This window comes from Taudactylus pleione, unplaced genomic scaffold, assembly GCF_031769625.1.
Source record: "Taudactylus pleione unplaced genomic scaffold, aTauple2 ptg001123l, whole genome shotgun sequence".
NCBI classification, from domain to species: domain Eukaryota; kingdom Metazoa; phylum Chordata; class Amphibia; order Anura; family Myobatrachidae; genus Taudactylus; species Taudactylus pleione.
Window position 1 is genome coordinate 1229208 of NW_028285524.1, and position 70525 is coordinate 1299732.

Below are 70525 nucleotides of genomic sequence, written 5' to 3' on the forward strand. Positions count from 1 at the left end.
CTCTTAGGGGTTCTCAGCAGGTCCACCTCTGCTGTTTCAATGTTTGTCGGCGCTACGGCCGCCTCTTAGGGGTTCTCAGCAGGTCCCCCTCTGCTGTTTCAATGTTTGTCGGCGCTACGGCCGCCTCTTAGGGGTTCTCAGCAGGTCCCCCTCTGCTGTTTCAATGTTTGTCGGCGCTTCGGCTGCCTCTTAGGGGTTCTCAGCAGGTCCCCCTCTGCTGTTTCAATGTTTGTCGGCGCTACGGACGCTTCTTAGGGGTTCTCAGCAGGTCCCCCTCTGCTGTTTCAATGTTTGTCAGCGCTTCGGCTGCCTCTTAGGGGTTCTCAGCAGGTCCCCCTCTGCTGATTCAATGTTCGTCGGTGCTTCGGCCGCCTCTTAGGGGTTCTCAGCAGGTCCCCCTCTGCTGTTTCAATGTTCGTCGGCGCTTCGGCCGCCTCTTAGGGGTTCTCAGCAGGTCCCCCTCTGCTGTTTCAATGTTTGTCGGCGCTTCGGCCGCCTCTTAGGGGTTCTCAGCAGGTCACCCTCTGCTGTTTCAATGTTTGTTGGCGCTTCAACCGCCTCTTAGGGGTTCTCAGCAGGTCCCCCTCTGCTGTTTCAATGTTTGTCGGTGCTTCGGCTGCCTCTTAGGGGTTCTCAGCAGGTCCCCCTCTGCTGTTTCAATGTTTGTCGGCGCTTCGGCCGCCTCTTAGGGGTTCTCAGCAGGTCCCCCTCTGCTGTTTCAATGTTTGTCGGCGCTACGGCCGCTTCTTAGGGGTTCTCAGCAGGTCCCCCTCTGCTGTTTCAATGTTTGTCAGCGCTTCGGCTGCCTCTTAGGGGTTCTCAGCAGGTCCCCCTCTGCTGATTCAATGTTCGTCGGCGCTTCGGCCGCCTCTTAGGGGTTCTCAGCAGGTCCCCCTCTGCTGTTTCAATGTTCGTCGGCGCTTCGGCCGCCTCTTAGGGGTTCTCAGCAGGTCCCCCTCTGCTGTTTCAATGTTTGTCGGCGCTTCGGCCGCCTCTTAGGGGTTCTCAGCAGGTCACCCTCTGCTGTTTCAATGTTTGTTGGCGCTTCGACCGCCTCTTAGGGGTTCTCAGCAGGTCACCCTCTGCTGTTTCAATGTTTGTTGGCGCTTCGACCGCCTCTTAGGGGTTCTCAGCAGGTCCCCCTCTGCTGTTTCAATGTTTGTCGGCGCTTCGGCCGCCTCTTAGGGGTTCTCAGCAGGTCCCCCTCTGCTGTTTCAATGTTTGTCGGCGCTACGGCCGCCTTTTAGGGGTTCTCAGCAGGTCCCCCTCTGCTGTTTCAATGTTTGTCGGCGCTTCGGCCACCTCTTAGAGGTTCTCAGCAGGTCCCCTTCTGCTGTTTCATTGTTTGTCGGCGCTACGGCCGCCTCTTAGGGGTTCTCAGCAGGTCCCCCTCTGCTGTTTTATTGTTTGTCGGCGCTACGGCCGCCTCTTAGGGGTTCCCAGCAGGTCCCCCTCTGCTGTTTCAATGTTTGTCGGCGCTACGGCCGCCTCTTAGGGGTTCTCAGCAGGTCCCCCTCTGCTGTTTCAATGTTTGTCGGCGCTTCGGCCGCCTCTTAGGGGTTCTCAGCAGGTCCCCTTCTGCTGTTTCATTGTTTATCGGCGCTACGGCCGCCTCTTAGGGGTTCTCAGCAGGTCCCCCTCTGCTGTTTCAATGTTTGTCGGCGCTACGGCCGCCTCTTAGGGGTTCTCAGCAGGTCCCCCTCTGCTGTTTCAATGTTTGTCGGCGCTTCGGCCGCCTCTTAGGGGTTCTCAGCAGGTCCCCCTCTGCTGTTTCATTGTTTGTCGGCGCTACGGCCGCCTCTTAGGGGTTCTCAGCAGGTCCCCCTCTGCTGTTTCATTGTTTGTCGGCGCTACGGCCGCCTCTTAGGGGTTCTCAGCAGGTCCCCCTCTGCTGTTTCAATGTTTGTCGGCGCTACGGCCGCCTCTTAGGGGTTCTCAGCAGGTCCCCCTCTGCTGTTTCAATGTTTGTCGGCGCTTCGGCCGCCTCTTAGGGGTTCTTAGCAGGTCCCCCTCTGCTGTTTCAATGTTTGTCGGCGCTACGGCCGCCTCTTAGGGGTTCTCAGCAGGTCCCCCTCTGCTGTTTCAATGTTTGTCGGCGCTTCGGCCGCCTCTTAGGGGTTCTCAGCAGGTCCCCCTCTGCTGTTTCAATGTTTGTCGGCGCTTCGGCCGCCTCTTAGGGGTTCTCAGCAGGTCCCCCTCTGCTGTTTCAATGTTTGTCGGCGCTTCGGCCGCCTCTTAGGGGTTCTCAGCAGGCCCCCTCTGCTGTTTCATTGTTTGTCGGCGCTACGGCCGCCTCTTAGGGGTTCTCAGCAGGTCCCCCTCTGCTGTTTCAATGTTTGTCGGCGCTACTGCCGCCTCTTAGTGGTTCTCAGCAGGTCCCCCTCTGCTGTTTCAATGTTTGTCGGTGCTTCGGCCGCCTCTTAGGGGTTCTCAGCAGGTCCCCCTCTGCTGTTTCAATGTTTGTCGGCGCTTCGGCCGCCTCTTAGGGGTTCTCAGCAGGTCCCCCTCTGCTGTTTCAATGTTTGTCGGCGCTTCGGCCGCCTCTTAGGGGTTCTCAGCAGGCCCCCTCTGCTGTTTCATTGTTTGTCGGCGCTACGGCCGCCTCTTAGGGTTTCTCAGCAGGTCCCCCTCTGCTGTTTCATTGTTTGTCGGCGCTACGGCCGCCTCTTAGGGGTTCTCAGCAGGTCCCCCTCTGCTGTTTCAATGTTTGTCGGCGCTACTGCCGCCTCTTAGGGGTTCTCAGCAGGTCCCCCTCTGCTGTTTCAATGTTTGTCGGCGCTTCGGCCGCCTCTTAGGGGTTCTCAGCAGGTCCCCCTCTGCTGTTTCAATGTTTGTCGGCGCTTCGGCCGCCTCTTAGGGGTTCTCAGCAGGTCCCCCTCTGCTGTTTCAATGTTTGTCGGCGCTTCGGCCGCCTCTTAGCGGTTCTCAGCAGGTCCCCCTCTGCTGTTTCAATGTTTGTCAGCGCTTCGGCCGCCTCTTAGGGGTTCTCAGCAGGTCCCCCTCTGCTGTTTCATTGTTTGTCGGCGCTACGGCCGCCTCTTAGGGTTTCTCAGCAGGTCCCCCTCTGCTGTTTTGTTTGTCGGCGCTACGGCCGCCTCTTAGGGGTTCTCAGCAGGTCCCCCTCTGCTGTTTCAATGTTTGTCGGCGCTACGGCCGCCTCTTAGGGGTTCTCAGCAGGTCCCCCTCTGCTGTTTCAATGTTTGTCGGCGCTTCGGCCGCCTCTTAGGGGTTCTCAGCAGGTCCCCTTCTGCTGTTTCATTGTTTGTCGGCGCTACGGCCGCCTCTTAGGGGTTCTCAGCAGGTCCCCCTCTGCTGTTTCAATGTTTGTCGGCGCTACGGCCGCCTCTTAGGGGTTCTCAGCAGGTCCCCCTCTGCTGTTTCAATGTTTGTCGGCGCTACGGCCGCCTCTTAGGGGTTCTCAGCAGGTCCCCCTCTGCTGTTTCAATGTTTGTCGGCGCTTCGGCCGCCTCTTAGGGGTTCTCAGCAGGTCCCCCTCTGCTGTTTCAATGTTTGTCGGCGCTACGGCCGCTTCTTAGGGGTTCTCAGCAGGTCCCCCTTTGATGTTTCAATGTTTGTCGGCGCTTCGGCCGCCTCTTAGGGGTTCTCAGCAGGTCCCCCTCTGCTGTTTCATTGTTTGTCGGCGCTACGGCCGCCTCTTAGGGGTTCTCAGCAGGTCCCCCTCTGCTGTTTCAATGTTTGTCGGCGCTACGGCCGCCTCTTAGGGGTTCTCAGCAGGTCCCCCTCTGCTGTTTCGTTGTTTGTCGGCGCTTCGGCCGCCTCTTAGGGGTTCTCAGCAGGTCCCCCTCTGCTGTTTCAATGTTTGTCGGCGCTACGGCCGCCTCTTAGGGGTTCTGAGCAGGTCCCCCTCTGCTGTTTCAATGTTTGTCGGCGCTTCGGCCGCCTCTTAGGGGTTCTCAGCAGGTCCCCCTCTGCTGTTTCAATGTTTGTCGGCGCTACGGCCGCCTCTTAGGGGTTCTCAGCAGGTCCCCCTCTGCTGTTTCAATGTTTGTCGGCGCTTCGGCCGCCTCTTAGGGGTTCTCAGCAGGTCCCCCTCTGCTGTTTCAATGTTTGTCGGCGCTTTGGCCTCCTCTTAGGGGTTCTCAGCAGGTCCCCTTCTGCTGTTTCATTGTTTGACGGCGCTACGGCCGCCTCTTAGGGGTTCTCAGCAGGTCCCCCTCTGCTGTTTCAATGTTTGTCGGCGCTACGGCCGCCTCTTAGGGGTTCTCAGCTGGTTCCCCTCTGCTGTTTCAATGTTTGTCGGCGCTACGGCCGCCTCTTAGGGGTTCTCAGCTGGTTCCCCTCTGCTGTTTCAATGTTTGTCGGCGCTACGGCCGCCTCTTAGGGGTTTTCAGTATGTCCCCCTCTGCAGTTTCAATGTTTGTCGGCGCTTCGGCCACCTCTTAAGGGTTCTCAGCAGGTCCCCCTCTGCTGTTTCAATGTTTGTCGGCGCTACGGCCGCTTCTTAGGGGTTCTCAGCAGGTCCCCCTCTGCTGTTTCAATGTTTGTCGGCGCTTCGGCCGCCTCTTAGGGGTTCTCAGCAGGTCCCCCTCTGCTGTTTCAATGTTTGTCAGCGCTTCAGCCGCCTCTTAGGGGTTCTCAGCAGGTCCCCCTCTGCTGTTTCATTGTTTGTCGGCGCTTCGGCCGCCTCCTAGGGGTTCTCAGCAGGTCCCCCTCTGCTGTTTCAATGTTTGTTGGCGCTACGGCCGCCTCTTAGGGGTTCTCAGCTGGTTCCCCTCTGCTGTTTCAATGTTTGTTGGCGCTTCGGCCGCCTCTTAGGGGTTCTCAGCAGGTCCCCCTCTGCTGTTTCAATGTTTGTCGGCGCTTCGGCCGCCTCTTAGGGGTTCTCAGCAGGTCCCCCTCTGCTGTTTCAATGTTTGTCGGCGCTTCGGCCGCCTCTTAGGGGTTCTCAGCAGGTCCCCCTCTGCTGTTTCAATGTTTGTCAGCGCTTCGGCCGCCTCTTAGGGGTTCTCAGCAGGTCCCCCTCTGCTGTTTCATTGTTTGTCGGCGCTTCGGCCGCCTCCTAGGAGTTCTCAGCAGGTCCCCCTCTCCTGTTTCAATGTTTGTCGGTGCTTCGGCCGCCTCTAAGGGGTTCTCAGCAGGTCCCCCTCTGCTGTTTCAATGATTGTCGGCGCTTCTGCCGCCTCTTAGGGGTTCTCAGCAGGTCCCCCTCTGCTGTTTCAATGTTTGTCGGCGCTTCGTCCGCCTCTTAGGGGTTCTCAGCAGGTCCCCCTCTGCTGTTTCAATGTTTGTCGGCGCTTCGGCCGCCTCTTAGGGGTTCTCAGCAGGTCCCCCTCTGCTGTTTCAATGTTTGTCGGCGCTTCGGCCGCCTCTTAGGGGTTCTCAGCAGGTCCCCCTCTGCTTTTTCAATGTTTGTCGGCGCTTCGGCCGCCTCTTAGGGGTTCTCAGCAGGTCCCCCTCTGCTGTTTCAATGTTTTTCGGCGCTTCGGCCGCCTCTTAGGGGTTCTCAGCAGGTCCCCCTCTGCTGCTTCATTGTTTGTCGGCGCTAAGGCCGCCTCTTAGGGGTTCTCAGCAGGTCCCCCTCTGCTGTTTCAATGTTTGTCGGCGCTACGGCCGCCTCTTAGGGGTTCTCAGCAGGTCCCCCTCTGCTGTTTCAATGTTTGTCGGCGCTTCGTCCGCCTCTTAGGGGTTCTCAGCAGGTCCCCCTCTGCTGTTTCAATGTTTGTCGGCGCTTCGGCCGCCTCTTAGGGGTTCTCAGCAGGTCCCCCTCTGCTGTTTCAATGTTTGTCGGCGCTTCGTCCGCCTCTTAGGGGTTCTCAGCAGGTCCCCCTCTGCTGTTTCAATGTTTGTCGGCGCTTCGGCCGCCTCTTAGGGGTTCTCAGCAGGTCCCCCTTTGCTGTTTCAATGTTTTTCGGCGCTTCGGCCGCCTCTTAGGGGTTCTCAGCAGGTCCCCCTCTGCTGTTTCATTGTTTGTCGGCGCTAAGGCCGCCTCTTAGGGGTTCTCAGCAGGTCCACCTCTGCTGTTTCAATGTTTGTCGGCGCTACGGCCGCCTCTTAGGGGTTCTCAGCAGGTCCCCCTCTGCTGTTTCAATGTTTGTCGGCGCTACGGCCGCCTCTTAGGGGTTCTCAGCAGGTCCCCCTCTGCTGTTTCAATGTTTGTCGGCGCTTCGGCTGCCTCTTAGGGGTTCTCAGCAGGTCCCCCTCTGCTGTTTCAATGTTTGTCGGCGCTACGGACGCTTCTTAGGGGTTCTCAGCAGGTCCCCCTCTGCTGTTTCAATGTTTGTCAGCGCTTCGGCTGCCTCTTAGGGGTTCTCAGCAGGTCCCCCTCTGCTGATTCAATGTTCGTCGGTGCTTCGGCCGCCTCTTAGGGGTTCTCAGCAGGTCCCCCTCTGCTGTTTCAATGTTCGTCGGCGCTTCGGCCGCCTCTTAGGGGTTCTCAGCAGGTCCCCCTCTGCTGTTTCAATGTTTGTCGGCGCTTCGGCCGCCTCTTAGGGGTTCTCAGCAGGTCACCCTCTGCTGTTTCAATGTTTGTTGGCGCTTCAACCGCCTCTTAGGGGTTCTCAGCAGGTCCCCCTCTGCTGTTTCAATGTTTGTCGGTGCTTCGGCTGCCTCTTAGGGGTTCTCAGCAGGTCCCCCTCTGCTGTTTCAATGTTTGTCGGCGCTTCGGCCGCCTCTTAGGGGTTCTCAGCAGGTCCCCCTCTGCTGTTTCAATGTTTGTCGGCGCTACGGCCGCTTCTTAGGGGTTCTCAGCAGGTCCCCCTCTGCTGTTTCAATGTTTGTCAGCGCTTCGGCTGCCTCTTAGGGGTTCTCAGCAGGTCCCCCTCTGCTGATTCAATGTTCGTCGGCGCTTCGGCCGCCTCTTAGGGGTTCTCAGCAGGTCCCCCTCTGCTGTTTCAATGTTCGTCGGCGCTTCGGCCGCCTCTTAGGGGTTCTCAGCAGGTCCCCCTCTGCTGTTTCAATGTTTGTCGGCGCTTCGGCCGCCTCTTAGGGGTTCTCAGCAGGTCACCCTCTGCTGTTTCAATGTTTGTTGGCGCTTCGACCGCCTCTTAGGGGTTCTCAGCAGGTCACCCTCTGCTGTTTCAATGTTTGTTGGCGCTTCGACCGCCTCTTAGGGGTTCTCAGCAGGTCCCCCTCTGCTGTTTCAATGTTTGTCGGCGCTTCGGCCGCCTCTTAGGGGTTCTCAGCAGGTCCCCCTCTGCTGTTTCAATGTTTGTCGGCGCTACGGCCGCCTTTTAGGGGTTCTCAGCAGGTCCCCCTCTGCTGTTTCAATGTTTGTCGGCGCTTCGGCCACCTCTTAGAGGTTCTCAGCAGGTCCCCTTCTGCTGTTTCATTGTTTGTCGGCGCTATGGCCGCCTCTTAGGGGTTCTCAGCAGGTCCCCCTCTGCTGTTTCAATGTTTGTCGGCGCTACGGCCGCCTCTTAGGGGTTCTCAGCATGTCCCCCTCTGCTGTTTCAATGTTTGTCGGCGCTACGGCCGCCTCTTAGGGGTTCTCAGCAGGTCCCCCTCTGCTGTTTCAATGTTTGTCGGCGCTACGGCCGCCACTTAGGGGTTCTCAGCAGGTCCCCCTCTGCTGTTTCAATGTTTGTCGGCGCTTCGGCCGCCTCTTAGGGGTTCTCAGCAGGTCCCCCTCTGCTGTTTCAATGTTTGTCGGCGCTACGGCCGCCTCTTAGGGGTTCTCAGCAGGTCCCCCTCTGCTGTTTCAATGTTTGTCGGCGCTTCGGCCGCCTCTTAGGGGTTCTCAGCAGGTCCCCCTCTGCTGTTTCAATGTTTGTCGGCGCTTCGGCCGCCTCTTAGGGGTTCTCAGCAGGTCCCCCTCTGCTGTTTCAATGTTTGTCGGCGCTTCGGCCGCCTCTTAGGGGTTCTCAGCAGGCCCCCTCTGCTGTTTCATTGTTTGTCGGCGCTACGGCCGCCTCTTAGGGTTTCTCAGCAGGTCCCCCTCTGCTGTTTCATTGTTTGTCGGCGCTACGGCCGCCTCTTAGGGGTTCTCAGCAGGTCCCCCTCTGCTGTTTCAATGTTTGTCGGCGCTACTGCCGCCTCTTAGTGGTTCTCAGCAGGTCCCCCTCTGCTGTTTCAATGTTTGTCGGCGCTTCGGCCGCCTCTTAGGGGTTCTCAGCAGGTCCCCCTCTGCTGTTTCAATGTTTGTCGGCGCTTCGGCCGCCTCTTAGGGGTTCTCAGCAGGTCCCCCTCTGCTGTTTCAATGTTTGTCGGCGCTTCGGCCGCCTCTTAGCGGTTCTCAGCAGGTCCCCCTCTGCTGTTTCAATGTTTGTCGGCGCTTCGGCCGCCTCTTAGGGGTTCTCAGCAGGTCCCCCTCTGCTGTTTCATTGTTTGTCGGCGCTACGGCCGCCTCTTAGGGTTTCTCAGCAGGTCCCCCTCTGCTGTTTTGTTTGTCGGCGCTACGGCCGCCTCTTAGGGGTTCTCAGCAGGTCCCCCTCTGCTGTTTCAATGTTTGTCGGCGCTACGGCCGCCTCTTAGGGGTTCTCAGCAGGTCCCCCTCTGCTGTTTCAATGTTTGTCGGCGCTTCGGCCGCCTCTTAGGGGTTCTCAGCAGGTCCCCTTCTGCTGTTTCATTGTTTGTCGGCGCTACGGCCGCCTCTTAGGGGTTCTCAGCAGGTCCCCCTCTGCTGTTTCAATGTTTGTCGGCGCTACGGCCGCCTCTTAGGGGTTCTCAGCAGGTCCCCCTCTGCTGTTTCAATGTTTGTCGGCGCTACGGCCGCCTCTTAGGGGTTCTCAGCAGGTCCCCCTCTGCTGTTTCAATGTTTGTCGGCGCTTCGGCCGCCTCTTAGGGGTTCTCAGCAGGTCCCCCTCTGCTGTTTCAATGTTTGTCGGCGCTTCGGCCGCCTCTTAGGGGTTCTCAGCAGGTCCCCCTCTGCTGTTTCAATGTTTGTCGGCGCTACGGCCGCCTCTTAGGGGTTCTCAGCAGGTCCCCCTCTGCTGTTTCAATGTTTGTCGGCGCTTCGGCCGCCTCTTAGGGGTTCTCAGCAGGTCCCCCTCTGCTGTTTCAATGTTTGTCGGCGCTACGGCCGCCTCTTAGGGGTTCTCAGCAGGTCCCCCTCTGCTGTTTCAATGTTTGTCGGCGCTTCGGCCGCCTCTTAGGGGTTCTCAGCAGGTCCCCCTCTGCTGATTCAATGTTCGTCGGCGCTACGGCCGCTTCTTAGGGGTTCTCAGCAGGTCCCCCTCTGCTGTTTCAATTTTTGTCGGCGCTTCGGCCGCCTCTTAGGGGTTCTTAGCAGGTCCCCCTCTGCTGATTCAATGTTCGTCGGCGCTTCGGCCGCCTCTTAGGGGTTCTCAGCAGGTCCCCCTCTGCTGTTTCAATGTTTGTCGGCGCTTCGGCCGCCTCTTAGGGGTTCTCAGCAGGTCCCCCTCTGCTGATTCAATGTTCGTCGGCGCTTCGGCCGCTTCTTAGGGGTTCTCAGCAGGTCCCCCTCTGCTGTTTCAATGTTTGTCGGTGCTTCGGCCGCCTCTTAGGGGTTCTCAGCAGGTCCCCCTCTGCTGATTCAATGTTCGTCGGCGCTTCGGCCGCCTCTTAGGGGTTCTCAGCAGGTCCCCCTCTGCTGTTTCAATGTTTGTCGGCGCTTCGGCCGCCTCTTAGGGGTTCTCAGCAGGTCCCCCTCTGCTGTTTCAATGTTTGTTGGCGCTTCGGCCGCCTCTTAGGGGTTCTCAGCAGGTCCCCCTCTGCTGTTTCAATGTTTGTCGGCGCTACGGCCGCCTCTTAAGGGTTCTCAGCAGGTCCCCCTCTGCTGTTTCAATGTTTGTCGGCGCTTCGGCCGCCTCTTAGGGGTTCTCAGCAGGTCCCCCTCTGCTGTTTCAATGTTTGTCGGCGCTTCGGCCGCCTCTTAGGGGTTCTCAGCAGGTCCCCCTCTGCTGTTTCAATGTTTGTTGGCGCTTCGGCCGCCTCTTAGGGGTTCTCAGCAGGTCCCCCTCTGCTGTTTCAATGTTTGTCGGCGCTTCGGCCGCCTCTTAGGGGTTCTCAGCAGGTCCCCCTCTGCTGTTTCAATGTTTGTCGGCGCTTCGGCCGCCTCTTAGGGGTTCTCAGCAGGTCCCCTTCTGCTGTTTCAATGTTTGTCGGCGCTTCGGCCGCCTCTTAGGGGTTCTCAGCAGGTCCCCCTCTGCTGTTTCATTGTTTGTCGGCGCTACGGCCGCCTCTTAGGGGTTCTCAGCAGGTCCCCCTCTGCTGTTTCATTGTTTGTCGGCGCTACGGCCGCCTCTTAGGGGTTCTCAGCAGGTCACCCTCTGCTGTTTCAATGTTTGTCGGCGCTTCGGCCGCCTCTTAGGGGTTCTCAGCAGGTCCCCCTCTGCTGTTTCAATGTTTGTCGGCGCTTCGGCCGCCTCTTAGGGGTTCTCAGCAGGTCCCCCTCTGCTGTTTCAATGTTTGTCGGTGCTTCGGCCGCCTCTTAGGGGTTCTCAGCAGGTCCCCCTCTGCTGTTTCAATGTTTGTCGGCGCTTCGGCCGCCTCTTAGGGGTTCTCAGCAGGCCCCCTCTGCTGTTTCATTGTTTGTCGGCGCTACGGCCGCCTCTTAGGGTTTCTCAGCAGGTCCCCCTCTGCTGTTTCATTGTTTGTCGGCGCTACGGCCGCCTCTTAGGGGTTCTCAGCAGGTCCCCCTCTGCTGTTTCAATGTTTGTCGGCGCTACTGCCGCCTCTTAGGGGTTCTCAGCAGGTCCCCCTCTGCTGTTTCAATGTTTGTCGGCGCTTCGGCCGCCTCTTAGGGGTTCTCAGCAGGTCCCCCTCTGCTGTTTCAATGTTTGTCGGCGCTTCGGCCGCCTCTTAGGGGTTCTCAGCAGGTCCCCCTCTGCTGTTTCAATGTTTGTCGGCGCTTCGGCCGCCTCTTAAGGGTTCTCAGCAGGTCCCCCTCTGCTGTTTCAATGTTTGTCGGCGCTTCGGCCGCCTCTTAGGGGTTCTCAGCAGGTCCCCCTCTGCTGTTTCATTGTTTGTCGGCGCTACGGCCGCCTCTTAGGGTTTCTCAGCAGGTCCCCCTCTGCTGTTTTGTTTGTCGGCGCTACGGCCGCCTCTTAGGGGTTCTCAGCAGGTCCCCCTCTGCTGTTTCAATGTTTGTCGGCGCTACGGCCGCCTCTTAGGGGTTCTCAGCAGGTCCCCCTCTGCTGTTTCAATGTTTGTCGGCGCTACGGCCGCCTCTTAGGGGTTCTCAGCAGGTCCCCCTCTGCTGTTTCAATGTTTGTCGGCGCTTCGGCCGCCTCTTAGGGGTTCTCAGCAGGTCCCCCTCTGCTGTTTCAATGTTTGTCGGCGCTACGGCCGCTTCTTAGGGGTTCTCAGCAGGTCCCCCTTTGATGTTTCAATGTTTGTCAGCGCTTCGGCCGCCTCTTAGGGGTTCTCAGCAGGTCCCCCTCTGCTGATTCAATGTTCGTCGGTGCTTCGGCCGCCTCTTAGGGGTTCTCAGCAGGTCCCCCTCTGCTGTTTCAATGTTCGTCGGTGCTTCGGCCGCCTCTTAGGGGTTCTCAGCAGGTCCCCCTCTGCTGTTTCAATGTTTGTCGGTGCTTCGGCCGCCTCTTAGGGGTTCTCAGCAGGTCCCCCTCTGCTGTTTCAATGTTTGTCGGCGCTTCGGCCGCCTCTTAGGGGTTCTCAGCAGGTCCCCCTCTGCTGTTTCAATGTTTGTCGGCGCTTCGGCCGCCTCTTAGGGGTTCTCAGCAGGTCCCCCTCTGCTGTTTCAATGTTTGTTGGCGCTACGGCCGCCTCTTAGGGGTTCTCAGCTGGTCCCCCTCTGCTGTTTCAATGTTTGTCGGCGCTTCGGCCGCCTCTTAGGGGTTCTCAGCAGGTCCCCCCCTGCTGTTTCAATGTTTGTCGGCGCTACGGCCGCCTCTTAGGGGTTCTCAGCAGGTCCCCCTCTGCTGTTTTATTGTTTGTCGGCGCTACGGCCGCCTCTTAGGGGTTCTCAGCAGGTCCCCCTCTGCTGTTTCAATGTTTGTCGGCGCTACGTCCGCCTCTTAGGGGTTCTCAGCAGGTCCCCCTCTGCTGTTTCAATGTTTGTCGGCGCTTCGGCCGCCTCTTAGGGGTTCTCAGCAGGTCCCCCTCTGCTGTTTCAATGTTTGTCGGCGCTACGGCCGCTTCTTAGGGGTTCTCAGCAGGTCCCCCTCTGCTGTTTCAATGTTTGTCAGCGCTTCGGCCGCCTCTTAGGGGTTCTCAGCAGGTCCCCCTCTGCTGATTCAATGTTTGTCGGCGCTTCGGCCGCCTCTTAGGGGTTCTCAGCAGGTCCCCCTCTGCTGTTTCAATGTTTGTCGGCGCTTCGGCCGCCTCTTAGGGGTTCTCAGCAGGTCCCCCTCTGCTGATTCAATGTTCGTCGGCGCTTCGGCCGCTTCTTAGGGGTTCTCAGCAGGTCCCCCTCTGCTGTTTCAATGTTTGTCGGCGCTTCGGCCGCCTCTTAGGGGTTCTCAGCAGGTCCCCCTCTGCTGATTCAATGTTCGTCGGCGCTTCGGCCGCCTCTTAGGGGTTCTCAGCAGGTCCCCCTCTGCTGTTTCAATGTTTGTCGGCGCTTCGGCCGCCTCTTAGGGGTTCTCAGCAGGTACCCCTCTGCTGTTTCAATGTTTGTCGGCGCTTCGGCCGCCTCTTAGGGGTTCTCAGCAGGTCCCCCTCTGCTGTTTCAATGTTTGTCGGCGCTACGGCCGCCTCTTAGGGGTTCTCAGCAGGTCCCCCTCTGCTGTTTCAATGTTTGTCGGCGCTTCGGCCGCCTCTTAGGGGTTCTCAGCAGGTCCCCCTCTGCTGTTTCAATGTTTGTCGGCGCTTCGGCCACCTCTTAGGGGTTCTCAGCAGGTCCCCCTCTGCTGTTTCAATGTTTGTCGGCGCTTCGGCCGCCTCTTAGGGGTTCTCAGCAGGTCCCCCTCTGCTGTTTCAATGTTTGTCGGCGCTTCGGCCGCCTCTTAGGGGTTCTCAGCAGGTCCCCCTCTGCTATTTCAATGTTTGTCGGCGCTTCGGCCGCCTCTTAGGGGTTCTCAGCAGGTCCCCCTCTGCTGTTTCAATGTTTGTCGGCGCTTCGGCCGCCTCTTAGGGGTTCTCAGCAGGTCCCCCTCTGCTGTTTCAATGTTTGTCGGCGCTTCGGCCGCCTCTTAGGGGTTCTCAGCAGGTCCCCCTCTGCTGTTTCATTGTTTGTCAGCGCTACGGCCGCCTCTTAGGGGTTCTCAGCAGGTCCCCCTCTGCTGTTTCATTGTTTGTCGGCGCTACGGCCGCCTCTTAGGGGTTCTCAGCAGGTCCCCCTCTGCTGTTTCAATGTTTGTCGGCGCTACGGCCGCCTCTTAGGGGTTCTCAGCAGGTCCCCCTCTGCTGTTTCGTTGTTTGTCGGCGCTTCGGCCGCCTCTTAGGGGTTCTCAGCAGGTCCCCCTCTGCTGTTTCAATGTTTGTCGGCGCTACGGCCGCCTCTTATGGGTTCTCAGCAGGTCCCCCTCTGCTGTTTCAATGTTTGTCGGCGCTTCGGCCGCCTCTTAGGGGTTCTCAGCAGGTCCCCCTCTGCTGTTTCAATGTTTGTCGGCGCTACGGCCGCCTCTTCGGGGTTCTCAGCAGGTCCCCCTCTGCTGTTTCAATGTTTGTCGGCGCTTCGGCCGCCTCTTAGGGGTTCTCAGCAGGTCCCCCTCTGCTGTTTCAATGTTTGTCGGCGCTTTGGCCTCCTCTTAGGGGTTCTCAGCAGGTCCCCTTCTGCTGTTTCATTGTTTGACGGCGCTACGGCTGCCTCTTAGGGGTTCTCAGCAGGTCCCCCTCTGCTGTTTCAATGTTTGTCGGCGCTACGGCCGCCTCTTAGGGGTTCTCAGCTGGTTCCCCTCTGCTGTTTCAATGTTTGTCGGCGCTACGGCCGCCTCTTAGGGGTTCTCAGCTGGTTCCCCTCTGCTGTTTCAATGTTTGTCGGCGCTACGGCCGCCTCTTAGGGGTTCTCAGTATGTCCCCCTCTGCAGTTTCAATGTTTGTCGGCGCTTCGGCCACCTCTTAAGGGTTCTCAGCAGGTCCCCCTCTGCTGTTTCAATGTTTGTCGGCGCTACGGCCGCTTCTTAGGGGTTCTCAGCAGGTCCCCCTCTGCTGTTTCAATGTTTGTCGGCGCTTCGGCCGCCTCTTAGGGGTTCTCAGCAGGTCCCCCTCTGCTGTTTCAATGTTTGTCGGCGCTTCGGCCGCCTCTTAGGGGTTCTCAGCAGGTCCCCCTCTGCTGTTTCAATGTTTGTCGGCGCTTCGGCCGCCTCTTAGGGGTTCTCAGCAGGTCCCCCTCTGCTGTTTCAATGTTTGTCGGCGCTACAGCCGCCTCTTAGGGGTTCTCAGCTGGTTCCCCTCTGCTGTTTCAATGTTTATCGGCGCTACGGTGGCCTCTTAGGGGTTCTCAGCAGGTCCCCCTCTGCTGTTTTATTGTTTGTCGGCGCTACGGCCACCTCTTAGGGGTTCTCAGCAGGTCCCCCTCTGCTGTTTTATTGTTTGTCGGCGCTACGGCCGCCTCTTAGGGGTTCTCAGCAGGTCCCCCTCTGCTGTTTTATTGTTTGTCGGCGCTACGGCCGCCTCTTAGGGGTTCTCAGCAGGTCCCCCTCTGCTGTTTTATTGTTTGTCGGCGCTACGGCCGCCTCTTAGGGGTTCCCAGCAGGTCCCCCTCTGCTGTTTCAATGTTTGTCGGCGCTACGGCCGCCTCTTAGGGGTTCTCAGCAGGTCCCCCTCTGCTGTTTCAATGTTTGTCGGCGCTTCGACCGCCTCTTAGGGGTTCTCAGCAGGTCCCCTTCTGCTGTTTCATTGTTTATCGGCGCTACGGCCGCCTCTTAGGGGTTCTCAGCAGGTCCCCCTCTGCTGTTTCAATGTTTGTCGGCGCTACGGCCGCCTCTTAGGGGTTCTCAGCAGGTCCCCCTCTGCTGTTTCAATGTTTGTCGGCGCTTCGGCCGCCTCTTAGGGGTTCTCAGCAGGTCCCCCTCTGCTGTTTCATTGTTTGTCGGCGCTACGGCCGCCTCTTAGGGGTTCTCAGCAGGTCCCCCTCTGCTGTTTCATTGTTTGTCGGCGCTACGGCCGCCTCTAAGGGGTTCTCAGCAGGTCCCCCTCTGCTGTTTCAATGTTTGTCGGCGCTACGGCCGCCTCTTAGGGATTCTCAGCAGGTCCCCCTCTGCTGTTTCAATGTTTGTCGGCGCTTCGGCCGCCTCTTAGGGGTTCTCAGCAGGTCCCCCTCTGCTGTTTCAATGTTTGTCGGCGCTACGGCCGCCTCTTAGGGGTTCTCAGCAGGTCCCCCTCTGCTGTTTCAATGTTTGTCGGTGCTTCGGCCGCCTCTTAGGGGTTCTCAGCAGGTCCCCCTCTGCTGTTTCAATGTTTGTTGGCGCTTCGGCCACCTCTTAGGGGTTCTCAGCAGGTCCCCCTCTGCTGTTTCAATGTTTGTCGGCGCTTCAGCCGCCTCTTAGGGGTTCTCAGCAGGTCCCCCTCTGCTGTTTCAATGTTTGTCGGCGCTTCGGCCGCCTCTTAGGGGTTCTCAGCAGGCCCCCTCTGCTGTTTCATTGTTTGTCGGCGCTACGGCCGCCTCTTAGGGTTTCTCAGCAGGTCCCCCTCTGCTGTTTCATTGTTTGTCGGCGCTACGGCCGCCTCTTAGGGGTTCTCAGCAGGTCCCCCTCTGCTGTTTCAATGTTTGTCGGCGCTACTGCCGCCTCTTAGTGGTTCTCAGAAGGTCCCCCTCTGCTGTTTCAATGTTTGTCGGCGCTTCGGCCGCCTCTTAGGGGTTCTCAGCAGGTCCCCCTCTGCTGTTTCAATGTTTGTCGGCGCTTCGGCCGCCTCTTAGGGGTTCTCAGCAGGTCCCCCTCTGCTGTTTCAATGTTTGTCGGCGCTTCGGCCGCCTCTTAGCGGTTCTCAGCAGGTCCCCCTCTGCTGTTTCAATGTTTGTCGGCGCTTCGGCCGCCTCTTAGGGGTTCTCAGCAGGTCCCCCTCTGCTGTTTCATTGTTTGTCGGCGCTACGGCCGCCTCTTAGGGTTTCTCAGCAGGTCCCCCTCTGCTGTTTTGTTTGTCGGCGCTACGGCCGCCTCTTAGGGGTTCTCAGCAGGTCCCCCTCTGCTGTTTCAATGTTTGTCGGCGCTACGGCCGCCTCTTAGGGGTTCTCAGCAGGTCCCCCTCTGCTGTTTCAATGTTTGTCGGCGCTTCGGCCGCCTCTTAGGGGTTCTCAGCAGGTCCCCTTCTGCTGTTTCATTGTTTGTCGGCGCTACGGCCGCCTCTTAGGGGTTCTCAGCAGGTCCCCCTCTGCTGTTTCAATGTTTGTCGGCGCTATGGCCGCCTCTTAGGGGTTCTCAGCAGGTCCCCCTCTGCTGTTTCAATGTTTGTCGGCGCTACGGCCGCCTCTTAGGGGTTCTCAGCAGGTCCCCCTCTGCTGTTTCAATGTTTGTCGGCGCTTCGGCCGCCTCTTAGGGGTTCTCAGCAGGTCCCCCTCTGCTGTTTCAATGTTTGTCGGCGCTACGGCCGCTTCTTAGGGGTTCTCAGCAGGTCCCCCTTTGATGTTTCAATGTTTGTCGGCGCTTCGGCCGCCTCTTAGGGGTTCTCAGCAGGTCCCCCTCTGCTGATTCAATGTTCGTCGGCGCTTCGGCCGCCTCTTAGGGGTTCTCAGCAGGTCCCCCTCTGCTGTTTCAATGTTCGTCGGTGCTTCGGCCGCCTCTTAGGGGTTCTCAGCAGGTCCCCCTCTGCTGTTTCAATGTTTGTTGGCGCTTCGGCCGCCTCTTAGGGGTTCTCAGCAGGTCCCCCTTTGCTGTTTCAATGTTTGTCGGCGCTTCGTCCGCCTCTTATGGGTTCTCAGCAGGTCCCCCTCTGCTGTTTCAATGTTTGTCGGCGCTTCGGCCGCCTCTTAGGGGTTCTCAGCAGGTCCCCCTCTGCTGTTTCAATGTTTGTCGGCGCTACGGCCGCCTCTTAGGGGTTCTCAGCAGGTCCCCCTCTGCTGTTTCAATGTTTGTCGGCGCTTCGGCCGCCTCTTAGGGGTTCTCAGCAGATCCCCCTCTGCTGTTTCAATGTTTGTCGGCGCTACGGCTGCCTCTTAGGGGTTCTCAGCAGGTCCCCCTCTGCTGTTTCAATGTTTGTCGGCGCTTCGGCCGCCTCTTAGGGGTTCTCAGCAGGTCCCCCTCTGCTGATTCAATGTTCGTCGGCGCTACGGCCGCTTCTTAGGGGTTCTCAGCAGGTCCCCCTCTGCTGTTTCAATGTTTGTCGGCGCTTCGGCCGCCTCTTAGGGGTTCTCAGCAGGTCCCCCTCTGCTGATTCAATGTTCGTCGGCGCTTCGGCCGCCTCTTAGGGGTTCTCAGCAGGTCCCCCTCTGCTGTTTCAATGTTTGTCGGCGCTTCGGCCGCCTCTTAGGGGTTCTCAGCAGGTCCCCCTCTGCTGATTCAATGTTCGTCGGCGCTTCGGCCGCTTCTTAGGGGTTCTCAGCAGGTCCCCCTCTGCTGTTTCAATGTTTGTCGGTGCTTCGGCCGCCTCTTAGGGGTTCTCAGCAGGTCCCCCTCTGCTGATTCAATGTTCGTCGGCGCTTCGGCCGCCTCTTAGGGGTTCTCAGCAGGTCCCCCTCTGCTGTTTCAATGTTTGTCGGCGCTTCATCCGCCTCTTAGGGGTTCTCAGCAGGTCCCCCTCTGCTGTTTCAATGTTTGTCGGCGCTTCGGCCGCCTCTTAGGGGTTCTCAGCAGGTCCCCCTCTGCTGTTTCAATGTTTGTCGGCGCTTCGGCCGCCTCTTAGGGGTTCTCAGCAGGTCCCCCTCTGCTGTTTCAATGTTTGTCGGCGCTTCGGCCGCCTCTTAGGGGTTCTCAGCAGGTCCCCCTCTGCTGTTTCAATGTTTTTCGGCGCTTCGGCCGCCTCTTAGGGGTTCTCAGCAGGTCCCCCTCTGCTGCTTCATTGTTTGTCGGCGCTAAGGCCGCCTCTTAGGGGTTCTCAGCAGGTCCCCCTCTGCTGTTTCAATGTTTGTCGGCGCTACGGCCGCCTCTTAGGGGTTCTCAGCAGGTCCCCCTCTGCTGTTTCAATGTTTGTCGGCGCTTCGTCCGCCTCTTAGGGGTTCTCAGCAGGTCCCCCTCTGCTGTTTCAATGTTTGTCGGCGCTTCGGCCGCCTCTTAGGGGTTCTCAGCAGGTCCCCCTCTGCTGTTTCAATGTTTGTCGGCGCTTCGGCCGCCTCTTAGGGGTTCTCAGCAGGTCCCCCTCTGCTGTTTCAATGTTTGTCGGCGCTTCGGCCGCCTCTTAGGGGTTCTCAGCAGGTCCCCCTTTGCTGTTTCAATGTTTTTCGGCGCTTCGGCCGCCTCTTAGGGGTTCTCAGCAGGTCCCCCTCTGCTGTTTCATTGTTTGTCGGCGCTAAGGCCGCCTCTTAGGGGTTCTCAGCAGGTCCCCCTCTGCTGTTTCAATGTTTGTCGGCGCTACGGCCGCCTCTTAGGGGTTCTCAGCAGGTCCCCCTCTGCTGTTTCAATGTTTGTCGGCGCTACGGCCGCCTCTTAGGGGTTCTCAGCAAGTCCCCCTCTGCTGTTTCAATGTTTGTCGGCGCTTCGGCCGCCTCTTAGGGGTTCTCAGCAGGTCCCCCTCTGCTGTTTCAATGTTTGTCGGCGCTACGGCCGCTTCTTAGGGGTTCTCAGCAGGTCCCCCTCTGCTGTTTCAATGTTTGTCAGCGCTTCGGCTGCCTCTTAGGGGTTCTCAGCAAGTCCCCCTCTGCTGATTCAATGTTCGTCGGCGCTTCGGCCGCCTCTTAGGGGTTCTCAGCAGGTCCCCCTCTGCTGTTTCAATGTTCGTCGGCACTTCGGCCGCCTCTTAGGGGTTCTCAGCAGGTCCCCCTCTGCTGTTTCAATGTTTGTCGGCGCTTCGGCCGCCTCTTAGGGGTTCTCAGCAGGTCACCCTCTGCTGTTTCAATGTTTGTCGGCGCTTCGACCGCCTCTTAGGGGTTCTCAGCAGGTCCCCCTCTGCTGTTTCAATGTTTGTCGGCGCTTCGGCCGCCTCTTAGGGGTTCTCAGCAGGTCCCCCTCTGCTGTTTCAATGTTTGTCGGCGCTTCGGCCGCCTCTTAGGGGTTCTCAGCAGGTCCCCCTCTGCTGTTTCAATGTTTGTCGGCGCTTCGGCCGCCTCTTAGGGGTTCTCAGCAGGTCCCCCTCTGCTGTTTCAATGTTTGTCGGCGCTACGGCCGCCTTTTAGGGGTTCTCAGCAGGTCCCCCTCTGCTGTTTCAATGTTTGTCGGCGCTTCGGCCACCTCTTAGGGGTTCTCAGCAGGTCCCCTTCTGCTGTTTCATTGTTTGTCGGCGCTATGGCCGCCTCTTAGGGGTTCTCAGCAGGTCCCCCTCTGCTGTTTCAATGTTTGTCGGCGCTACGGCCGCCTCTTAGGGGTTCTCAGCTGGTTCCCCTCTCCTGTTTCAATGTTTGTCGGCGCTACGGCCGCCTCTTAGGGGTTCTCAGCATGTCCCCCTCTGCTGTTTCAATGTTTGTCGGCGCTACGGCCGCCTCTTAGGGGTTCTCAGCAGGTCCCCCTCTGCTGTTTCAATGTTTGTCGGCGCTACAGCCGCTTCTTAGGCGTTCTCAGCAGGTCCCCCTCTGCTGTTTCAATGTTTGTCTGCGCTTCGGCCGCCTCTTAGGGGTTCTCAGCAGGTCCCCCTCTGCTGTTTCAATGTTTGTCGGCGCTTCGGCCGCCTCTAAGGCGTTCTCAGCAGGTCCCCCTCTGCTGTTTCAATGTTTGTCGGCGCTTCGGCCGCCTCTTAGGGGTTCTCAGCAGGTCCCCCTCTGCTGTTTCATTGTTTGTCGGCGCTTCGGCCGCCTCTTAGGGGTTCTCAGCAGGTCCCCCTCTGCTGTTTCAATGTTTGTCGGCGCTTCGGCCGCCTCTTAGGGGTTCTCAGCAGGTCCCCCTCTGCTGTTTCAATGTTTGTCGGCGCTACGGCCGCCTCTTAGGGGTTCTCAGCAGGTCCCCCTCTGCTGTTTCAATGTTTGTCGGCGCTTCGGCCGCCTCTTAGGGGTTCTCAGCAGGTCCCCCTCTGCTGTTTCAATGTTTGTCGGCGCTACGGCCGCCTCTTAGGGGTTCTCAGCAGGTCCCCCTCTGCTGTTTCAATGTTTGTCGGCGCTTCGGCCGCCTCTTAGGGGTTCTCAGCAGGTCCCCCTCTGCTGTTTCAATGTTTGTCGGCGCTTCGGCCGCCTCTTAGGGGTTCTCAGCAGGTCCCCCTCTGCTGTTTCAATGTTTGTCGGCGCTTCGGCCGCCTCTTAGGGGTTCTCAGCAGGTCCCCCTCTGCTGTTTCAATGTTTGTCGGCGCTACAGCCGCCTCTTAGGGGTTCTCAGCTGGTTCCCCTCTGCTGTTTCAATGTTTATCGGCGCTACGGTGGCCTCTTAGGGGTTCTCAGCAGGTCCCCCTCTGCTGTTTTATTGTTTGTCGGCGCTACGGCCACCTCTTAGGGGTTCTCAGCAGGTCCCCCTCTGCTGTTTTATTGTTTGTCGGCGCTACGGCCGCCTCTTAGGGGTTCTCAGCAGGTCCCCCTCTGCTGTTTTATTGTTTGTCGGCGCTACGGCCGCCTCTTAGGGGTTCTCAGCAGGTCCCCCTCTGCTGTTTTATTGTTTGTCGGCGCTACGGCCGCCTCTTAGGGGTTTTCAGCAGGTCCCCCTCTGCTGTTTCAATGTTTGTCGGCGCTACGGCCGCCTCTTAGGGGTTCTCAGCAGGTCCCCCTCTGCTGTTTCAATGTTTGTCGGCGCTTCGGCCGCCTCTTAGGGGTTCTCAGCAGGTCCCCTTCTGCTGTTTCATTGTTTATCGGCGCTACGGCCGCCTCTTAGGGGTTCTCAGCAGGTCCCCCTCTGCTGTTTCAATGTTTGTCGGCGCTACGGCCGCCTCTTAGGGGTTCTCAGCAGGTCCCCCTCTGCTGTTTCAATGTTTGTCGGCGCTTCGGCCGCCTCTTAGGGGTTCTCAGCAGGTCCCCCTCTGCTGTTTCATTGTTTGTCGGCGCTACGGCGGCCTCTTAGGGGTTCTCAGCAGGTCCCCCTCTGCTGTTTCAATGTTTGTCGGCGCTACGGCCGCCTCTTAGGGGTTCTCAGCACGTCCCCCTCTGCTGTTTCAATGTTTGTCGGCGCGTCGGCCGCCTCTTAGGGGTTCTCAGCAGGTCCCCCTCTGCTGTTTCAATGTTTGTCGGCGCTTCGGCCGCCTCTTAGGGGTTCTCAGCAGGCCCCCTCTGCTGTTTCATTGTTTGTCGGCGCTACGGCCGCCTCTTAGGGTTTCTCAGCAGGTCCCCCTCTGCTGTTTCATTGTTTGTCGGCGCTACGGCCGCCTCTTAGGGGTTCTCAGCAGGTCCCCCTCTGCTGTTTCAATGTTTGTCGGCGCTACTGCCGCCTCTTAGTGGTTCTCAGAAGGTCCCCCTCTGCTGTTTCAATGTTTGTCGGCGCTTCGGCCGCCTCTTAGGGGTTCTCAGCAGGTCCCCCTCTGCTGTTTCAATGTTTGTCGGCGCTTCGGCCGCCTCTTAGGGGTTCTCAGCAGGTCCCCCTCTGCTGTTTCAATGTTTGTCGGCGCTTCGGCCGCCTCTTAGCGGTTCTCAGCAGGTCCCCCTCTGCTGTTTCAATGTTTGTCGGCGCTTCGGCCGCCTCTTAGGGGTTCTCAGCAGGTCCCCCTCTGCTGTTTCATTGTTTGTCGGCGCTACGGCCGCCTCTTAGGGTTTCTCAGCAGGTCCCCCTCTGCTGTTTTGTTTGTCGGCGCTACGGCCGCCTCTTAGGGGTTCTCAGCAGGTCCCCCTCTGCTGTTTCAATGTTTGTCGGCGCTACGGCCGCCTCTTAGGGGTTCTCAGCAGGTCCCCCTCTGCTGTTTCAATGTTTGTCGGCGCTTCGGCCGCCTCTTAGGGGTTCTCAGCAGGTCCCCTTCTGCTGTTTCATTGTTTGTCGGCGCTACGGCCGCCTCTTAGGGGTTCTCAGCAGGTCCCCCTCTGCTGTTTCAATGTTTGTCGGCGCTATGGCCGCCTCTTAGGGGTTCTCAGCAGGTCCCCCTCTGCTGTTTCAATGTTTGTCGGCGCTACGGCCGCCTCTTAGGGGTTCTCAGCAGGTCCCCCTCTGCTGTTTCAATGTTTGTCGGCGCTTCGGCCGCCTCTTAGGGGTTCTCAGCAGGTCCCCCTCTGCTGTTTCAATGTTTGTCGGCGCTACGGCCGCTTCTTAGGGGTTCTCAGCAGGTCCCCCTTTGATGTTTCAATGTTTGTCGGCGCTTCGGCCGCCTCTTAGGGGTTCTCAGCAGGTCCCCCTCTGCTGATTCAATGTTCGTCGGCGCTTCGGCCGCCTCTTAGGGGTTCTCAGCAGGTCCCCCTCTGCTGTTTCAATGTTCGTCGGTGCTTCGGCCGCCTCTTAGGGGTTCTCAGCAGGTCCCCCTCTGCTGTTTCAATGTTTGTTGGCGCTTCGGCCGCCTCTTAGGGGTTCTCAGCAGGTCCCCCTCTGCTGTTTCAATGTTTGTCGGCGCTTCGGCCGCCTCTTATGGGTTCTCAGCAGGTCCCCCTCTGCTGTTTCAATGTTTGTCGGCGCTTCGGCCGCCTCTTAGGGGTTCTCAGCAGGTCCCCCTCTGCTGTTTCAATGTTTGTCGGCGCTACGGCCGCCTCTTAGGGGTTCTCAGCAGGTCCCCCTCTGCTGTTTCAATGTTTGTCGGCGCTTCGGCCGCCTCTTAGGGGTTCTCAGCAGGTCCCCCTCTGCTGTTTCAATGTTTGTCGGCGCTACGGCCGCCTCTTAGGGGTTCTCAGCAGGTCCCCCTCTGCTGTTTCAATGTTTGTCGGCGCTTCGGCCGCCTCTTAGGGGTTCTCAGCAGGTCCCCCTCTGCTGATTCAATGTTCGTCGGCGCTACGGCCGCTTCTTAGGGGTTCTCAGCAGGTCCCCCTCTGCTGTTTCAATGTTTGTCGGCGCTTCGGCCGCCTCTTAGGGGTTCTCAGCAGGTCCCCCTCTGCTGATTCAATGTTCGTCGGCGCTTCGGCCGCCTCTTAGGGGTTCTCAGCAGGTCCCCCTCTGCTGTTTCAATGTTTGTCGGCGCTTCGGCCGCCTCTTAGGGGTTCTCAGCAGGTCCCCCTCTGCTGATTCAATGTTCGTCGGCGCTTCGGCCGCTTCTTAGGGGTTCTCAGCAGGTCCCCCTCTGCTGTTTCAATGTTTGTCGGTGCTTCGGCCGCCTCTTAGGGGTTCTCAGCAGGTCCCCCTCTGCTGATTCAATGTTCGTCGGCGCTTCGGCCGCCTCTTAGGGGTTCTCAGCAGGTCCCCCTCTGCTGTTTCAATGTTTGTCGGCGCTTCGTCCGCCTCTTAGGGGTTCTCAGCAGGTCCCCCTCTGCTGTTTCAATGTTTGTCGGTGCTTCGGCCGCCTCTTAGGGGTTCTCAGCAGGTCCCCCTCTGCTGTTTCAATGTTTGTCGGCGCTTCGGCCGCCTCTTAGGGGTTCTCAGCAGGTCCCCCTCTGCTGTTTCAATGTTTGTCGGCGCTTCGGCCGCCTCTTAGGGGTTCTCAGCAGGTCCCCCTCTGCTGTTTCAATGTTTTTCGGCGCTTCGGCCGCCTCTTAGGGGTTCTCAGCAGGTCCCCCTCTGCTGCTTCATTGTTTGTCGGCGCTAAGGCCGCCTCTTAGGGGTTCTCAGCAGGTCCCCCTCTGCTGTTTCAATGTTTGTCGGCGCTACGGCCGCCTCTTAGGGGTTCTCAGCAGGTCCCCCTCTGCTGTTTCAATGTTTGTCGGCGCTTCGTCCGCCTCTTAGGGGTTCTCAGCAGGTCCCCCTCTGCTGTTTCAATGTTTGTCGGCGCTTCGGCCGCCTCTTAGGGGTTCTCAGCAGGTCCCCCTCTGCTGTTTCAATGTTTGTCGGCGCTTCGGCCGCCTCTTAGGGGTTCTCAGCAGGTCCCCCTCTGCTGTTTCAATGTTTGTCGGCGCTTCGGCCGCCTCTTAGGGGTTCTCAGCAGGTCCCCCTTTGCTGTTTCAATGTTTTTCGGCGCTTCGGCCGCCTCTTAGGGGTTCTCAGCAGGTCCCCCTCTGCTGTTTCATTGTTTGTCGGCGCTAAGGCCGCCTCTTAGGGGTTCTCAGCAGGTCCCCCTCTGCTGTTTCAATGTTTGTCGGCGCTACGGCCGCCTCTTAGGGGTTCTCAGCAGGTCCCCCTCTGCTGTTTCAATGTTTGTCGGCGCTACGGCCGCCTCTTAGGGGTTCTCAGCAAGTCCCCCTCTGCTGTTTCAATGTTTGTCGGCGCTTCGGCCGCCTCTTAGGGGTTCTCAGCAGGTCCCCCTCTGCTGTTTCAATGTTTGTCGGCGCTACGGCCGCTTCTTAGGGGTTCTCAGCAGGTCCCCCTCTGCTGTTTCAATGTTTGTCAGCGCTTCGGCTGCCTCTTAGGGGTTCTCAGCAGGTCCCCCTCTGCTGATTCAATGTTCGTCGGCGCTTCGGCCGCCTCTTAGGGGTTCTCAGCAGGTCCCCCTCTGCTGTTTCAATGTTCGTCGGCACTTCGGCCGCCTCTTAGGGGTTCTCAGCAGGTCCCCCTCTGCTGTTTCAATGTTTGTCGGCGCTTCGGCCGCCTCTTAGGGGTTCTCAGCAGGTCACCCTCTGCTGTTTCAATGTTTGTCGGCGCTTCGACCGCCTCTTAGGGGTTCTCAGCAGGTCCCCCTCTGCTGTTTCAATGTTTGTCGGCGCTTCGGCCGCCTCTTAGGGGTTCTCAGCAGGTCCCCCTCTGCTGTTTCAATGTTTGTCGGCGCTTCGGCCGCCTCTTAGGGGTTCTCAGCAGGTCCCCCTCTGCTGTTTCAATGTTTGTCGGCGCTTCGGCCGCCTCTTAGGGGTTCTCAGCAGGTCCCCCTCTGCTGTTTCAATGTTTGTCGGCGCTACGGCCGCCTTTTAGGGGTTCTCAGCAGGTCCCCCTCTGCTGTTTCAATGTTTGTCGGCGCTTCGGCCACCTCTTAGGGGTTCTCAGCAGGTCCCCTTCTGCTGTTTCATTGTTTGTCGGCGCTATGGCCGCCTCTTAGGGGTTCTCAGCAGGTCCCCCTCTGCTGTTTCAATGTTTGTCGGCGCTACGGCCGCCTCTTAGGGGTTCTCAGCTGGTTCCCCTCTCCTGTTTCAATGTTTGTCGGCGCTACGGCCGCCTCTTAGGGGTTCTCAGCATGTCCCCCTCTGCTGTTTCAATGTTTGTCGGCGCTACGGCCGCCTCTTAGGGGTTCTCAGCAGGTCCCCCTCTGCTGTTTCAATGTTTGTCGGCGCTACAGCCGCTTCTTAGGCGTTCTCAGCAGGTCCCCCTCTGCTGTTTCAATGTTTGTCTGCGCTTCGGCCGCCTCTTAGGGGTTCTCAGCAGGTCCCCCTCTGCTGTTTCAATGTTTGTCGGCGCTTCGGCCGCCTCTTAGGCGTTCTCAGCAGGTCCCCCTCTGCTGTTTCAATGTTTGTCGGCGCTTCGGCCGCCTCTTAGGGGTTCTCAGCAGGTCCCCCTCTGCTGTTTCATTGTTTGTCGGCGCTTCGGCCGCCTCTTAGGGGTTCTCAGCAGGTCCCCCTCTGCTGTTTCAATGTTTGTCGGCGCTTCGGCCGCCTCTTAGGGGTTCTCAGCAGGTCCCCCTCTGCTGTTTCAATGTTTGTCGGCGCTACGGCCGCCTCTTAGGGGTTCTCAGCAGGTCCCCCTCTGCTGTTTCAATGTTTGTCGGCGCTTCGGCCGCCTCTTAGGGGTTCTCAGCAGGTCCCCCTCTGCTGTTTCAATGTTTGTCGGCGCTACGGCCGCCTCTTAGGGGTTCTCAGCAGGTCCCCCTCTGCTGTTTCAATGTTTGTCGGCGCTTCGGCCGCCTCTTAGGGGTTCTCAGCAGGTCCCCCTCTGCTGTTTCAATGTTTGTCGGCGCTTCGGCCGCCTCTTAGGGGTTCTCAGCAGGTCCCCCTCTGCTGTTTCAATGTTTGTCGGCGCTTCGGCCGCCTCTTAGGGGTTCTCAGCAGGTCCCCCTCTGCTGTTTCAATGTTTGTCGGCGCTACAGCCGCCTCTTAGGGGTTCTCAGCTGGTTCCCCTCTGCTGTTTCAATGTTTATCGGCGCTACGGTGGCCTCTTAGGGGTTCTCAGCAGGTCCCCCTCTGCTGTTTTATTGTTTGTCGGCGCTACGGCCACCTCTTAGGGGTTCTCAGCAGGTCCCCCTCTGCTGTTTTATTGTTTGTCGGCGCTACGGCCGCCTCTTAGGGGTTCTCAGCAGGTCCCCCTCTGCTGTTTTATTGTTTGTCGGCGCTACGGCCGCCTCTTAGGGGTTCTCAGCAGGTCCCCCTCTGCTGTTTTATTGTTTGTCGGCGCTACGGCCGCCTCTTAGGGGTTTTCAGCAGGTCCCCCTCTGCTGTTTCAATGTTTGTCGGCGCTACGGCCGCCTCTTAGGGGTTCTCAGCAGGTCCCCCTCTGCTGTTTCAATGTTTGTCGGCGCTTCGGCCGCCTCTTAGGGGTTCTCAGCAGGTCCCCTTCTGCTGTTTCATTGTTTATCGGCGCTACGGCCGCCTCTTAGGGGTTCTCAGCAGGTCCCCCTCTGCTGTTTCAATGTTTGTCGGCGCTACGGCCGCCTCTTAGGGGTTCTCAGCAGGTCCCCCTCTGCTGTTTCAATGTTTGTCGGCGCTTCGGCCGCCTCTTAGGGGTTCTCAGCAGGTCCCCCTCTGCTGTTTCATTGTTTGTCGGCGCTACGGCGGCCTCTTAGGGGTTCTCAGCAGGTCCCCCTCTGCTGTTTCAATGTTTGTCGGCGCTACGGCCGCCTCTTAGGGGTTCTCAGCACGTCCCCCTCTGCTGTTTCAATGTTTGTCGGCGCGTCGGCCGCCTCTTAGGGGTTCTCAGCAGGTCCCCCTCTGCTGTTTCAATGTTTGTCGGCGCTACGGCCGCCTCTTAGGGGTTCTCAGCAGGTCCCCCTCTGCTGTTTCAATGTTTGTCGGCGCTTCGGCCGCCTCTTAGGGGTTCTCAGCAGGTCCCCCTCTGCTGTTTCAATGTTTGTCGGCGCTTCGGCCGCCTCTTAGGGGTTCTCAGCAGGTCCCCCTCTGCTGTTTCAATGTTTGTCGGCGCTTCGGCCGCCTCTTAGGGGTTCTCAGCAGGTCCCCCTCTGCTGTTTCAATGTTTGTCGGCGCTTCGGCCGCCTCTTAGGGGTTCTCAGCAGGCCCCCTCTGCTGTTTCATTGTTTGTCGGCGCTACGGCCGCCTCTTAGGGTTTCTCAGCAGGTCCCCCTCTGCTGTTTCATTGTTTGTCGGCGCTACGGCCGCCTCTTAGGGGTTCTCAGCAGGTCCCCCTCTGCTGTTTCAATGTTTGTCGGCGCTACTGCCGCCTCTTAGTGGTTCTCAGCAGGTCCCCCTCTGCTGTTTCAATGTTTGTCGGCGCTTCGGCCGCCTCTTAGGGGTTCTCAGCAGGTCCCCCTCTGCTGTTTCAATGTTTGTCGGCGCTTCGGCCGCCTCTTAGGGGTTCTCAGCAGGTCCCCCTCTGCTGTTTCAATGTTTGTCGGCGCTTCGGCCGCCTCTTAGCGGTTCTCAGCAGGTCCCCCTCTGCTGTTTCAATGTTTGTCGGCGCTTCGGCCGCCTCTTAGGGGTTCTCAGCAGGTCCCCCTCTGCTGTTTCATTGTTTGTCAGCGCTACGGCCGCCTCTTAGGGTTTCTCAGCAGGTCCCCCTCTGCTGTTTTGTTTGTCGGCGCTACGGCCGCCTCTTAGGGGTTCTCAGCAGGTCCCCCTCTGCTGTTTCAATGTTTGTCGGCGCTACGGCCGCCTCTTAGGGGTTCTCAGCAGGTCCCCCTCTGCTGTTTCAATGTTTGTCGGCGCTTCGGCCGCCTCTTAGGGGTTCTCAGCAGGTCCCCTTCTGCTGTTTCATTGTTTGTCGGCGCTACGGCCGCCTCTTAGGGGTTCTCAGCAGGTCCCCCTCTGCTGTTTCAATGTTTGTCGGCGCTACGGCCGCCTCTTAGGGGTTCTCAGCAGGTCCCCCTCTGCTGTTTCAATGTTTGTTGGCGCTTCGTCCGCCTCTTAGGGGTTCTCAGCAGGTCCCCCTCTGCTGTTTCAATGTTTGTCGGTGCTTCGTCCGCCTCTTAGGGGTTCTCAGCAGGTCCCCCTCTGCTGTTTCAATGTTTGTCGGCGCTTCGGCCGCCTCTTAGGGGTTCTCAGCAGGTCCCCCTCTGCTGTTTCAATGTTTGTCGGCGCTTCGGCCGCCTCGTAGGGGTTCTCAGCAGGTCCCCCTCTGCTGTTTCAATGTTTGTCGGCGCTTCGGCCGCCTCTTAGGGGTTCTCAGCAGGTCCCCCTCTGCTGTTTCAATGTTTGTCGGCGCTTCGGCCGCCTCTTAGGGGTTCTTAGCAGGTCCCCCTCTGCTGTTTCAATGTTTGTCGGCGCTTCGGCCGCCTCTTAGGGGTTCTCAGCAGGTTCCCCTCTGCTCTTTCATTGTTTGTCGGCGCTACAGCCGCCTCTTAGGGGTTCTCAGCAGGTCCCCCTCTGCTGTTTCAATATTTGTCGGCGCTTTGGCCGCCTCTTAGGGGTTCTCAGCAGGTCCCCCTCTGCTGTTTCAATGTTTGTCGGCGCTACGGCCGCCTCTTAGGGGTTCTCAGCAGGTCCCCCTCTGCTGTTTCAATATTTGTCGGCGCTTTGGCCGCCTCTTAGGGGTTCTCAGCAGGTCCCCTTCTGCTGTTTCATTGTTTGTCGGCGCTACGGCCGCCTCTAAGGGGTTCTCAGCCGGTCCCCCTCTGCTGTTTCAATGTTTGTCGGCGCTACGGCCGCCTCTTAGGGGTTCTCAGCAGGTCCCCCTCTGCTGTTTCAATGTTTGTAGGCGCTACGGCCGCCTCTTAGGGGTTCTCAGCAGGTCCCCCTCTGCTGTTTCAATGTTTGTCGGCGCTTCGGCCGCCTCTTAGGGGTTCTCAGCAGGTCCCACTCTGCTGTTTCAATGTTTGTCGGCGCTACGGCCGCTTCTTAGGCGTTCTCAGCAGGTCCCCCTCTGCTGTTTCAATGTTTGTCGGCGCTTCGGCCGCCTCTTAGGGGTTCTCAGCAGGTCCCCCTCTGCTGTTTCAATGTTTGTCGGCGCTTCGGCCGCCTCTTAGGGGTTCTCAGCAGGTCCCCCTCTGCAGTTTCAATGTTTGTCGGCGCTACGGCCGCCTCTTAGGGGTTCTCAGCAGGTCCCCCTCTGCTGTTTCAATGTTTGTCGGCGCTTCGGCCGCCTCTTAGGGGTTCTCAGCAGGTCCCCCTCTGCTGTTTCAATGTTTGTCGGCGCTACGGCCGCCTCTTAGGGGTTCTCAGCAGGTCCCCCTCTGCTGTTTCAATGTTTGTCGGCGCTTCGGCCGCCTCTTAGGCGTTCTCAGCAGGTCCCCCTCTGCTGTTTCAATGTTTGTCGGCGCTTCGGCCGCCTCTTAGGGGTTCTCAGCATGTCCCCCTCTGCTGTTTCAATGTTTGTCGGCGCTTCGGCCGCCTCTTAGGGGTTCTCAGCAGGTCCCCCTCTGCTGTTTCAATGTTTGTCGGCGCTTCGGCCGCCTCTTAGGGGTTCTCAGCAGGTCCCCCTCTGCTGTTTCAATGTTTGTCGGCGCTACGGCCGCCTCTTAGGGGTTCTCAGCTGGTTCCCCTCTGCTGTTTCAATGTTTGTCGGCGCTACGGCGGCCTCTTAGGGTTTCTCAGCAGGTCCCCCTCTGCTGTTTTATTGTTTGTCGGCGCTACGGCCACCTCTTAGGGGTTCTCAGCAGGTCCTCCTCTGCTGTTTTATTGTTTGTCGGCGCTACGGCCGCCTCTTAGGGGTTCTCAGCAGGTCCCCCTCTGCTGTTTTATTGTTTGTCGGCGCTACGGCCGCCTCTTAGGGGTTCTCAGCAGGTCCCCCTCTGCTGTTTTATTGTTTGTCGGCGCTACGGCCGCCTCTTAGGGGTTCTCAGCAGGTCCCCCTCTGCTGTTTCAATGTTTGTCGGCGCTACGGCCGCCTCTTAGGGGTTCTCAGCAGGTCCCCCTCTGCTGTTTCAATGTTTGTCGGCGTTTCGGCCGCCTCTTAGGGGTTCTCAGCAGGTCCCCCTCTGCTGTTTCAATGTTTGTCGGCGCTACGGCCGCCTCTTAGGGGTTATCAGCTGGTTCCCCTCTGCTGTTTCAATGTTTGTCGGCGCTACGGCCGCCTCTTAGGGGTTCTCAGCAGGTCCCCCTCTGCTGTTTCAATGTTTGTCGGCGCTACGGCCGCCTCTTAGGGGTTATCAGCTGGTTCCCCTCTGCTGTTTCAATATTTGTCGGCGCTTCGGCCGCCTCTTAGGGGTTCTCAGCAGGTCCCCTTCTGCTGTTTCATTGTTTGTCGGCGCTACGGCCGCCTCTAAGGGGTTCACAGCCGGTCCCCCTCTGCTGTTTCAATGTTTGTCGGCGCTACGGCCGCCTCTTAGGGGTTCTCAGCAGGTCCCCCTCTGCTGTTTCAATGTTTGTCGGCGCTACGGCCGCCTCTTAGGGGTTCTCAGCAGGTCCCCCTCTGCTGTTTCAATGTTTGTCGGCGCTTCGGCCGCCTCTTAGGGGTTCTCAGCAGGTCCCCCTCTGCTGTTTCAATGTTTGTCGGCGCTACGGCCGCTTCTTAGGGGTTCTCAGCAGGTCCCCCTCTGCTGTTTCAATGTTTGTCGGCGCTTCGGCTGCCTCTTAGGGGTTCTCAGCAGGTCCCCCTCTGCTGATTCAATGTTCGTCGGCGCTTCGGCCGCCTCTTAGGGGTTCTCAGCAGGTCCCCCTCTGCTGTTTCAATGTTCGTCGGCGCTTCGGCCGCCTCTTAGGGGTTCTCAGCAGGTCCCCCTCTGCTGTTTCAATGTTTGTCGGCGCTTCGGCCGCCTCTTAGGGGTTCTCAGCAGGTCCCCCTCTGCTGTTTCAATGTTTGTCGGTGCTTCGGCCGCCTCTTAGGGGTTCTCAGCAGGTCCCCCTCTGCTGTTTCATCGTTTGTCGGCTCTACGGCCGCCTCTTAGGGGTTCTCAGCAGGTCCCCCTCTGCTGTTTCAATGTGTGTCGGTGCTACGTCCGCCTCTTAGGGGTTCTCAGCAGGTCCCCCTCTGCTGTTTCAATGTTTGTCGGCGCTTCGGCCGCCTCTTAGGGGTTCAAAGCAGGTCCCCCTCTGCTGTTTCAATGTTTGTCGGCGCTACGGCCGCCTCTTAGGGGTTCTCAGCAGGTCCCCCTCTGCTGTTTCAATGTTTGTCGGCGCTACGGCCGCCTCTTAGGGGTTCTCAGCAGGTCCCCCTCTGCTGTTTCAATGTGTGTCGGGGCTTCGGCCGCCTCTTAGGGGTTCTCAGCAGGTCCCCCCTCTGCTTTTCTGCGTGATTATTATTGTTTTATTCATAAGTACAGTGTATAAAGTAATGTGTTACTGTACAAATAGATTATTTATCACAGTCATCAGTTTACTGCCTAATTGGAGCTTGCACTCTACATTCCCTCTCTCAGAATGTATACACACTAAGGTTTTGAGTCCCAACTCCAGTACACAGGAACCTCATCAGGGCATGTTTTACAGATATTTTCAGTATCACAAGTGAAATAATTTGCACCTTTTGTGTGAGCCAGTAATTAATACACCTGTGCACCATCTTGGAGATCCATAAAACATGCACTGTCAGGGGCCACTGAGGAATGGAGGTGGGAAACAGTGCCATGGGGTACATTTATAAAATACCAGTATGTTTTTGGTATGTGGGAAGAAACCAGAACAGCCACAGGAAACCCTTATATAAACACTGGAAGAATATACAAACTCCACACAGATAGGGCCCTGGTCATCATAGTTTAGTAATGTAGTAAGAGGTGTTATGTTTTATTTGTGCTACAAAGAAAGAGATAAGGTATATCCATCTTAATTATCACAGCTGAGCAGAAGGCTATCTAAAGCTATTTTAATATGTATCCTAAAGTTTTGGGAATGGTCGGCCTTCAAGTACAATGGTATGACTGTCACATGAAATGTGCAGGAATTTCCCGCTGTATTCCCCAGTGGAAGTGGAATAGATAGACAATCTGAGAAATAATAGATGCTTGGAAATGTCATACATGTTATGCACAATATAAGTAACTACTAACTATACTTTGCAATATTTATAGCAGATAGAAATTCTGTCTTACAGTTATTTTTTAAGACTATAAATTGTAATGCAAAAGTTCACATATTATTAAACGCCCTCCGAAATGGCAAATCAGTCAGGAATGTGAGTGCAAGCTCTTGGTTCTTGGACCCGAATAAGGGTTTGAGACAATTAGTTTCCCTGTAAGAGGTCACATATTACAATGATGAAAATACAGAAGGATAATTATGATACACATAGTAATAGCTGCAATACAATTGTAATTCTTATTCTGTCCGATTACAAGATATACTCAGGATATCAAAGATAAATATTAGAAATGAGGGGTTCGGTTATGGATCGGATCTTCCCCCCAAAATCAAATCTCAGAACGAGGCAAAATGTCATCTTTCACGAACATCTTGGCACAGAAGATAATGTTTTGCCTCGTTCTGGACTCAGCGGAAAGACACTAGCAGATGTACCCAGTTTTGCTCAGGTAGCTATTTACTGTTTCCATTTCCAAGATGGAAACAGACCTCTCCAGTAACACATTAATCCTAAATGTGCGGATCGGTTTTACTCCGATTTTAAAAACGGCATGATATTGGCTATCCGGCTGTGACGTGTTTTTGATAGCCAATAAGATAAATCCAAATCAATCCGAACTTGCGGTAATGTGGCAAAAAGAACCGAGTAAATCCGAACCCGCACATCTCTAATAGTTATGCATCATTGCCATAGTAAGACATTACCCTCCCTCACCTATGTACTAACACATTCCACTCCCTCACCTCTATAGTAAAACACATTACCCCTGCTCACCCCTTTAGTAACACATTCTCCACCTTCACCCATGTTGTAACTCATTCCCTTCCTTCACCCCGTAGTACACATTTGACATTTCCTCTCTCACCTCTGTAGTAACGCAATCCCTTCCCTCACTGTTGACGTAGGGGAGCCACACCAACTGCCAGTGTTGAGTGGCAGCAGTTGGAGTGACAGTTGGTGTTTGAATTCTGAACTGTGCTGCATGCACGATGCGATATACTGTGTGTGTATAGTATATATATATATATATATATATATATAAATAAATGTTTCAAAAATGTGTATCGTATCACATATATGCGGTAACCTTCCCGAATTACCCCAGCCTTTCAAGAAGAAATTCCCATACTGGTCACTAGGTTTGGGCAACTTATTTTTTGTAAAGTGTTGTCACGATGACGCAACAGTTAATTTTGCACTAAAGGTATTTTGTAACTTAAGTGTAATTTGTTGACATTGATTTTTATAATTGTATTGATATGTGCATTGCACTATATGTACTAATCTTTTAGTTGATTGATACAACAATTGACCTCAATACCAATAACTTAATGTATGGTTTATACAATGAGGATAAGTAACTGAGTTTGGGCACTGTACCTCAGGGTGCGTCTCACAGCCGGAAGCCGTCCTCTTCTGTCTGACCACTCATCAGCGTTGATAGGGCCCAGTGTAACTTCCAGCCCCGCCCCCTCAGTTGCCAGATATCTCTGCCCACAGCCTGTCACTCTCACTGGCCCCACCTTAAATCCTACCCTCACATCTCTGACACAGCCTTCTCCTGCGGGTGACCTCTGGAAGGAGACGCTCAGGATGGTGGTTCCCTATACAGCAGCGCATGCAGCTGCCAACTGCCGCCCGTGTGCTGAGAGTTCCGGCTCCTGTCTGCCCACTCAGGTCTCCTGCAGCTGCTGCAGCACTTGCACAATAATGTAAAAGGAGCACTGGGCACTACCATTAATAGTATGGGGCAGCTCTCATAAGTCCAAGCCATATGAACCCCTTTTTAGTACAATTATATTATATACTACGGCTATTGGGTCATGATTCCAGCCGCAGGACAGATTAGATCTACATTTGTGTATTTGTAAATTCATTTAGACAGAGAAAAATGCAAACAGACCGACTCTTTTTTTGCCAGGTTATCACCCCCCCCCCAATGATAAATTACCAGAAAAATAAATCGTAAGTTGCAAATTTTGGGCAAAAAAAAAAACGTTGAAAAAAGACTGAAAGCTATATTTTTTCCAGGAAATGACTGTTCCATGTAAATTGGGGGTACGTTAAAATGGGTACAAGTATATTTTCATGTTGTAAAAACACAGTTTTAAAAACTTAAAAAACCGCCTGCTGCGACTACGTGCGATGTTTAAAACACTTGACACATCCATATCGCCCATCGAAAAATCAGACCCAATACGTTCAAACCATTTTCAAATTTATTTTTTTTTGCCCAAAATTTGAGCTTCTTTTTTGGCTAAAGTGCGCAACTTACAATTTTTTTTACGGTAATTTATGATTAGGGGGTATCCACGGGGTTCTGAAAGAAATCCCCACATTTTTAGGTAAATATAGGGATTTTGCATTTTTTTTGCCTGGTCTGGGATGGAGAAAACTTTTCTCCAGTTTTTTTAAGCCTGTTGTCGTTTTTTGGGAGGAAACGCCCGTTTTCACAAATGGCGATAGAAACGTTTGTTTTCGGTGCTAATTGATTCAGGCTCTGAGTGTCTATTACAGCATATTGCAAATATATATTTACTACTGCATCCTGGCACCCAATGTAATTGGTATATTTGGAAATCCTTAAACAGACGGCACTTGTACAATTAAAAGAAACATGAGGCAGGGTAAAGTGGGTTAATTTGCCTCATGTTTGTTTTATACTTGCAATATGCCACCTGTTTAAGGATTTTATTATGTCCTGTCACTATGTACAGTAGGAGCTATAGGACGTCACCATGACATTAGAGTATTGAAAGAGAGTACCGCTGATACAATATATTCTATATCTATTGATATATACATAACAGGGCTGCTTAACTGGAAAAATAGGTTCAGGAAATGGGGGTGGAGCTATAGAAAGTTTTTCTATAGCTATTATATACAGGGCCGGATTAACAATGGGGCGGGTGGAGCTACAGCTCCAGGCCCCAAATGAAAATAGGCCCATATGAACGAAAATGCCAGTGCTGACAGTTTATTACTTTTTTTCTGTCCCATCAGCTTTAGCAGCATTGCAAAGTCTAATTCCTACTCTCCCCCAATAGTCCCTAGCCACGCCCATTCAACCCACTAACCCCGGCTGTCCTTAGCTTATCCCCTGCCCATTCACCTCACTGAAGTCCCAAGCCTCATCTATTCAACTTCGCTGACCGAAGCCCGGCCTTAATGCTGGGGAACCTTTCAGTGTTTTTAGTATGCAATATGTAAGTGTGGGGATATTAGATAAAAGATGCTAGTATGCGTCGTGCATCTACGTGTTTGTGGAGTACACCGTGGTACGTGTTTTGCGGGGTTGTTCATATTATGTGTATTAATAAATGAGTGTATTGTTTTAGTAAGGACTTTTAACAGTGTTCTGTTGCGTAGGAAATGCATAACGCTAAATAATAACATAGCGCTGTATATTTACTGATACTATGTGGGATTCGCAATATGGCGCTGTGCGTCTTTTCGCAAAATGGCGTCATGCAGACTTTAATTTTAACAGATTCTGGGCCTGATTAGGAGCCAGACGCTCTGAAAGAGCGCTCGCTCTGAATCAGGGCGTTTTTTTTCTCTTCGTGCGGCCTTCTGGCCGTTCGCATAGCTGTGGGTGACCACCCACAGTTATTGCGAGTGGCCGGGTGATGGTCGCGATGGTCGAGACCATCGCGACCATCTTGGCTTGCGACGAGACCATTGCGGTAGAGCCGGAAGCTCACCACTGACATCACTCGTGATGTAATTGGGGCCGCCCCCAAATGGCAGGCATTCCTTCGGGAACGCCTCCCTTTGGCCAGCCACCCCCCATGCCCGCCTCCCAAATGGGGCGAGCTGTCAATCACCATCGACAGCTCACCCCCTTTGGTGTGAGACTCGGAGCGACAGAGCACCCGTCGCTAGCCGAGTCTCGCGCATGCGCGCTTCGGAGCCGGATCCAGAGTGCGCAGTGGCCAAACATCGACCCGCTCGCAAGTGCTATCAGGCCCTCTGTCTCAGCCAATCATCCGGCTTCGACAACTGCAATCGCAGTCCCGATCGCAGTGGAGTGTTCGTGCACTGTGCAGGACGCAACAATCATCCCATTGCGTGCATAATCGCAGGTGTGATGCTTGCTGAATCAGGCCCTAGGTGTGCTCCCACACACCGACATCGGGGTCCTTCCATCATTCGTGCATGATGGTCGTTCACCGGATCGTGTAGATATATCGTTCCATCGGATGATCAGGCATCGTGTAGGCGGGTCGCCTAGTGTGTACCCAAACTTTCACTCCCTGGTGCCAACCCTCTCAACACTGGTGGGTTTGACTTTGGTTGGGTTATGGTAGCAGCAGGCAGATAACAAATCCTAGGTTAATAAATGTGGGCTTTACACACAGGTCATATTTAAAAAAGGGATCATAGGGACTGATTCAGAGATGGACGATTTTGTACAGTAGCTGCGACTTTGGACGCAGCTGCTGTGCAAAAATAGTCTAATGTCTGCAGAGGAAGTAAAAGACGCCTCCTGTCGGCATCTCAGATCCGACACCTGCAGGATCAGATCAGCATCGTGACCATCATATCCCCCAAAATGGCTGCAGCCTGTGAATCTCTGCATGCAAGGACACAGGGACCATTCTGCACATGCGCAGTTTCCCCGCCTTTGGAGATGTGCGCAAACCATCAGGTTCGCATACATATCTGAATCAGGCCCATAAAATTGCATCCATTTTCTCCGGCATTGTCTATGCCCTTCAAGCCCACATAGAGATCAGTTATACTTAGGGAAGCCAATCCTGGTATCAGCGGGAACCCTGGGATTTACCATTATAAAGTCTGGGATTTAAATTCCAGGATTGGTGCCTCGACTCACAGGATTTTCGGGATTAACTCAGTGGCCACTGCGGAAGGCTCCAGCGCAGGCTGTGCGGCTTTTTTCACCCTGGGCAGCGCCAGTCCAGAGGGCTCAGACGCTGCCCCCGGACCTCCTACAGCTATGCAACTGTGTGTGACGTCATAGGGGGTCACGCTGCGCAGACGTACGCCTCAAAGTGGAGGTTGACTCTCTCTGTCTGAGCCTGAGGACTGCAGTGACTGTGAAAGAACCACGGTGACACCCTGCTTGCCTGGTCCTGTACTCTGGAAAATGACTATGCTGTGCCTATAATTGTTCTTCTTGAGGAGGGTGAGTCAATGTGTGACAGTAACACACACACAGACGCTCACAATTTCTTCTCAGTGTGGGCTGAGGGTGAGGGCTGGGCTGGCTGGCTTCCTGTGACTGTTCTGTATATGGGGGACATGATGGGGATGGCTGGGGCTTGGAGGCCATGAAATAATTTTTTTTTCTGTGGGGCTGGCGGCCTTTATTCATTGATAAACTCAATCCCGGGATTACCGGGATTGAGATTTTTTTCAATCCCGAATCCTGGGATTGAAAAAATGAGGCGGGAATGGCTTTCCTAGCTATACTCATTATTACATTTAGTCTCAGGGCCAGCATCAGGGGGGTACTGCCGGTACTAATGTGCTGGGCCCGGACTCAGAGGGGGGCCCGCAGAGTGCAGATGATACAGCCTGTGAACGGCTAATTATGCTGGGTACAAATTAGACGATGTATACCTAGCGCAATGGGATCTAACAACATCCTCGACGGGCGATGTCGCTAACGACCTGCGGGAGCGCACATATCATGGGTACACACTAGACAATGTACCCGATATGTGGCTCCGATCTGCAGGAATGGGCGACATATCGTCTAGTGTGTGTACCTAGCATTAGTCACTGGCACATGTCTGCTTGTGAGGACAAAGCAGTTTGCAGCTAGGATCAGCGGTACACTGTGGGCCCCCCCATCAGTGTCAGTCACTGTGACTACTGACTAGCGGCAGATGTGTGCCCCTTCTCATAGGAGAGCAAAGCAGAGGCTGCAAGACTGCACAACTTAAGGTGGTTACACACTGGACGACGTGTACCTGGACAATAGATTGGTCCAACAGGTCGAGATATAGTACCGCGTGTGCACATTAGAGCGATGTAATGAACAACAGAATGATCTCTTGCTCCGTTCTTCATTACCTGCAGGGGCGTATCTATAATGGATGCAGGGTGTGCGGGGAACACAGGCCCCTGGGTCCAGGGGGGCCCCGCATTGCACACCCTGCACCCATAATCTTACTTACCTCTCCGAAGTACAACGTCAGTGCGGGGGTCCGGCGCTGTAGAACGACTGGAAAATGGCCGCGGCGGCCATTTTCCCGTCATTTGCGCATGCACAGTACAGGGAAAATGGCCACCGTGGCCATTTTCCCGGTGACCTGCGCAGACACTGTAGACTCTGGGCATACTCTAGTGCCCAGAGTCTATAACTCTGGCGCTGGCAGCGCACAGCTCAGTGCGCTGCCGGGCGGAGAGGAGGGGGCCCGTGTTGGAGACTGCACACAGGCCCCCTCCTCTCTAGAAATGCCCGATTACCTGCAATGGCACCGCTAACTATATCATCTGGTTGACCAAGTAGCATGGCCGACCAGACGATATCACATGCGACCACAGGAGTGCATGGATTTGGGTGTACACGCGATCGTACGATCCGTACGATATTTCATTCCGATTTGTTCGTAAGAGACATGTCGTGCCGACATCATCCCAGCTTTATAGTGTCTCTGCATGACCTGTCCATACTTCTCCTCTGCAGGGGATGATCATGAGACAGATAAATCCCCTCTCCCCACCCCCTCTCTGAGTCCCCGCCCCTTCCTGCTTTGCCCCTCCTCCCCAGCAAGCTGAGCGTGAAGCCCCGCCTCCCTGCACCATTCCAGTCCCTATCCCGAGTCCCCACCCCTTCCCTGAGTCCCCGCCCCTTCCTGCTCTGCCTGGACTGGCTCTCTCTCCTGCAGGCAGCATGGGAGGGAAGACACTGAAGGTGCCCACACATATAGCGACATTTTACACGATCTGGCCGATTTCAACGAATTGTGACGACGAATCGGATAAAAAAAGTACAAATCGTGAGTTTATACTCACGAGCACGATGCCGATGCACGTCCCTGCTCGTCGTACATCGCATTTTCTGATCTGCCGTGCTGTAGGTCAGATTAGCCAACCATGAACATGATGGAAGCAGATCGTGAGGGTTTTTTCCCTCATGATGAATCGTACGATTCATGACACAATGCAGAATTTGACTCACAGAAGCCTGGACACGCCCCATCGCCATCTTGTGCAGCATCGTGTATGGAGCAAGACAGTCGCACATTGAGGAGCCTGCACACTGGATTCTTGTTTTGGACAAGTTTTGGTGAGTATTGGTACAGTTGAAATACAACCACACTGACCACCAATATGTGCTCCCCACTGCCCACCAATGTGTGCCCCCAGGTAATAAATGCATGACCCAGGCACAGCCCGCCGTATTGAGGCGGGCGGTGGCTGGGTCATGCATTAAGCTCCCACTGCCCACCAATGTGTGCCCCCAGGTAATAAACGCATGACCCAGCCACCGCCCGCCGTATTGAGGCAGGCGGTGGCTGGGTCATGCATTTAAGCTCCCACTGCCCACCAATGTGTGCCCCCAGGTAATAAATGCCTGACCCAGACACCAACCGCCATATTCAGGCGGGCGGTGGCTGGGTCATGCATTTAAGCTCCCACTGCACACCAATGTGTGTAATATAACAAAAAAATAAATAAACACGTATTTTACAATATAATCACCATACATTACATTTAAAAACACACATTATTTAAAGCTGGGGGTCTTCTACCTTTCGGTCTCCAGCTGTTGTGGAACTACAGATCCCAGGATGACCTGCCACCCACCTTTGAAACTGTTTTTAGGGCATCCTGGGATCTGTAGTTGTACCACAACAACAGGCCTAAAGGTGGAAAACCCATACTGTCAAACAAAGAAAAACAATAAACACATGACATTCCTGTAAAAGAAAGCATGATTAGAATACCACAGCAAACCTTTAAAAACCTGTAAAAAAAAAATATTAAAACTTTAAAAATGTGAACTATAACAACAATACATTTAACAAAACTATATACACAAATATTTAAATGTCCTTTTTTTTCTTATTCATAGATAATGTCCATGGATTCTGAACGTGAATTCGTTACAGGATTCATTGAAATCCTGCACTCGAAAGAGTGTCTGTGGAAGATCAGTTCTCGGAAGTACCACAATAAGTCGCACAAGTTGGCCGCACTAGAGGAACTTTTGGTGTATACGAAAAAATACATATCTGATGCAGACCTGAAAACTGCACGGCAAAAGATTCAAAATCTCAGGACAGTGTACATCAAAGAAAAAAAGAAGGTGGATGACTCCAAAAAATCAGGAGCGGGCACAGATGAAATATATACTACTGCACTGTGGTACTACCATAAGATGTCATTCATCAGTGAACAAGAGCCTCAAAGGGAATAAATCATCTTGATGTCTGAGCGTGAGGGAGAAGAGGAGGTTGCAGAAGTCTTGGTAAGTAGTGACACAGTTTAAACCAAAATCCTTAATGTTTTTGTTGTTAAATCCCAAATGTCCAATTTAGTCAGTAGTTCACAGACAGTCCTCCTGCAATGGTACAGCACCTGGTCCATTGAAATAGGTCATGTACTCCTCCCTCACTTCTTTGGCACGTGCGGTGGATGTTGTTGTAATTGGTGGTGCAGACACAGATGTCAAATGTTCAATGTCCTCCAGGGGTCCTACATCTTCTGCTCTAGCTGGGACAGGTCCTCGTTGAGTAGATTTTCTTCGCAGAAAGTTGTGCAGCACACAGCACGTCATCACGACCCAGTCTATCTTCTCCACATGTAGATTGATGGTGGTGTGGAAAATGCGGAAGCGGTTGCTCATTATTCCAAACGCATTTTCCACAATGCGCCGTGCCCGGGATAGACGGTAGTTGTAGATCCTTTTCTCTCTGGTCAGGCCCCTGTGTGCAAATGGCTTCATCACATGTTCATGTAATGCAAAAGCCTCGTCTGCAACGAAAACATAATTTAGGCCGTGCTTTGTCTGGTCCAGTGAGGGCAAGTTGAGGGTTTTGTTGGCGAATCTCTGGTAGAAAGCCGTCTTTTTGAAGGACCCACCATCCGAAGCATGGCCATTCTTGCCGACATCCACAAACAGAAATTCGTAGTTGGCATTCACCACTGCCATGAGAACGATGCTGAAGAATCCTTTGTAGTTGTAGTAGTATGATCCCGTGTTGGCAGGTGGGTTGATACGGATGTGTTTCCCATCAATGGCTCCTCCACAGTTAGGGAAATTCCAACGTTGTTCAAAATCTTCCGCGATGCTGGTCCACTCCTCCACGGTGTTAGGAAACTGTAAAAAATAGTAAAAAAGGGGTTGAAACATGACTATAATTTTTTTTCATACCTTTTTTTCCTATATAGACTCCCACCCAACACCCTGATTTAGCATCCACACCAGACCTTAGTCTGCTCGGTGGTGACAGTGATCCGGAGAATAGCACACAAGTGGAAACTCCACTTCCACCTGGACCCTCATCTTCTCAACAACCCCAAAAAAAGAAAAAAAAACAAGGGAGAAAGGAGAATCTTACTGAACGTGAGGACAATTTTTTACAAAACGCAGAACGGCTGCTGCAGAAACCCCCAGATGCAATAGATGATTTCACAGCTCATGTGAACAGCACATTGAGAAATATGGATACAGATATCCAAAGAAATTTTCTAAGGTTAACCCACGACCTATTGAGTCGCTGTATGAGCAAAATCTCATAAATTCTACATACATTGCAGATCCAATGCTATTTTCCCCTGCCCCAAATAGGTATGTCTGTCCCCCCCTGCCCAGTTAGATATTACTCCCCCACCAAGCATCCCAAGCACCAGCACGACCTTGTATAATGCTCTGCTGGATGCAGCAGATGAGTCGCCCCAATATACAGAGATGTAAATTTATTTGATATTTAATTTGGTTGTTTTTTCTGTCTTGCTTTTAATGTCACCAAATTTTATGAATTCTAATAGGTGCTTGCTGCATGGGATAGGGTGGTGATGATGCCATTTGGACAAGGTCACTACGCACATGGCACAAGTACACATTGCTGGAAGCCGGGGCCACAATGTACACTTGTGCCATATGTGTACTGGCCTGTTCAAACTGGCGTCTGACCCACCCTATCACATACAGCCGGCTACCTATTGGGATTCATAAAATTTGGTGATAAAGTTCTTTTGTGAACTTGTTACAAAAAAAGTATATTGCACACAGTTTAGTGCACACTTTCAGTTGCCTGCAGGTCAGTGTACATTGTACTAAAAGAAGGCAATTTTTTGCTTTATGTTGAGTAAAAAATAAAACTAAAAATTTTTCTTTGCACAAGAAACCAATGTGTAGTGTTTTTTTTTTACTTACCTTGCAATACTGGTACTGTAGCACTTTTACGATGGATTTGCAGGTCTCCAGAATGATGACGCCCAAGGACTGAGGTGAGATGAGTGTCCGAAACTTTAGGTCTTCCAGTGACCTTCCTGTAGCCAGGTACCTTAGGGTAGCCACCAGTCTGTCTTCAGCAGGGATTGCCCTCCGCCACCTTGTGTCCTGTCTCTGGATGTGGGGGGTCACCAGATGCAGAAATTCTTGGAAGCTGGCGTCATCCATGCGCAGGTAGTTCCGATAGTCGTCCGGGTTATTCTCCTTGATCTCCATCAGCAGGGACATGTGAGAGCGGGTATCCCTTTGTAGCAGCCACTCCTTGGTCCAGCATGCTCTCGTCCTTCTTCGCTGATAATCCTAATCTCCCGGACCCCAGCTTCAGCGACCAACACTCTATACCAATAGGGATGCATCAGTACAGAATTCAGGAACAGGATAGAATGCAGGTAGGTAGCACACACTTGCAGGTAGAATAACCTTTATAAAAGGCAAGCCAAATACAAAGAGCACAGTAGCAATGTACAGGATTCAGCAGGAATACATCTAGCCTCATCTAGTAGCAGAGCAGAATGTACACAGAGTTTAAAGGGTGCCTGCTTTTTATACTCCCTAGATAGCCCCTCCCATTGTTATGGCTATTTACATTTCCCACCAATAGTCAAGAGCCTGTTTTTTTTTTTTTTTTAACTCACGATTTGTTATGGCCAATCTCACGATGTGTAAGATCCGATAGATCGTGAGATCATAACACAGATTAGGTGTCTTTTTTCCAAAATTGTGATCACGACGGCAAGGGAACTCCCGTGAAAGTTCATGAGGAAATTGGCCATAAAATCATATCGTGAGGACATCGGTATGTGTGTGGGCACCTTAAGTCGCAATGCGATGCGACTAGGGTGCACCAGGAGACAGTGTGCTGATTAGTCTGATATGTGACACTTGTATTTCTGTGTGCGACTGGCTGTCTCAATCAGCGCGCAAAGTGCGACAATGCAGCGACCACTGATTTTTCCCACGCCAAGCACCGTTTACATTCTCAGTCGCAGACACAGATATACAAGTGTCACATATTATATTAATCAGCACAGTCTCCTGGTGCTTCCTAGTGACATTGCATTGCGACTTAGGGCCATATTCAATTTGAGGCGAAAAGTCAGTTGCCGGTCTTTTCGGAGCCAAAGGAGGTTTTGGAAGTGAAAAGTTATCGCGCTCGTCCACGCGATTCCTCGTATTCCGTTGCATTTTGGCGAAAACGGGCCCCGGCGAAAAGGAAATCTGCGATAAGTGCTGTCATTTTAGGGGAAATCAGCCTGACACCCTCCAAAAGATGCTCTGACATGTGGGTTCACTATGAGTACCCCCGAATAGCCCTGCTAAAGGTATGTGGGGTCTTTAAACGGTCTCTACAGGTGCTTTTATGCGTCTTTGACAAACATTTTTTGGGATAAATAACTAGTCCCATCAAATTTGGGGTACATGAAAATAGGTGCAAGCATATTTTTAAGTCCCTAAAGTGAAAAAATCCACCTGCCGCAACCAACCGCAATAAACAAAAACACCTGGGGCATACTTAGGGACCCCCCCCACAGTCTATTTTGCTAGTTTAAAAGGTTTGTCACCCTAATTTTTTTTTTTGCCCCCAAAAATAAATACATTTTGCATTTTGTGGAGTGTCCTGTCCTGTGGAACTCTTTTTTTTTTTTTTTTTTTTTTTTTACACAGAATACTTTTGGGGGGACAGTGCAGGGGGTGCAGGGTACTTTTTTTTAGTTTGTACCCCAAAACCCAGATTCTGTACTTTTTTCGCCACCTATTCTATTGTGAAAACTTATCCCTGGATTTTGCCAAAGACTTTTCGCACCCGCGAAAAGTCTTTGAAATTGAATATGGGGAAAAGTGAAAATGGAGAAAATGACGTCATCGGCGATAAAGTATCGCTGATAACGGGTTTTCGCAGCCTAATTGAATACGGCCCTTAGATGCATTTTCCTACCCTCCAACATGACCCCTTCCACCCGGTACAAATGCTCTGCTCCTGGATTTCTCTCTTAATTAATGATTACAGACACCTGTGTAGAGCTAGCTAAAAGATGAGGCAGGTGTTTCACCACAAGTAGCTGCAGTCATCAATTAAGAGAGAAATCCAGGAGCAGCGCTTTTTGTACCAGGTGGAAGGGGTCACATTGTAGGATCTGCATTTTCGGCACAAAAAGACTACCGATGCGACCAGTGCTGCACAGGACCTGACGGCTCCCTCGCGTCAGGCATGTCGCGCTGCATGGCGTATTGAGGATAGATTTAGGAGGACACATCTATCTCCCTGAAGCCTTTTTATATTGGCTGTAAGGGACAGACTTGGCTCAGGCTTGACGTGTCATCCAAATAAATACATTGAAACACACTTTATTAGTAGGAGAAGTTTTGTAGTATTTTGAAGGCTCTTCCAGCAATTGTTTGAACATCATCTTTGTAGAGCACAGGTTCTCAAACTCGGTCCTCAGGACCCCAAACGGGTCATGTTTGCCAGGTCTCCTGACAGAATCACAAGTGAAATAATTTGCTCCAACTGTGGCTCGTTTAAAGTGTGTCAGTGAGTAATGAGTACACCTGTGCACCTGCTGGGTGACCTGGAAAACGGGAACTGTTTGAAAACCTCTGTTGTAGACTGATCACAAAAAGACAAATTTCACTGCAAAGTACCCAGTAATATAGTATAGAACAGGGGTCTTCAACCATGGCCCTCCAGCTGTGGAACTACACATCCCAGCATGCACTGCCACCTTTTTGATATAACAGCTTGCTAAAACTATGGCAGTGCATGCTGGGATGTGTAGTTCCACAGCAGCTGGAGGGCCAAGGTTGAAGACCCCTGGTATAGAACCTTACACCAACCATTAATAGCCAATTTCTGTAACTGTATCTTTGTCTCTCCTCCATCATTAATAAAAATGGGCCAAAGGCTTCTGTACTTTTATTACTCTTTTTTTGGACTGAAATTAAACTTGGCATATTCTCAGTTTAAAAACTGGGTATAAAATCTGGAGGTGCCGGTATATTTATGCGTATTCTGTTGAAGTCTGATCAATCATTTGACGATCTAGAAGAGGCAACAGAGCGGCAAGGGTTTCCGAGGCTTGATCTATTTGGCTTTTATAAGGATGGCACATAAAACATTATTGTGTTTTCGTTAACAACATTTCAGAAGGTGTATAATTTTATTACGATATAATGAGCTCCCTACTTCTGACTCGGTAATGGAATGATAAATTCGGTTTCAGAAGGGTATCGTGCAGTGCCATTAACGTCTTTTTTGCCAATCGAGTTTTATGCTCTCTCATCTCCCTTGGGTAGAATTTTATTTTATTTTGTTATGACCTAATCAGGAGGGCATCTGAAGACTCTGAGTGACACAAGTAGATCTGCTTACAGCATGAGCGTGTAGGACAAACCTCCAAGCTGAGAATGAATGAGCTGTCGTCCATTTAACCTAAGTTGTATCCATAAGAAAAATATTTAAAAGGACTGTAACCCTATAATTTGTCTAATATAAACTGAAATGATTAATAATAATAATTATTCATGCTATTTAACAACTTCTGTTGGTGCTAGTATAATCTGCTTGCTGAGCTCTCATTCAGGAGAGGTGCCATTGTTTGCCTTCTCTTCCCTATGCTCAGTTTACAGTAAATCCTGCAGCTGTACTGCCTTCTTTGTGATCATCGCCTCTTCATACAGTAGCTTGGCCTAGTGATATGATATTTGTAATATAATTTTGGGGGGGAAGGTGGGGGAAGAATTATTGAATTTGGGCATTGCAAGGTACATAAATGACAGAAAAAAACACAACCGAGGCCAGACAAAGAGGTGGCAGATCCTCACAGATTATATATTATAGTATTCAGGACCATGTGTGAGAATAGACCAGGGCCACGTGCCCCTTGGGTATACCCAGAGTTTCCAAAGTGCTGGGTCACTCCCAGTCCTCTCTATACTGCTCTACAAACACCCTTGCTGTGCCCACCCACCTGTCCCTCACACACACAGCATTGAGGGGAATCCATTAGTGGGGCACAGTTCTCCTGGAATTGGGACAATAGTCCTGATGTGCGGGACAGTCCCCTAAATCGGGTGCATTGGGATGCTGGGTACATGACTGATGCAGCTATGGAGGTTACATCAACCATACTATAGGCCGTATTCACTTAGGTGCGAAAAACTTTTTCGCAGAAAACTGCATCGCGAGTGACATTTCGCCATGCAAAAAGTTTCCTCCGTATTCAATTTTGGAGACTTTTTCACCGGTGCGGAAACTCCAATGTATTTGAACCTGTGAAAAGTTTTGCCTATGAATAGGTGTCAAAAAAAAGTACAGAATTGGGGTTTTGGGGTGCAAACCTCGGAAAACCTCCCTGCACCCTTGGGACAGTCCCCCAAAGGTAAACTGCATCAAAAAAAAGTTTAAAAAATACTTTAGATCACCCCAACAAAGTGCTTTCATTTTGGGGGCGAAAAAGTCCAAAGTTGAGTTACAAACTTAATAACTAGCGAAATAGACTCCAGGGGGGTCCCCAAGTATGCCCCAGGTGTTCTTAAGTTTGCAGGTGGTTGCGGCAGGTTTATTTTTTACGTTTATTAAAAGTTCACTTTAGCAACTTTAAAATATGCTAGCACCCATTTTCATGTACCCCAAATTTGCTGGGACTACTTATTTTCACCAAAAAAAACTGCTAAATACTATTCTTCACCACTAATGCAAAGACACTAAATAGCAGCTATTGAGACCATTTAAGAACCCCAAGTACCTTCAGCAGAGCTATTCGGGGGTATCTATAGTGATCCCCAATGTCGATGCATCTTTTGGGGGGTGTCAGGCTGATTTCCCCAAATCTGACAGCACTTTTCTCATGTTACAGTTTCGCCGGGTCCCGTCTTCGCTGATTTCTTTTTGATTACGGGGATAAACAGGGACAAGCGCGATACTTCTTCGCACTGAAAACCAGTGATGTCAGCGAAAACTACGGGACTTTTCACACCTAATTGAATATGCCCCTATACCGGTGATACGCTGTAGGGGACAATTTTGGAAACTGTTGAAAAAAAATCAAAAAGTTGTTATTGACAATAAGAAACAATGGGTCTCATTCAGACCTGGTCGCAAACGCCAATGCGCTCGCAACTTGGTCGATGGTTAGCCCTGCGCACGCGCAGCATGTGCCGCACTGTGCGTGCGCAAGCCCCGGAGCGAGAGAGAAACTCTTTCACTCTGGAGCTCTCTACAAAAGGGGCGGCTGTCGATGTTAATCGACAGCTCACCCCGTTTTGTGGGCGGGGGGTTGTTTCACAAATGGAGGCGTTCCTTAAGGAACGCCTGCCATTTTGTGGGCGGCCGCACTGACCTCGATCAGAGCAGGAAGCTCCCTGGGGCTTGCGTTTGCCGAGACCCAACCTTAGGGTCTCGTCGCAGGTCGCGATGGTGTTCACCATCGCGACCATCACCCTGGTCGGTTGCTAAGCTGTGGGTGGTAACCCACAGCTTAGCTAGCGACCAGGAGGCCGCACTAAAAAAAAAGGAAGCAGCCGCCCTCAGTCAGAGAGAGCGATCGCTTCTTGCGACCGCCTCTGAATGAGGGCCAATGTTTTTCTAGAGCAGTTTAGTAGCGGACTGGCTGCCCTGTTCTAGCCCCTATTATAGTAATGTGAGAGGCGGGTGCGGTGCAATGCCTGCTGCCGTGCAGGTGTACGTCTGTTACTTACCTTGCGTCGCACCCTCTCACCTTCAGGCCGTGTGCTGAGCAGACGGTCCTGGAACCTCTGAATAGAACACAGACACAATGACCTAGGGGGAAGGAGACGAGGTGAGTACCGTCCTTCCTCACGTCGACCGACGCGCCCTACCGAACCGGGGGATAAATTCAGGTTTTAAGTGAAGATCATCATTGGCACTTTTGGCCTCAGATCCCGAATTTTCACCTATCGGTACTCACGCACCAGGTGAAGATCCGTCCTTGCACCGGGTTGCAAGGTTCACCGTCCGCCCAGAAGGAAGGAGATAGGTAGTGACAAACAAACAGGGAGAGACAGTACACACAGATATTTCTCACCGTGTCCACTCTTGCTCTTCGTCCGCTCACTCGCCTACAGGTCCCTGTAAGGAGATACACAACACAGCCGTGCAGGGCCTAAACCTATGTCAAGCAACTACACATACTAAACGGCATCACCCTCAACCTACAGTGTGTGTAGTGCGACAGATATAACAACAACTAAACTTTTGCCCTGCACGGAACACCAAACACAGACTAAATACACAAGAGCAAAACACAGTGCTGTCCCTTTAAATGTCTGCTACCTATCCAGAGCTGGCCAGCTCCTCTTCTCGGTGACTGGGGAAACCACTACCTCATGGGTGGAAGCCGTACAGCTCTCCACCACTGCTCACACCTCTAATCATCCGCCTCTGTTAGCACTGCAGCTAATGGGCTCAGGGCCCTGGGCCTAACGCCCAGGGTCTTACCTGCGGCTCAGGCCTAGGTGCCTGCCAAACGGTGGGCTCTGGTAGTGGTCTGGGCCTAATGCCCAGACCACATTTTATGGGGCTCAGGCCTATTTGCCTGCCTGTCTGTGGGGCTCGCCTAGCGGTCTGGGCCTAATGCCCAGACCACCTTATATGGTGGGTGGCTCGGGCAGTTGCCCGCCTACTTTATTATATAGTGACCTGGGCCTAGTACCCAGGCCACTTACACCTAGTAATGGGCAATCCTTTCATAGGGCCTAATGCCCGCTATAATGCCCCGGGCCTTGTGCCCGCCTAATTACCCACGGGCCTAGTGCCCGACAATGCTCCACGGGCCTAGCGCCCGACAACCCTGGCGGTCTAGGGAGGGGGGTATATGGTGGGCCTCACGGAGGGCCTACCTGCTACGTTGGAAGAGGCTGCGGGGGGGAGCTTCGTGACGCTCTTTTACTTCCCTCCCCCGCAGTCCTCTCCGGTCCTCAGCCGCATTCTTCGGCCGCTGGCCCGTCCTGGCCAGCGGCGCCGCCTCTTCTTCCTTTACAGCCGGCGCCGCCTGTCTTCTTTCTTGACAGCGGCGTCTTCTGGCCTCTTCCGCGGCCGCCGCCCCTGTTGACGCGCCGAACTGCTGCTTTTCGGGAGGTCTTCTCTCCTCCCTCTCCGCCGCCGAACTGAACTTTCCCGCTCAGCGCCGTCTAATACAAGACGACGTGAGTGGGCGGGGCTATGACACGGCGAGCCGCGATTGGCTCATCGCGTCCGCCTCTGATTGGCTGCTGGCCCGCGAGCCAGGTTTGGCTCGCGGCCAGAGCCAAACGCCCGCCGCGCCCAACGCCTGACCGGTGCTGGGAGAAAGTACTCTCTCCCAGCGCCGGCTACCCGCCGCTTCTTGGCTGCCGGGCGCCAAGCTCCGCTGAGCTTGCGCCCGGAGCCAAGCTTCTCCCGGCGCCACAGTACCGCCGGCACTGGTGAAAGGGACCAGGCGGTCCCTTCACCAGGTGCCCGCGGTGTCTGCACCGACGCTAGGGACATTACTGTCCCAGCGCCGGCAACGGATGTGTCCCGCAGAGGACACATCCCTTCTGCCTGCCCCTGCACGTCGGCTGATGCTGGGATCAATCTCGTGATCCCAGCACAGCTTTCCACATTTCCCCCCCCTTTTTCCTTTGTAGTCCCTACAAAGTCTTCCTCCATCTCCAACGTCCGCGGGTCAGGGTATTCTATGGTCCCTCCAGCGAGGATCTGTTCAAGGGCCCAGCCGGACCGACTATGACCCCACATTCCTTCTCCACTGGCTCCGGCCTCTCCATCTTCGTACCTCCTGACTTCACTCTGTGGATCCTCTGTGGGAGTGGCAACTCGGAAGTGCCACACACGATGGGCCACCATGGGGAATTTTCTTCTAAGGGTGCCGCAGCCACCTACTCTTCTTCCAACTTGTCTGGGGCATCTTCACTGAATTCAGGGTGTGGCACTAACCACCACCCAATAGTCGATTCCTCTGGGGCATCCTCTTCCTCCCGGGTCTCCGCCGACATTTTCCATGAGTCTGGACTCTTCTCCACAGACTCCTGCAGCAAGCGACACTTTCCTTCTTCAGCGTACTCCATCTCTTCCGCTGACATCTCCGGGTATCCAGGTCTCGGACTCTTCCAGCATGGGGAGATCCTAGACTTCTTTGCCACTGGGTCTTCACGCTCTTCCTTATAGCGTGGCATCTTCACCTCCCAGTCATCCACATCCATCCTCTGCGGGCAAGGATTCTTCTTTACTGGGACCTCTTCGGGGCATAACAGTGCCACTGCATCTTCCCAGGGACACTCATGGGCCAAGTGTCCCTGCCGCCAACACTTCCAGCACGGGGGTGCTGTTGCCATCTTCATCACAAAGGGGTCTCTACCCTTCGGCTCCTGCTCAGGAACAATGGGCACCTGCGAACGTACTTCCAGCAGGCTCTTCTGCTCCACTTCCCTGGCTTCTTCTATCCACTTCTGGGCTCGGCCATCCAAGATCATCCAGTTTTCGTCCCACGGACAATCTCGAAGCTCATGCTCTGGATCTCCACATCCTTCACACCGGAATTCTTCATCCTCCTGGTGCCACTCTTCATCACGTGGACAGCTATTATGCTCATGCCCGTAGGTTCCGCAGAGCATACACCAGAGTCTCTTCTTCACAGAGTTCTTCTGACCACATCTCTGGACCGCTTGCTGGGCCATCTGTGTGATCTCCAACGGGGACATTTCTTCCTCTTCTGTCGCCCTAAACTCTCTCCAGGGACATTCGCTGGCATCATGTCCCAGCCGCTGACATGTCTTGCAGGGGATCACAGCGGATTTCTTGCGCCCCTTCTCCCGGCGCTCTTCCTTGCCGCGCTGTACCGACCGCTGCACCATCTTCATGATGTCTTCTCCCGACACCGTAATCCAGTCTCTCTTGTCCTCATACGCCCGGGGATGGTTCCACTCCAGAGCTGTCCGTAGGGAGGTCCTCTTGCCGGTGGTCCACATTGTGTCCGTGATCCTGCCGACTACGCCAAATGTGAGGGGCGCGGGTGCGGTGCAATGCCTGCTGCCGTGCAGGTGTACGTCTGTTACTTACCTTGCGTCGCACCCTCTCATCTTCAGGCCGTGTGCTGAGCAGACGGTCCTGGAACCTCCGAATAGAACACGGACACAATGACCTAGGGGGAAGGAGACGAGGTGAGTACCGTCCTTCCTCACGTCGACCGACGTGCCCTACCGAACCGGGGGATAAATTCAGGTTTTAAGTGAAGATCATCATTGGCACTTTTGGCCTCAGATCCCGAATTTTCACCTATCGGTACTCACGCACCAGGTGAAGATCCGTCCTTGCACCGGGTTGCAAGGCTCACCGTCCGCCCAGAAGGAAGGAGATAGGTAGTGACAAACAAACAGGGAGAGACAGTACACACAGATATTTCTCACCGTGTCCACTCTTGCTCTTCGTCCGCTCACTCGCCTACAGGTCCCTGTAAGGAGATACACAACACAGCCATGCAGGGCCTAAACCTATGTCAAGCAACTACACATACTAAACGGCATCACCCGCAACCTACAGTGTGTGTAGTGCGACAGATATAACAACAACTAAACTTTTGCCCTGCACGGAACACCAAACACAGACTAAATACACAAGAGCAAAACACAGTGCTGTCCCTTTAAATGACTTCTACCTATCCAGAGCTGGCCAGCTCCTCTTCTCGGTGACTGGGGAAACCACTACCTCATGGGTGGAAGCCGTACAGCTCTCCACCACTGCTCACACCTCTAATCATCTGCCTCTGTTAGCACTGCAGCTAATGGGCTCAGGGCCCTGGGCCTAATGCCCAGGGTCTTACCTGCGGCTCAGGCCTAGGTGCCTGCCAAACGGTGGGCTCTGGTAGTGGTCTGGGCCTAATGCCCAGACCACATTTTATGGGGCTCAGGCCTATTTGCCTGCCTGTCTGTGGGGCTCGCCTAGCGGTCTGGGCCTAATGCCCAGACCACCTTATATGGTGGGTGGCTCGGGCAGTTGCCCGCCTACTTTATTATATAGTGACCTGGGCCTAGTACCCAGGCCACTTACACCTACTAATGGGCAATCCTTTCATAGGGCCTAATGCCCGCTATAATGCCCCAGGCCTTGTGCCCGCCTAATTACCCACGGGCCTAGTTCCCAACAATGCTCCACGGGCCTAGCGCCCGACAACCCTGGCGGTCTAGGGAGGGGGGTATATGGTGGGCCTCACGGAGGGCCTACCTGCTACGTTGGAAGAGGCTGCGGGGGGGAAGCTTCGTGACGCTCTTTTACTTCCCTCCCCCGCAGTCCTCTCCGGTCCTCAGCCGCATTCTTCGGCCGCTGGCCCGTCCTGGCCAGCGGCGCCGCCTCTTCTTCCTTTCTTCCAGCCGGCGCCGCCTGTCTTCTTCTTTCTTGACAGCGGCGTCTTCTGGCCTCTTCCGCGGCCGCCGCCCCTGTTGACATGCCGAACTGCTGCTCTTCGGGAGGTCTTCTCTCCTCCCTCTCCGCCGCCGAACTGAACTTTCCCGCTCGGCGCCGTCTAATACAAGACGGCGCGAGTGGGCGGGGCTATGACGCGGCGAGCCGCGATTGGCTCGTCGCGTCCGCCTCTGATTGGCTGCTGGCCCGCGAGCCAGGTTTGGCTCGCGGCCAGAGCCAAACGCCCGCCGCGCCCAACGCCTGACCGGCGCTGGGAGCAAGTACTCTCTCCCAGCGCCGGCTACCTGCCGCTTCTTGGCTGCCGGGCGCCAAGCTCCGCTGAGCTTGCGCCCGGAGCCAAGCTTCTCCCGGCGCCACAGTACCGTCGGCACTGGTGAAAGGGACCAGGCGGTCCCTTCACCAGGTGCCCGCAGTGTCTGCACCGACGCTAGGGACATTACTGTCCCAGCGTCGGCAACGGATGTGTCCCGCAGAGGACACATCCCTTCTGCCTGCCCCTGCACGTCGGCTGATGCTGGGATCAATCTCGTGATCCCAGCACAGCCTTCCACATTAATCTCCCTTGGGAGCAGATAGTGGACTGGTGAAGGTGATAATCAGGGCTGCACCAGCTGAGGCCTCTGGCAGGAAAGTGAAGCAGATCTCGTAGATCCTGATCGATCACACAGAAAGAGACCGAACAAAGCCTTTGCTTAAATTCTGGAATTGGACCATAAATAATAACACAAGACCCTTATGCATACTTGCCAACTCTCCCTCATTGTCAGGGAGACTCCCTGAAATAGTAGCAATCTCCCTGTCTCCCTGAAGAGTCTAGCAATCTCCCTCATTTCATCCTTACCCCCATTATGAAGCTGTTATATTATAAAACAGAGATAAATACATTCAAATGGGATCATTAGTGTCATTTCCTTGCATTGGTTATTATAAAGCACAATGATCCCTATGAATTTCTGAAAAGTATTAGTGTGTTTTCATCAACAAACAGATCTTACTAAATGCTTTTGGGCTGGGTTTACATGTGGATGTAAGTCATGTTTAGGACACGCCCCGCAGATTTATCAGTACACGCCCACTGTAACACGCGATCATAGGTGCTGCTTTCATAATCTCCCTGAAATGCATTTTCAAAAGTAGGCAAGTATGCCCTTATGGTAAAGGTACCTGAAATCCCATGGGTCTCCTATGTAGGTGGCAAAAATTAGGGTTGACCATCAATGGTTAGCTGGCAAAGGTAGATGGTTTTACCCATGGGCGTAACTACCATAGGTGTAAGGGATGCAGCTGCAGTGGGGCCCAGAGCTGAGGGGGGCTCATCTTCCTTCTCAAAGTTAAATGTGTTATATATTTTTCACCATTGGGTGGTACAAAGGGCCCCTTTCAAACTCTTGCATTTCAGCCTTCAATTACCATTTTAACGCCCCTGGTTTTACCATTGGTTTCAGAGGCTTGCGCATGCGTGGCTGCGAACTATTGATGTTTCAGCCATAAATTGTTATCCGACTATAGTTCAAAACCTTCAACTATTGATGGCAGAGCACTCAATGGGATGACACCCTTTCATTGCCAGTATTGACCTTCCTGTGAGTTTTATACTAGGGATACTCATCACAGTCATATTTTAGGCTTGCTCTGACCCTGGAAGCGCCCACACAAGCACAATATACCCCCCTCTCTATTGCATTCAATGGAAATCCCTACCGAAGGTACAGCTTGCCTTATGTCATACTTCCTAACATTTATCCAGGAGAAATCAGGACAAAATAATCTGTGTAAACCATTTATTTATTTAATTTATTTATTTCCAGCCCCAGTGGAGCTTACACTCTATTTTCCCTATCACATGTACACACACTAGAAATTATTTTTTTGTTGGGAGCCAATTAACCTACCAGTATATTTTTGGAATGTGGGAGGAAAGCAGAGTACCCAGATGAAAAACCCAGACAAGCACAGGGAGAATATACAAACTCCACACAGTTAGGGCTGTATTAGGAATCGAACCCATGACCTCAGTGCTGTGAGGCAGTAACGTTAACCATTACACTGTCTGTGCCTCTTATTCACCCTAGTGCACAATAGCCACACACACCCTCTGAAGCCCCATCCCTTTTTGGGTCCGCGTACAATGGTCCTGCCGGAATTTAAATGGATATTTGTGATAAAGAGCTGCATTGAACATTCACAGGTGTGTGTGTGTATATATGTATATGTGTGTATATATGTATATGTGTGTATATATATATATATATGTGTATATATGTATGTGTGTGTATATGTATATAATATATATATATATATATATATATATATATATATATCCCAATGGAGGCACTCACAAGTCAGATGTAGCAAAAAGATGATTTATTCCAATATTATCAAAAAGTTGAAATAGCATAGCGACGTTTCGGTCATATCCAGACCTTTTTCAAGCCAATAGCACATATCAACGATAGCGACAATCAGACATATCAACAATGTACAGCCACAGCTCCAACATATGTATATATATAAAAATATATTATATATAGACTTTGCACTTGGCTGTCTTGCTATTGGGAACTGCTGTTATGTCTCGATAAAGATCCTTAAATGGGATCGAAACGTCGACTGATCTTATGCACCTTATTGTTTTAATGGTAAATTAAACCTTTCTATGCCTCTTTACCTGGTGAGTGCCGATAATTTATATATATATATATATATATATATATATATATATATATAATAGACTTTTTGGCAAACCCCGGCACTCACGTATCCAAATAAATATCCTGCTCCGGTTCCTTCCTGGAGGGACAGCGCCCCCAACACGTCTCCAAGTGACGCCTGTCAGTAGAACTTGCTGTACACAATGCCCGGCCCATTCAGACTGCCAGAGTAATGTAAATGATCTTGGTGTGCAGAATATTACAATGAACTTGGGGAGATGCAGCAGCAAATACTGGAAGCATGAGGCTTATTGTGCGTCATACAGAATAAATGGTGTAAAGTAGGGGGTTATCAGGCATAAAATAAATATTTGGCTTTGGGTCTATGGCGTGATGTAGTATTAATCTGCCCCTAAGTACAGTATGCACAGTTGGTATAAATAGGGCACGTTAACTATTCATCCTTTCAGTGTAATCTTTATTTTTCCTCCCTAAATTGCTGCATCAACTTTTACTGAATCACTGTGTATCATTATTAGTTCAAACAGAAATTCCTTTATTAAAATTACTGTACCAATCTTTGTCCACCTACTTTAAAATGAGGGTACTCCATTTGCAGCAAAATGACTATTGGAGAGTTACTGAAATGAAACATTTTTTTAAAAAAGCTGCACATTTAGGGCCATATTCAATTTGAGGCGAAAACCCGTTATCATTTTCGCCTGTTTGCATTATCCCCGTATTCAATTTCAAAGACTTTTCGTCGGTGCGAAAAGTTTTGTAAAAAAACAGGGATAAGTTTTCTCCTTCCTTTAGCTGGTGAAAAAAAGTGCAGAATTGGGGTTTAGGAGTGCCGGCTTTAAAAAAAATAGCCTGCACCACTGGGAATGGCCCCTCAAATTAATGTATGAAAAAAAAAAAAAAAGGGGCACCCCAAAAAATGAACTTTTAATTTTGGTGGTAAAAAAAAGGGAACACACTTCTAAAATAGCGATAATAAATCCACAGGGGTTCCCTCATATGCGGCAGGTGTTTTCTTCATTGCGGGTGGTAGCGGCAGGTAAATTTTTGAAGAATGTTTAAAAAATCATTTTAGGGAGTTAAAAATATGCTTGCACCCATTTTCATGTACCCCAAATTTGATGGGCATAGTTATTTTTTCCCCTAAAAAAATTGCTAAATCCTATTCTGTATCACCTTCTTCAAAGCCGCATTTATGCACCTGCCGCGGCTATTTAAAAACCCGACTTCCCTTCAGCAGGCAAAAACGGGGGTACCCATAGTGAACCCCCATGTCTGTTCATCTTTAGGTGGGTCCAAGGATGTTTTCCCGAAAATTCCCATTTTTTTTGCCGCTCCCAGTTTTGCCGGGTCTCGTTTTCGTGTCCTTTGAATACGGGGAATAGTGGGCACGTGCGCGATACTTTTCTGCCTGGAAAACAGGTGAAGGAGGCGAAAAAAGTCCAGCAGGCGAAAAGTCTGGACTTTTCGCCTCAAATTGAATAAGGGCCTAACAGGGGTATTCAATATAGGAGCGATAAGTCCGTTTTTGCGTTAATATCGGAGGTATGACATCATTAGCGCAGGTTTTACTTTTACACCGTATTCAATTTCAGAGACTTATCGCAGTTTTGAAAAGTCTTTGATAAAAAACGGGGATAACTTTTCACCACTGAATAGGTGGCGAAAAAAAGTGCAGAATTGGGGTTTAGGGGTGCAGGCTTAAAAAAAATAGCCTGCACCCTTCAGAATGACCCCTTGAAACGATCTGTGTCAAAAAAAAAAAAATCGGGACACCCCAAAAAAAAGCACTTTCAATTTGGGGGTAAAAAAAAAAATGTTGGGGAACAAAGTTAAAAAATAGCGAACTTGACTCTGGGGGGGTCCCCAAGTATGGCCCAGGTGTTTTTTTCATTGCAGCTCCTTGCGGCAGGTGGGTTTTTCACGATTTTTTCAAGTCTCTTTAGCAACTTTAAAATATGCTGACCTCCATTTTCAAGTACCCCAAATTTGCTGGGCACAGTTATTTTTCCCCAAAAAAATATCTAAATGCTCTTCTGCACCACTTTCTTCAAAGTCGCATTTATACACAATTGCCGCGGCTATTAGAAAGCCCGACTTCCTTCAGCAGTTAAAAATGGGGGTACCCTAAGGGAAACCCCATGTGTAGACATCTTTAGGGGGGTCCCTAGAATATTTCCCGAAAATTCCCGTTTTTGTTATCCTGTAAAAAAAATTAGTAAAAATTTACAAAAAAAAATTACATAAGGTCCCCCCCCCCAAAAGCCAAACCAGCCCCAGGCTTGCAGCCAGTGGTGGTTTCTAAAAATACGGGGAACAAAATGTGTAGGGTTCCACCGTATTTTAGAAACCAACCCAAGGCTGCAGGGACTAGTGCTGGTTTTAAATATAGGGGGCAAAACCGACGTGGGGTACCCCCTATATTTAAGGCCAGCACCAGACCCAACCAACCGGGGTGTAATGCCACAGCCCGGAGACACAATCGCCGGGGCTCCAGGTCCAAAACATTACACCCCAAGTCGGTCAACGCAAGCCGGTGATCTCGGGGGAGTGGGGGACCCCCCCAAAAAAGGGTCCCCCCTCTCCCGAGCACCACAGGCTTACGCTGAAGCCTGGGGCTCATCCCCATACCCCTGGAGCGGTGGGTATGGGGGTAATAGGGGGGCCAATTAATGTAAGACTATTGTAATTTACAGTGGAACTACAAGTGCCAGCATGCCTGCCATTTTGCACTTGTGGAACTACAAGTGCCAGCATACATGCGGCACCTGTAATTTCACTGTAAAATAAATAGTTAAAAAAAGACAAAACACACACACTGTGCCCAGTATACGTTTATTACATACTGGCTAGCCTGGGGCTGGTTTGGCTATGTCATTTTTTTTCTACATTTTTACAGATTTTTTTTACAGGTTAACAAAAATTGGAATATTCGGGAAATATTCTAGGGACCCCCCTAATGATGTCTAGATATGGGGGATCACTATGGGTACCCCCATTTTTAACTTCTGAAGGAAGTCGGGGTTTCTAATAGCCGCGGCAGGAAAAAACACCTGGCAAAGCTATTTAAAAACACGACTTTCTTTTGCAGGCAAAAACGGGGTTACCCATAGTGATCCCCCATGTCTGGACATCATTAGGGGGGTCCCAGGCATATTTCCCGAAAATTCCAGTTTTTTTCCTTAAATGGGATCAAGGGGCATTTTTAAAAAAACAGGGATAATTTTTCAAATCACTAATGCAAGTGAAAAAAATACAGAATAGGGGTTTGGGGGTGTAGGCTTATAAAAAATAGCCTATAGTTTTGGGAATGTCTCATTATAAGAAAATGTTAAAAAAAAAATGTCCCCAAAAAAATCGGGACACCATTAAAAAAAAAAAAAAAATCAATTTTGGGGTTAAAAAAAAAAAAAAATTAAAAAAATTACCAAACTAACGAAATTATTTCTGGTGGGGTCCCCAAGTATGGGGCAGGTGTTTTATTCATTGCGCAAAGTAGCGGCAGGTGAACAAATGCAGAATTTTTAAAAACTTACTTTAGGGACATCAAAATATGCTAGTACCCATTTTCATGTACCCCAAATTTGATGGGACCACTTAAAAAAACTAAAAAAATAACCTAAGTGCTCTTCTGCATCACTTCTTCAATGTCGGGAAAAAAACACCTGCTGCGGCTATTTAAATCCCCGACTTTCATTTAAAGGCTAAAACGGGGGTACCCATAGTGATCCCCCATGTTTTTACAACTTTAGGGGGGTCTTACAAATTTTTTCTGGAAAAAATCGTAACTTTACGCAAATCCTACTTTGGAGGTTCCCGTTTTCGACGATTTCAAATTGAATACGGGGATACGCGGGAGCGCGCCCGATACTTTAACGCAGAAAAAAACTCCGATATGAAACGTAAACTTCGGCAGTGAAGTTAACGTTTCATATTGAATACCCCTCTTAGTTGTAATTTGTTGGCTCTTTAGTCTCCTCTAGGTGGTGCTGTCTGCCTTGCCTTCTCTAGAATGCATTTCTGATACAGGTTGAGTATCCCATATCCAAATATTCCAAAATACTCCGAAATACAGAATATTTTAAGCATAACTAAGATAGTGAAAACTTTAATTTTTGATGGTTCAATGCACACAAACTTGGTTTAAGGCACAAAATTTTTAAAAATAAAGTATAAATTGACCTATAGGCTGTGTGTATAAGGTGTATATGACACATAAATAAATTTCATGTATGTACACAAACTTTGTTTGAGCCACAAAATTATTGAAAATATGGTATAGAATTACCTTCAGGCTGTGTGTATAAGGTGTATATAAATCATAAATGCATTCTGTGTTTAGATTTGGGCCCTATACCTAAGATATTTTAATATGGCATGCAATTATTCCAAAATACGGAATATTCCGATATCCAAAATACCCCAGGTCCCAAGCATTTTGGATATGGGAGACTCAACCTGCATTACTCCTGGCTCTATCTAGATATCTAATAAACGGTTATACATTCAGGCAAATACAGTAGGTGTCGCACTTAATAATATATTGGGCATGATCTCATTAAATGTTAAAGCTGTGAGACTGCGTCTTTGATTCAATTTTGTTTAACATGGATAGATGTAGAGTTTTGTTGTAATTTTGCTTCCTGTTAGTATTTTGGAAGTTTTTTTTTTTTTCTGTAGTAGCAGCGTTAATTCCTTGTCATGGTTAAAAATGTTGCCTGTACTGTGCATTTTTTAATGTCGCTTACACACTTGCAGGGCGCCTGGAACATTTTGCATGAAGAGCCCATATTTGATTTAGCTATTTCCTAATGATCAGTGACATCACTGAGGCACAAGGCACTTTTTTGCCTATTGCCTCGGTGATGAATATTGCCCCCAAATTGTCGGTGTTCACTGTGTGTAGACGAAGGGGGGCACTTTAACGGTCCCATATCGCAGGTACCAATAGTGATTAGCCAAAGGCTGCACAGTTACTCTTCCCAGGTTTTCATTGGAAGTCTGATAACTTATTTTACGAGCCAGCAGTTAATATGAAGTTATTTTCTCCATTATATTCACTGTAGGAACTTTTTAAGAAGCACCAAATGTGTTCTCATCTGTGTCTCTTTAAAGCAGGATAATAACTTGTCTGGACATTACGTTAATGATGGTACAGTGCCTTTAATGTTGTATTAGTATCCTTCTTTTCCAGTAATATACGATAGCTCATGTAGCCTATAGCCGTGCTATGCAGAACAGCACAAAACGATGGAAGTCAGTTAGTGGCCACTTCAAAAAATTCCTGTGATGCCCAGTGCTCTCTATCTTCCCAGCTTCTCCCCAGGTGCAGGGCATGGCTGTACTGGTACATGGTACTTGCACGGCAGTAATGGCATTTGCAGTAAGATGCACTTATGTCTTGTACTCTGTATTACATTTGTCACTTTTATTCTATCTATAGGGAACTGCCTGAATGGGAAGAAGGGGAAGGAAAGGAGACCCCAACATTCAGCCACTGAAGCGCCCCCCGTGTGTATGTCATAGCTGTCTGTGTGCGTCCCTGTCTTTAACCACTTCCAATAACTACATTACTGTTGTCAAACCGTCTCCTGTTTTCTGATCTCCTTTCAGGGTAGAAATGTGGAGAGAGCCTGAAGTTTCCCTTGGAATCAGCATTGTTGGTGGGCAAACCATTATAAAACGCCTCAAAAATAGAGAGGAGCTGAAAGGGATTTTTATTAGGCAGGTCCTGGAAGACAGTCCCGTGGGGAGAACCAATGCCTTGAAGACTGGAGTTAAAATTTTAGAAGTAAGTGTAATGACAAATACAAACAATACAGTCTTACCGACGAATTGAATTGGAGCCGCTGTGCCGCTGTACACATCCCGCAATGTTTGGCTGCGCTCCTATTTGCCTATTAGGGTAGGCTGAGCATCGCTAGTTTTCTGTGGGGTGCAAGGAAAAACTAGCAATGTTGCTGGTCGCGATGTAACTTTCCTGAACAGCACTTCACGGCCAGGCCGCTAATTGAATTGCCCCATTATCCAGCTTTTTCCTTTTCAATTCTGCACTGTATTTGTAAATTTGCAGTATGGTTTGTAGAACTGCCACGATCATTTCATTCTACCGGGTGATGTGGTTGGATTGGGAATAGGAGAATTTAAGAGTAAATTCCAACATTGAAATGTTCAAAACTTACAGCTACAGTTCATCCGGAAAGTATTCACAACGCTTCACTTTTTCCACATTTTGTTATGTTCACCCTTATTCCAAAATGGAATAAATTAATTTTTGTCCTCAAAATTCTACACACAATACCCCATAATGACAACGTGTAATAAGTATTTTTGAGATTTTTTGCAAATTTCATTAAAAAAACCCACTAATGGAGCATACACACGGTCAGATTTTTCTTCAGATCTGAACGATAACGATTTAAAAAATCGTTCAATCGGTCATATCTGAAGGAAAATCTGACATATCTGTCAGATCTGTCAGATGAACGATTTGAACGATGCACGTTCCCGATGGTCAGATAACTATATCTGACATCTAATGTGTTTGCAGTCAGACTTGGACAATTCCATTCATTTTAATGCAGTCAAAAATCATTCAGATCTGACAAATCTGACCATGTGTATGCTCCATAAGAAATCACATGTACATAAGTATTCACAGCCTTTGCCATGAAGCTCAAAATTGAGCTCAAGTGCGCCCTGTTTCCACTGATCATCCTTGAGATGTTCCTACAGCTTAATTGGAGTCCACCTGTGGTAAATTCAGTTGATTGGACATGATTTTGAAAGGCATACACCTGTCTATATAAGGTCCCACACTTGACAGTGCATGTCAGAGCACAAACCAAGCATGAAGTCCAAGGAATTGTCTGTAGACCTCCGAGACAGGATTGTCTCGAGGCAAAAATCTGGGGAAGGGTACAGAAAAATATTTGCTGCTTTGATGGTCCCAATGAGCAGTGGCCTCCATCATCCATAAAAAGAAGAAGTTCGGAGCCACCAGGACTCTTCCTATAGTTGTCCGGTCGTCTAAACTGAGCGATCGGGGGATCTTGGTCACCTCCCTAGTCAGTGAGGTGACCAAGAACCCGATGGTCACTCTGTCAGAGCTACAGCATTCCTCTATGGAGAGAGGAGAACCTTCCAGAAGAACAACCATCTCTGCAGCAATCCACCAATCAGGCCTACATGGTAGAGTGGCCAGACGGAAGCCACTCCTTAGTAAAAAGCACATGGCAGCCCGCCTGGAGTTTGCCAAAATGCACCTGAAGGACTCTCAGACCATGAGACACAAAGATTGTACTCTTTGGCATGAATGCCAGGCATTATGTTTGGTGGAAACCAGGCACTGCTCATCTCCAGGCCAATACCATCACTACAGTGAAGGATGGTGGTGGCAGCATCATGCTGTGGGGATGTTTTTCAGCGGCAGGAACTCGGAGACTAGTCAGGATAGAGGGAAAGATGAATGCAGCAATGTACAGAGACATCCTGGATGAAAACCTGCTCCAGAGCGCTCTTGACCTCAGACTGGGGCGACGATTCATCTTTCAGCAGGACAACGACCCTAAGCACACAGCCAAGATATCAAAGGAGTGGCTTCAGGACAACTCTGTGAATGTCCTTGAGTGGCCCATCCAGAGTCCAGACTTGAATCCGATTGAACATCTCTGGAGAAATCTGAAAATGGCTGTGCACCGACGCTTCCCATCCAACCTGATGGAGCTTGAGAGGTGCTGCAAAGAGGAATGGGCGAAACTGCCCAAAGTTAGGTGTACCAAACTTATGGCATCATATTCAAAAAAGACTTGAGGCTGTAATTGCTACCAAAGGTGCATCAACAAAGTATTGAGCAATGGTTGTGAATACTTATGTACATGTGATTTCTTAGTTTTATTTATTTTAAATACATTTGCAAAAATCTCAAAAAACTTTTTACATGTTGTCATTATGGGGTATTGTGTGTAGAATTTTGAGGACAAAAATGAATTTATTCCATTTTGGAATAAGGCTGTAACGTAACAAAATGTGGAAAAAGTGAAGCGTGGTGAATACTTTCCGGATGCACTGTAAATGCACCATGGGACTAATAGTTTGTGGAACAGTTCTGTAAATTTTGTTCCTCCTGGTGACGTCGCCTTCGCGTCTTATTCCACTGAGCTGGACGCCTACCGGTTCCTCACCCCTGGGACTTCCATGGCATAGTTACCAACTTACCCTAAGTTTCAAGGCTTTAAAGATTTGTTCCTGTACAGTTTCTGTATTTTTCAATCTAACCATTTGTACAGTACAATTTGTGGAGCCTATGATCTAATCCCCCGACCATAGGCACACAAGTGCGCACAAACAATAGGGAAAAATTAGTCAGAAGCGAAGCCCAATAACCCAACAATATATTTTTGACTTGTGGGAGGACCTTTTAGAATATGATGAATATACAAACTTCATTCAGGTAGCATCTTGCATTACAAGGAAGCTTAATCGTGTAGTGCAGGACTTTCTATAGGGTGTGGTTACATGCATCTGCTTAGCAGCGAAGTTTGAAAATATCTGTAAATATTAAAGTATTACATATGTCAATTGAGACGTTTACCAGGTTCATTGTTCTTCATGTGTCTCTTGCCAGGAGTATAAGGACCTGTCGGATGACTTATGTTCTGATACAGGGCTCTTTTAGTCTGCTGCGGCCCTTCAAAGCTTTTTTTTGCAACCCCCAATATTTGTGACGATCTCCATAATCTTCTGTATGACATAATTGTATTGTTAGTATTTAGTATAGTCATAGCAGAGACCGTAGGAGAGGTAACCAAGTTGTTGGATAATAGTTGCAATTACATAAATGATCTGCCTCTATCGCCGCTGGTGTTACTTACAGGTGCTAACCATTCTGTTACCATTCTAACCATTCTGTTACCAGTCTAACCATTCTGTTACCATTCTAACCATTCTGTTATCAATCTAACCATTCTGTTACCAGTCTAACCATTCTGTTACCAGTCTAACCATTCTGTTACCTATCTAACCATTCTGTTACCAGTCTAACCATTCTGTTACCATTCTACCCATTCTGTTACCATTACTACCATCCTGTTACCATTCTCACCATTCTTTTACCCCCACAAGTGTGGGAATTGCATCCCACGAACACAGAGTACCGTAAAACCTCTGCCTTCGTTATCAACTAGTGAAATTAAATATTAGTTTAAGCTATGGTATCTAGAATTATTGCATTTTATTATTGTACTCCCTGTCTGGCCATTATGTAGATCATCCCCCCCCTTCCAGTTGCATTGTTTTAAATGTTGGTACTAATTTCTACATTACTAAATTTGCAATAAAACTGATTATGTGTTTCAGTTGTTAAAAATGTTTCCTATGATAAAATAGTGACACAGAACCTGTATTTGAGGTGTATAATTTGCCTCTGAATATAATTTACAGGTGTCGGGAGTAGATCTGAGAGAAGCCAGACACGATGAAGCTGTGGAGGCCATTAAAAATGCTGGAAATCCCGTCATCTTCGTCATCCAGAGTTTATCGGCTGCCCCACGGGTGAGAAAGCGCCAAATGCTGAGAGATCATTGTATCAAATGGCGTTTTAGTTATTCGTTCCTGAGCAAGGGAGTTTATATTTTGTTGGGTTGCTGTGCTTACGTAACAGACCTGGCCATGAGAGGAATACTGGTAGGAAGTACATAAAATAATGTGTAACAGACCTGGCCGTGAGAGAAACACTGGTGGGAAGTACATAAAATAATGCGTAACAGACCTGGCCGTGAGAGGAACACTGGTGGGAAGTACATAAAATAATGTGTAACAGACCTGGCCATGAGAGGAACACTGGTAGGAAGTACATAAAATAATGTGTAACAGACCTGGCCGTGAGAGGAACACTGGTGGGAAGTACATAAAATAATGTGTAACAGACCTGGCCGTGAGAGAAACACTGGTGGGAAGTACATAAAATAATGCGTAACAGACCTGGCCGTGAGAGGAACACTGGTGGGAAGTACATAAAATAATGTGTAACAGACCTGGCCATGAGAGGAACACTGGTGGGAAGTACATAAAATAATGTGCAACAGACCTGGCCGTGAGAGGAACACTGGTGGGAAGTACATAAAATAATGCGTAACAGACCTGGCCGTGAGAGGAACACTGGTGGGAAGTAAATAAAATAATTCGTAACAGACCTGGCCGTGAGAGGAATACTGGTGGGAAGTACATAAAATAATAGCGTAACAGACCTGGCCGTGAGAGGGACACTGGTGGGAAGTACATAAAATAATGCGTAACAGACCTGGCCGTGAGAGGAACACTGGTGGGAAATACATAAAATAATGCGTAACAGACCTGGCCGTGAGAGGAATACTGGTGGGATGTACATAAAATAATAGCGTAACAGACCTGGCCGTGAGAGGGACACTGGTGGGAAGTACATAAAATAATGCGTAACAGACCTGGCCGTGAGAGGAACACTGGTGGGAAGTATATAAAATAATGTGTAACAGACCTGGCCGTGAGAGGAACACTGGTGGGAAGTACATAAAATAATGCGTAACAGACCTGGCCGCGAGAGGAACACTGGTGGGAAGTACATAAAATAAATAGTTGTAACCTAGCTGCCTCCACATGTTAATGAGTGATAGTTTGCATAGAAATAGCCTTTTAAATTATATACATGGTAAATGGTCCTACCATTATAGGTGGGAGTGTGTCCCACCCTGTACACTTTCTGTGGCTCACAACCAGTGAGAGAAGGGTCAAGGATGAAATGAATGTGACTGAGGCTACTCCCAAAATCTGGTCCTGCACGTGTATTGTATACCATACATGCTAAACTGCTATCTGGTCCTGCATGTGTATTGTATACCATACATGCTAAACGGCTATCTGGTCCTGCAAGTGTATTGTATACCATACATGCTAAACTGCTATCTGGTCCTGCACGTGTATTGTATACCATACATGCTAAACTGCTATCTGGTCCTGCACGTGTATTGTATACCATACATGCTAAACTGCTATCTGGTCCTGCAAGTGTATTGTATACCATACATGCTAAATGGCTATATGGTCCTGCACGTGTATTGTACACCATACATACTAAATGGCTATCTGGTACTGCACGTGTATTGTATACCATACATGCTAAACTATCTGGTCTTGCACGTGTATTTTATACCATACATGCTATAATACTATCTGGTCCTGCACGTGTATTGTATACCATACATGCTAAACTGCTATCTGATCCTGCACGTGTATTGTATACCATACATGCTAAACTGCTATTTGGCCCTGCACGTGTATTGTATACCATACATGCTAAAATGCTATCTGGTCCTGCAAGTGTATTGTATACCATACATGCTAAACTGCTATCTGGTCCTGCACGTGTATTGTATACCATACATGCTAAATGGCTTTCTGGTCCTGCACGTGTATTGTATACCATACATGCTAAACGGCTATCTGGTCCTGCACGTGTATTGTAAACCATACATGCTAAACTGCTATCTGGTCCTGCACGTGTATTGTGTACCATACATGCTAAACTGCTATCTGGTCCTGCACGTGTATTGTATACCATACATGCTAAACTGCTATTTGGCCCTGCACGTGTATTGTATACCATACATGCTAAAATGCTATCTGGTCCTGCAAGTGTATTGTATACCATACATGCTAAACTGCTATCTGGTCCTGCACGTGTATTGTATACCATACATGCTAAATGGCTTTCTGGTCCTGCACGTGTATTGTATACCATACATGCTAAACGGCTATCTGGTCCTGCACGTGTATTGTAAACCATACATGCTAAACTGCTATCTGGTCCTGCACGTGTATTGTGTACCATACATGCTAAACGGCTACTATTGTCTGAACATATGAATTGAGATGTGTAGGTAACAGAATTAAAAAATTTTAACCGGGGAAACCAGGATTAGGGGTTTCAGATACAGAATGCGCTTGGATTGGTCATCTCCATGATACAAACCCAACATTGGGCCTGATTCATTACCGTACGCAACGGCAATTAGCACGCAGTCGCCTGATTGTTGCGTTCCGCACATGCATATGCTTTGCAGTGCGCAAAGTAGCTTTTGCGATCGCGACTGCGATCGCAGAGGCTACGCAGATTGACAGGAAGCACCGTTTCTGGGTGGTGACGGGGGGTGGTGGTCAGGGAAACACAGGTGTGCCAGTTCGCATGCCGTTGCAGGGGCGTGCATAAATTGTCCATTACCATTACCATACACGGTCTCAAAGTGTGCGTGGTTGTTAGCAATTTCTGAGTAAGGTCAGGGCTTGTTCAAATGTGCGTGAGGCTGCGATGGTACTCGATTGTACCGATGGTTTCGCTATTTTGCTAAGTATTACGCATGTGTGGAATGTAAAGTGGGCGTCCTTATATAGTGCTGAGTTTGCATTGCGATTGCAATTGGATTTGCATGTTATCGCAGTTGAACTGCGTGCATGAGTGCGCAATATTGCGATCTGTAATGAATCAGGCCTGTTATCTCTTGTCTGGACTTGGCATTTTCTAGTACTGACCACTAGATGGCATCAAAACAACCATTAGTGGTGATTTTGATACTTTTTTTTTTTTTTAACTTAAAATAAATAAAATTAACTTCTACACCCTAGAATGCAATTATCGGAGCGACCCACCCGATATCCACTAATTACCTCGATAATTGTAGTGTGTGATTTCTTGAAAATGCGCAGGGCCTCTGATTTGAAAATACCTGGAAGCGACCTATATCTCGTGATAACGATTACTTGACTTTGGTTTCTTTCAGCTGCTATCCATCGTGGCTCCTAAACCCTCAAAGTTTTACAAAGCGAGCATAGACCCCGCAGAAAAGGTGAGATCCGCAGCGAGATAGGATTATAGCATAGAGTAACTTGTGCACAAAAGCACAGTTTCATTCCTTACATGTAGTGCTATCTGTGGGTCATTGCATGATGCTTTGTAGACACTACCAAAAGAGTGTTACAGGTACAATACGGGATAGCTGTGAGGTTCCTCAGTGGTGTCGCTTTTTCCGTAACGGCGTTCTTGTGTATCGGTTGACAAAATAGCTGCTACAGTTGCTTGTAGGTGACTGCTGCAAAAACAATTTATTTTAAGTATTGGTTATTTATAATTTGTTTTAGACGTTTTCAGAAAAATTAGTAGAATCATGAGCAACAAAACTGAAGTTGTTGGTATGGAGAAAGAATTGCGAGGGATGAAGTTGATGGAGAAGGTAGAATTGTGAGGGACAATGTTGAAGTTGATGGGTTGGAGTAGGTAGAATCGCGAGGGACAAAATTAAGGTTGATGGAGTCTATGGGTTGAAGAAGGTAGAATCGTAAGAGGCAAAGGTGATAATGATGGGTTGGAGAAGGTAAAATCCTAAGTGACAAAACTAAGGTTGATGGGTTGGAGAAAGTAGAAATGTGAAGGATGAAGTCGATGGATGGAGAAAGTAGAATAATAGTGAGGGACAAAGCTGAAGTCGATTGATGGAGAAGATAGAATAGTGAGGGACAAAGCTGAAGTCGATGGATGGAGAAGGTAGAATAGTGAGGGACAAAGTTGATGGATGGAGAAGGTAGAATAATGAGGAAGAAAGCTGAAGTCTATGGATGGAGAAGGTAGAATAATGAGGCAGAAAGCTGAAGTCTATGGATGGAGAAGGTAGAATAGTGAGGGACAAAGCTGAAGTCGATGGACGGAGAAGGTAGAATAGTGAGGGACAATGTTGAAGTTGATGGGTTGGAGTAGGTAGAATCGCGAGGGACAAAATTAAGGTTGATGGAGTCTATGGGTTGAAGAAGGTAGAATCGTAAGAGGCAAAGGTGATGATGATGGGTTGGAGAAGGTAAAATCCTAAGTGACAAAACTAAGGTTGATGGGTTGGAGAAAGTAGAATAGTGAGGGACAAAGTTGATGGATGGAGAAGGTAGAATAGCGAGGAAGAAAGCTGAAGTCGATGGATGGAGAAGATAAAATAGTGAGCGACAAAGCTGAAGTCGATGGATGGAGAAGGTAGAATAGTGAGGGACAAAGTTGATGGATGGAGAAGGTAGAATAATGAGGAAGAAAGCTGAAGTCTATGGATGGAGAAGGTAGAATAATGAGGCAGAAAGCTGAAGTCTATGGAAGGAGAAGGTAGAATTGTGAGAGACAAAGCTTGAAGTCGATGGATGGAGAAGGTAGAATAGTGAGGGACAAAGATGAAGTCGATGGATGGAGAAGGTAGAAGAGCGAGGAAGAAAGGTGAAGTCAATGGATGGAGAAGATAGAATAGTGAGGCACATTGTCGATGGATGGAGAAGGTAGGATAATGAGGGACAAAGTCGATGGATGGAGAAGGTAGAATAGTGAGGGACAAAGTCGATGGATGGAGAAGGTAGAATAATGATTTATAATGAAGGAAAGGGAAGAATAATGAGGCAGAAAGCTGAAGTCTATGGATGGAGACGGTAGAATAGTGAGGGACAGGGGCAGATTGGGATGGAAAACCAGCCCGGGAAATTTCTGGAAGCAGCCCTGATGGGGGCGGGCTCTGTTAAAACGGTGGAGTCTGTTGAGGAAATAGGATACGCCCTCCTTATAGGGCCTGATTCTAAATTGGATGCAGTTGCAGCTGCTACTAACCCAGCCGTGCATCCAAATGTGCAAGGACTGAGACACCCACTTTTGTCTTTAGACATTACCATCAGATGCGCCATCTGCTAGGTGCAGATTATCCATCAACTATGGCCTCCAACGTGCGTGATTCAGCGTCTCTGCACCTACTTTCAGCAACACTCCTGTGTCACTCCAATAATACACCTATCATCGTAGTGATGTTTTATATATATATATATATATATATATATATATGTACACAGACATAGTATATAGCAAGTGAATGGGCGGCACTTTAGGTGTGTGTGTGTATATATGTATATATATATTCAGGCAGGCAGACATATGTTAGATATAAATAAAATTGTTTACTTACTGTCACAGTCACAGGCTGTCGGTGTGCAGGTTGCTGCTGTGGCATCTGTGTACTCTGTATGCCAGCTGCTTGTTGTTGCAGACAGTGCCAGTGTGCCGTGCATGGTACAGAGATGATCCTGGAGGCACTGAGGTGGCATGGAGACGGAGCCATCAGTAGTGACTGACAGGCTCCGCAAAGGCTTCAGGGGGAGC